The 72,089-nt window shown below is 30.0% G+C and overlaps 1 protein-coding gene and 1 long non-coding RNA gene across 6 annotated transcripts in view; both read right to left on the bottom strand.

The window, feature by feature from the left end:
- Positions 1-15,395: 15,395 nt before the first annotated feature.
- LOC129616785 (uncharacterized) lies at positions 15,396-33,091 on the bottom strand. 3 transcript variants are annotated; one of them, XR_008697633.1, is made up of 3 exons: positions 32,704-33,091; positions 30,625-31,813; positions 15,396-17,902 (listed from the first exon to the last, which is right to left on the bottom strand). It is a non-coding gene; the product is annotated as an uncharacterized LOC129616785 (long non-coding RNA). The 3 variants fall into 3 exon arrangements; XR_008697634.1 differs by having other exon boundaries at positions 30,729-31,813; positions 32,704-33,077; XR_008697635.1 differs by having other exon boundaries at positions 30,799-31,813; positions 32,704-33,070.
- A 36,985-nt stretch (positions 33,092-70,076) lies between these two features.
- LOC129616786 (gamma-aminobutyric acid receptor subunit beta-like) overlaps positions 70,077-72,089 on the bottom strand; it is a 54,689-nt gene continuing 52,676 nt past the window's right edge. For all 3 annotated transcript variants that reach the window (XM_055532357.1, XM_055532359.1, XM_055532358.1), the window contains one exon: positions 70,077-70,294. In XM_055532357.1, the coding sequence (XP_055388332.1) occupies positions 70,116-70,294 (179 nt within the window). In that variant the 3' untranslated portion in view covers positions 70,077-70,115. The remainder of the gene's footprint in view (positions 70,295-72,089) is intronic.

A 72,089-nucleotide genomic window follows, 5' to 3' on the forward strand; every position in this document is an offset into this window, starting at 1 on the left:
ATATTAATAGCAATAATACTGACAATCATATGAATAATAATAACAATAACAATAATATTAGCAAGTATTCAAATTTTATCCAGGGCGATACATTCAACGGGACCGTAAAAGCTCAAACTTGTAAAAGTGGCGAAACCAATGCGGCGACTAGTCAAACTGCTCCAATTCCCATCTTGCCTTCACAATCTTTTATAGATCCACTTGTTCCACCAGTTGTTCGTATGACAAAAAAGGCAGTTGAGGCTGGTGACAGTACGTACATTTTGTCTCGTTTTAGAGATAGGGTTGTCCATGAAAACGTTAAGCTTTATCTAGCTTACTTACATGACGCGGCGGACTCAGTGCATCATGACGGCAAGACTCAGTTCAACATAAAAGTTTTCATAGAAAGTGAGGGTCTCCCCTCTGATTACACTCTCCTCCTGAGACTGTACAACAGATTTTATGAAACTTTAAATATGCAACCTGCAAGTGTCGAGAAGGACCTACAGACTTATCGGAAACACATCAAGAGTAAATGGGTTGATTACTTACAAAGAATGAGGGAATCAAACGATAGGTTTTTTCTTCCGTCAGGATCCTCTAAATCGCCATCAAAATGGTTTAAATAGTGACGGACCCACCCTTAAAGCCTCCCATAGTAGTCTTGTGACCATTAGTCACATCAAATCATCTGTTTTCCCTAACATATTTTACCATAATTGCAGCGGCTTAAGAGGAAAGCTTAAAAATCTCTTTATTGACGCTAAATCTTCAAATTCGATATTTTAACTCTTACGGAAACGTGGTTGAACGATTCTTTCAAAAATGAGGAAATACTTGACAGTAATTGGTCTGTATACAGAAAAGACCGTGATTATACAACTACTGGTCAATCCAGGGGCGGGGGCGTTTTGATCGCCGTCAATAATCGGTTACCAAACCAATTGATGTCTACTTCAGTTTTTTCCACATTCGACCATCAATTTATCAAAATATACTCAGGTAAAATCTATACCTATGTGGGAGTGGTTTACTTTCCCCCTAATTCTGACGAATCCTCTTATAACGATTTCTTTACCATATGTAACGAAATATTTTCACAAATGCATGAGGATGATGAGATAGTTGTTCTAGGTGATTTTAATCGGTCGGCTTTATCGTTTATCAACGATGAATATGATAACCATCTTCTTCCAGTCAACTTCATGGAAGACATCGATTTTAATCTCGTTAGTACGTTCTATGGGAACGACTTACAGCAGGTGGTACGTTACCCAAATGAAAGAGGTAATTGGTTGGACTTAGGTTTCTCAAATGCCTATGACAGCATACGGGTCCGACTTGCTACAGACGAAGAGAACCTTTTCAAAAATTCTATTCATCATAATGCAATTGTTCTCGAATTTCCTAATAACAAACTTAAGTTCTCTAAATCTTACAATAAAGAGATTGTATATGATTTTCTTAACGCCGACTACAACGGCATCAATTATGCTCTTAGCTTAATTAATTGGTACGATATCTTCCATCAGCACAATTTATACAATATTGTCTCCGATTTTTACTCTATTTTGTTCAGAATAATTGATGCCCATGTTCCAAGAATCCTTAAAAAGGATAGACTGGCGGAACCATGGTTAGACCGTAATTTAAGACAATTACGTATTCGGAGAAATAAATTACACAATAAAATTAAGCATTCTAGGGACAATAACTCACTTATTAATGAATATAATGAGTTGGCGAATGCATTCAAAATTAAATCCAATGAGGCATATGATATTTATATCCAAAATGTAGGCAGCTCGATTTTGGGGAACCTGAAAAGATTTTTTGACTTTGTTAACTCCAAACTTAAATCGTCGGGATATCCGAGCTCCATGAGAAAGAATGGGTTAATATTATCATCTTCTAACTCTGAGATTTGCAATTTTTTTGCCGATAATTTTCAACAAACTTATAGATTAGATCTCTTTCTAATTATGTCTATACCCCCACTAGTATAGATAACGGTCATCCCCTTTTTAAAGATGTTCATCTTTCAGTAGACAACGTACTTCAGGGTATTTGTGACTTAGAAACCAATAAAGGACTTGGACCGGACCTTATACCGCCTTTACTTCTTCATAACTGTAGGCACAATTTATCATATCCGCTTACTTTGATTTTTAACAAATCATTATCCTCTGGTTTTTTCCCGTCAAAATGGAAAACTTCATATCTCATACCTATTAATAAAAAGGGGGATAAGACTGCGGTTGAAAACTATAGGAGAATTGCCATTCAATCTGTCATTCCTAAATTACTTGGAAAATTGGTTACGGGTATAATTACACCCATTGTTAACCCATTACTAAATAATGAGCAACACGGCTTTAGGACTGGTCGCTCTACGACCACCAACCTTTCAATTTTTACATCCGATATTCTTTCGTTTATTGAAAGAAGGTTTCAAGTAGATGCGATATATACAGACTTCAGCAAAGCTTTTGATCGCACTGATCACATTATTTTAGAGCATAATCTAAGACAATTTGGTTTTAGGAATCCACTATTGGGATGGTTAAAATCTTACTTCACTGAAAGGACCCAATTTGTCAAGTTCCAGGGTGTTAAGTTAAAACCTATCCATGTCTACTCTGGAGTTCTCCAAGGAAGTCATTTAGGCCCTATTCTTTTCAATATCGTCATTTCTGACCTCTCTCAGTGTTTGGCGGGTGTTCTGCATCTGATTTATGCTGAGGATCTGAAAATGTATCATATTGTAAAGGATATTTCTGACACTAATTATCTCCAATTAAAGTTAGAACATCTACCATATTACTGATGACCATATTACTGATCTAGGTATTATTATGGACAGTAAACTCAATTTCAATTTTCATTATGATTCTTTTGTTTCTAAAGCAAGCAAAATGCTATGTTTCATTAAGAGGAGAGCCGGAGAATTCAACAATACTGAAGTAACTAAATCGTTCTATTGCTCCCTTGTTCGTTCTGTTCTTGAATATGGCAGTATTATTTGGGATCCGGCATTTTCTGTACACAGAAATAAAATTGAGTTGGTTCAAAAACAATTTTTATTATTTGCTTTGAGAAGCCACTATAACCCCAATGACTTCCACAATATTCCTTCATATAAAATTAGACTTCAATCGCTGAATATGTTGAGTCTGGAGTTACGCCGGTCTTTGTTGTCTTCTTGTTTTACCTAGGATGTCCTAACAGGAAAAATAAAGGTGGACTTCATTAGAGACATACTAAATTCTTAAAAGAATATACGCATAGGACTGAATACGCTAAAAATGAACCAATAAATAGATGTTGTACTGTATTCAATCGTTTTAGTCATTTTTTTTTCAGCAGCAGTTTCAAAATACACTTTCAAAAAAAAATTCATAATTCACTACTGACCTAGTACAATATCATATGATAATTATATGACCTAATTGTACAATTATTAAATCATATTAATATTAAATACTTACTCAGCATAAATGATAACATAGTAAAATTCTTTCTTTTTATTTATTATTTTTTTTATAAGTATCATATTACATTTGTGTAATAAATTCATTTAATGTTTTGTCAGTGTAATTCAATTTAGTTTATAAGTATGTATAATGTATATTTTTGTTAATTTTTGTAAATTACATATGTAAATTTTTGTAATTAAAATTAAAATAAAATAAATAAAATAATAGAAAGAGAAAGCAATACATTGTAGAATAAATATATCGGTATTGCTCCGAACTTTATAAAAAATATATGTATCTATTACGCATTTAATAATTATTTTTTAACAAAAATGAAACAAAATATATGTACATATGTTTACGTATATGATATTTAATCAATATTTGTATTCAAAAATTTAATATTACAAATTATAAATATGGGAAATTAAAATAACTTTTTTGCCATGATTATAAATCAAAAAGTTGCTGGTATTAAAATTTTATTTGATATAAATTGATATTGTACTTCGAAAAAAGGCAACGCCTACTAAAAATAATTAAAATTTTTTTACATAAATTTGAAAATTTAAGAATTGTTACGAAAAGAATAAATATACTAATGTGCATAAATTCCAACTAAAGCTTTTTTATATTCAAACTATAGTTTTGCATTTCAAAAAGAAAAAAAAAATCAGAGTACGGAGTGTGGTATGCGAGTTTTGTGAGAGTTTTGGTCAATTTGTTAGGGTATTACTCTTGGAAATTTTTACTGGGGTGGATGCTCATAACTCGAAAATAACCGAGTTAGAGAGTCTTTGTAAGGTGCTACAAAACGAGATCTGCAAATTACAAGTAGAGAATGTAAATTTAAAAAATCAAATATAATCTGCATTTAATACAGAAAAAAAGAACAAAGATGCGGAAGTTATTGTTTATGAAACTGACGAATATTAAATGGCTAAAGAAAGTTACTGTATCCTACAACAGAATAATGCAAAGAAGCGAAAAATGAAGAAATCTCCGAGAATAAATTTAGAGAAGAGAAAAAATAATCAAACCAGCCCTAAAATGAAGGCTGAAAATCTATATTGTATATTGAGCAACATTAAAAACTACTCCCACATAGTAAAGATATTACAAGGAGAAAAAATGAATTATAAAATCAAAAGGAAAAAAGAAAGTGGAATATATATTTTTGTAAAGCTTCCACTCTTTATGTTATCATTTGACCATTCGGAAGAGGTAACTAAAATCTAGAAAAAAAAAACTTACAGCATATGACTTTAACTACTTATTTACAGCATATAACTTTACATTCCGCAATGCAAAAGATGCCAGAGGTTTGGACACATGCAAAAGTTTTGCCAAAGAGGGGCTAAATGTGTAAAATGTGCTGGTAATCATATGACAGCAGAGTGCAACAAGAAGGATAACTTCCAGCCCAAATGCTTGAAGTGCAAGGAGGCACCTGCTAGCTATCGAGGTTGTTTACAGGAAGTATCACACTCACAGCTCATTTGAGTGCTGGGACATAGCAGACATAAACGCTGCAATGGGTGGAGGAGAGGAATTTCGAAAAATCTAAAAAAATTTCGAAAAAACTTTATATAATTCTTCAAGAGCTTTTCGAAAACACCGCTTTGTTACATGCCATTGTTAATTTTTTAGGTTTTCCCCGGAATTTGAATTGAAATTTTCGAAACTATCCACTCACTGTACCTTAATGCGAGCACTCCAGTCGACAGTATTTAATAGCTCTTTTGAAATTTATAATTATTTTCAAATAATTAATTACTTTATAATTTCAAATAATTAATATATAATTAATACTAAAATGTTGAAATGTTCAATGTTCGACTTTTGAAAGATTTTCGTAACAAATATCGTTAAGCTATATTTGTCTATAGCCAAGTCGGTACCCAGCCTTAACCTACTTTTTAACATTATGAGTGAGTGAATCATAATATATTACCATTTTGAATCATATATTATATTTTTATTTTTATCAAAAATAGTTTTCCCTTTAAATTTCGATGTATAATGTTACAAAATATTAGTTTGTGTTTATAATTAGAAGAGTTCAGAATTAGCTTTTGTGCGTTTAAGATGTTTGCAATTTTAATGTGTTTTTCAAGAACGATAAATTATTATATTTGCTTTAATCAATTTGATTTAATTCGTTACAATATTTAATTTAATTTTAATATTTCATTTCAATATAAATATATTTGTGTTGAAAAATTAAAAAATCTGATGTGATCAGCACATAACCGACCGCAATGTGTATTGTCTAGTTAAATGAAAGTGCTACAGAATATTATAAAAAGTTCTGTTAAGCACTTTTTTCCAATTTTTAGGGCATTAGTAAGCTTATAGTTAACATACCTAGAAAAATGAAAATTTGATTCTTAGTAGAGTTTTGCTCTGTGCTACCCGAATTCCCTGAAATGCTTTCCAGTTAGTTTCGGTATAAACCAGAACTCAAATATCAAATTTCAAGAAATTCTATCATTCGTTCCGTAGATATGGTAAAAAATGTAAAATCGGCCGGCGGATCAGTTTCCAAGCCCTGATCTTTCCAAAAAATTTATATGTTCATTGTTTTAATACGAAGAATTTAAATATTAAATTTCAATGAAATTGGTTGATTATTTTTCTTTATATACGCAAAAATGTATATTTGGCCCGTAGTAAACGTCCAGTTGCTGACACCTGATGTTTTCCAAAAGTTAGGAGGTTTTTCGGAAGGTCGAACGAATCCTATATATGAAATTTCAAGTAAATCTGTTTAATATTTTTTTCATAATGATCAAAAAAGAAAACAGGCCCGCTAAAAGGTGCAGTTCCCGAGGGCTGATATATCCCAAAAGTTAATCAATCCGTGCCATGGTCGAAATAAACTTACATATAAAATTTTATCAAAATTGTTTCAGTTGATGCACGCGTGATAACTTGAGATACACAGACAGACCGACGGACCGACAGGGTGACAAAAATAGCTTATTTACATTTTACACTTCACTACCATGGAGAAGTGCGTTCACATCGAAAACTAGATATGCAAAATTTGTTGCCATCACATAACCTACCTATTGTACGTATGCAGGATGCGTTCGGTTAAAATTTATATAATAATTTAATATACAGTACTAATTTAATAAATAGCTCCCACATTATTATAAAAATGGTAAATATCAGTAATAAGCTGCTTGGGGTGTTAGTGGAATGTTTTAAATCAAGTGTCGATCCTTTGAAATTTAATTATTCTTTTTCAAATAAAATTGCTGGTGCTGTTGAATTTTTATTGGTAAAAAATAAAAACAATTATTAATAATTATTTTATCAACGAAAAATAAATTATGCTTTTATTTAGTGTTTTCTGTTGTATAATTATGCCTATTAGAATAAAACTATAATCTCTAAATTTGTTTTTTAAGTTTCTCATTTTTTTCGATTTTCGAATATCCAATAATATGTGTATTCTTTTATTTCTAAAAAGAAATTGGATGGACATTTGAACTGAGTAGAGCGGAGCGAGCTGGGACAAATTTTATAAAAATATTAGTGGTTCTAAAGTGTTTTTGCAAGTCAGTTATATGTTGGGAATGATCTTAATTTGAACTAGTGCAGCACAACCAATAGTATCTGTAAATCTTAAGGAAACTTTAGATGTATTTATACCCAAATATATAAAACTTTGATACACTCCTGAAGAAGAAAGGGAGGTGAAATTATATTTTTGTGTGAAGTAACGAATCCCTAATATTATGGGTATAGGATGTGTGAATGATACTCACATTAGAATTATCACCACTCAAAAAGATATAAGTAACGTTACTATAATATAAAAGACTTTCATAATGTCATAATAGTAAGTAGAAACAGTTTATTTATGAAAACATATTCCAAATGTATTTTCATATACATATTTCGGTATGCAATAATAAGGTGAACACCAGGTAGGAACATAAATGTAACGTATTCGGGCGGCTACCACGATTCTGTTTGGAATATATTTAACCTAAAATCAAAATTAGAAGTTGGGTGAAATCAAAAAGTAATCATGAAACAGCTGACGTAAGTAATATAATCGATTTTTCAACATTAACTCAACATTGCGAAAATGTTTAGTAAACTTTCACAACACAAAATTTTATGTTACTTTTACTATTTTTTCTAAGGATTCAACCAATAAATCCTCAAGCAATAATTAACAAATTTTTCTGAAAAATAAACTAAAGCATTTTTTTAGAATGAAATGTATCTTTTTTTTGAAATAAGATTGAACGATTGTGTTCTACATTTTTAAAATTGTAACATTTTCTCAAACTTATATGTAACGGACAATTATTTCGCCTATTACGTGGTAAAAAAGAACTTAATTAGACATTGTTTCTTTCACAATTTTTAAACAGGGTTGCCATTTTTGGTAATCTCGCACCAAAATTGGTTACTTTTTCGTTCGGTTAAATGTTTCCTCTTTCTTCAGTTTGCTTCCAAAATAAAGAACGACCTTATTGCCCTAATTTTCTCTATAAGACAGAGGTACTATTATCAAAAATTTCTTTTAAAACTAGAAAAGATAGAGTTGACCGTGTCAATTGAAATGTATCTTTTTTTTGAAATAAGATTGAACGATTGTGTTCTACATTTTTAAAATTGTAACATTTTCTCAAACTTATATGTAACGGACAATTATTTCGCCTATTACGTGGTAAAAAAGAACTTAATTAGACATTGTTTCTTTCACAATTTTTAACCAGGGTTGCCATTTTTGGTAATCTCGCACCAAAATTGGTTACTTTTTCGTTCGGTTAAATGTTTCCTCTTTCTTCAGTTTGCTTCCAAAATAAAGAACGACCTTATTGCCCTAATTTTCTCTATAAGACAGAGGTACTATTATCAAAAATTTCTTTTAAAACTAGAAAAGATAGAGTTGACCGTGTCAATTCTACGATACTAGTACGAATGAATGATTTTAATAGTTGAAAGACAATTGTCACACTCTCTCATACAACTTTTGTTTTTTTACTCAGTGCTCGTTTATAGGTTAAATACCATATAAATTCATCCATTCTCAAAAACGTTTCTGGGATGAAGTATCTATGCGGTTTCGTTACAGTATCAAATTCTATGTTAGTTTCCATTATCTCAAAAAATGGGGATACATGTCCATTCCTTATATCCTTATAAAAAGAAAAAACTTAAACATATTAATCTACACACGAGTAATATAATTTTTGCCATTTATTCAAAAATATTTACTTGTTAAGCTAAAACTTTTACTAGACGAATTGAGTGGAATGTCTAAATCAAGAATTTTCGCAATCGCTTCTTTTTTATTCAAAATTTTGACAAAGTTTTATTCGACCCATTGAACTGGTCTGCTTTCTATTCACCATATTTTTTTAGTACTAAAAATTTAGTACAAATCGTTCAAAACCTTCATGAAAATTATGTATTGTACATGTAAGCATGCAGAGTTACAACTATAATTGCTTAGCGTCCGCCATTTTTCAGCCTCCCTTGATGATGGTCTACTATTTAATTCAACATCAACGTTTTTCTAAAGCTTTCTCGATTGTTTATTTTGAAAACGTGTTCCTGGCGATATTCAGATCCAATTCCATTAGTTCACCTAATTAATTTATTTTTTGCTGCTCATGTAGGCTACTCGAAAAAATCTCTTGTTTGCGTGATAACACTTATATTGTAACCATGTTTGTTTTACCAACATTATAAAACAGTTTTGGAATAAAAAAAACTTATCTGCTTCAAAAATTTATGAATTTTAGTTCTTTAATCTTGTATAATTCAACCTTTAATTCTACTTTTATTATATTTATTGTCATTATACTTTGTATTGTGAATTTATTTTGTTATTATAATTATAAAATTATTAGTAATACACCCGTTTTACTGAATACAACTAAAGGTGTTATCAGCATGAAACGTAAAAGAACTACAACATATGTGTTTAAATTTTTCCGATTTTACGGAAAACTAAAAAAAAATATTGAGAAAACTAAAAATAACGGAAAACTAAAAAAAAAAAAATCCGATGTGGTCAGCACATAACCGACCGCATTGTGTATTGTCTAGTTAAATGAAAGTGTTACAGAATATTATAAAAATATCTGTTAAATACTTCTTTCCAATTTTTAGGGCATTAGTAAGCTTATAATTAACATACCTAGAAAAATGTAAATTTGGCTCTTAGTAGAGTTTCGCTTTTTGCTACCCGAATTCCCTGAAATGCCCACCGGTTAGTTTCGGTAACAACCAGAACTCAAATATCAAATTTCAAGAAATTCCATCAATTCGTTCCGTAGATATGGTGCAAAATGTAAAATTGGCCCGCAAATCAGTTTTCGAGCCCTGATTTTTCCAAAAAATTTACATGTTCATTGTTTTAATACGAGGTATTCAAATATTAAATTTCAATGAAATCGGTTAGATTATTTCTCTTTATATACACAAAAATGTATATTTGGCCCGTAGTAAACGTCCAGTTGCTGATGTCTGATTTCTTCCAAAAGTTAGGAATTTTCGCGGAAGGTCGAGCAAAGCTCAAATATGTAATTTCAAGTAAATCGGTTGAATATTTTCTTAAAAATGGTGAAAAATGTAAAAACGGCCCGCAAATCAGTTTTCGAGCCTTGATCTTTCCAAAACATTTATATGTTCATTGCTTTAATATGAGGAATTCATATATTAAATTTCAATAAAATCGGTTGACTATTTCTCTTTATATACACAAAAATGTATGTTTGGCCCGTAGTAAACGTCTAGTTGCCGATGCCTGATCTTTCCAAAAAATTTACATGTTCATTGTTTTAATACGAGGAATTTAAATATTAAATTTCAATGAAATCGGTTGATTATTGCTCTTTATATACACAAAAATGTATATTTGGCCCGTAGTAAACGTCCAGTTGCTGATGCCTGATTTGTTCCAAAAGCTAGGGAGTTTCGCGGACGGTCGAGCAAAGCTTATATATGAAATTTCAAGTAAATCGGTTGAATACTTTCTTCAAAATGTTCAAAAATGTAAAACAGGCCCGCTAAAAAGTGCTGTTCCCGAGGCCTGATATATACCAAAAGTTGATCGCTCCGTGCCATGGTGGAAACAAACTTACATATAAAATTTCATCAAAATCGGTTCAGCCGAACATGAGATACACGCGTGCACACACAGACCGACAGACGGACATACCGACAAACCGACAGACCGACAGACCGACAGATTGTTAAAAATAGTTTATTTACACTTCCCTACTATGGAGAAGTACGTTCCCACCGAAAACTCGATAATATGCAAAATTTGTTGCCATCACATAACCTACTTATTGTTTACACAATACGGTCGGTAATAAGTTGAGAAATTGGGTGAAAATAATTGTTTAGTATGGAGAGTACGGATGAAAAGTACATCGATTCAAAAATGTCTTTGGAACTATTAAGATGGTATCGTCGTTAAACCAAAATTAGAAGATTTGAATGAATGGATTAAAAAGCATCAGCAGGCTTAGCTACCATTATATTATCGATTAAAATCAACTTTTACTTATAAAAATTTGTACGTCATCTAAAGAAGCATGGGAGAAGTTGTAAGTTGTACACGAAACCTCAGGACCTGCGTCAAAAATATTTTTCTTCAAAGAATTAGTTGGACAAGAAACGAAAGAAACGATTTGCTAAACGACCATTTACAAAAGTTTGTTTGAAGCTCGAGAAAAAATTAATTTAACTGGATGAAATTTTCCCGAAAAAGCTTCGTAAAGGTTTTCTGTTGTCTAGTTTTCGAACAGCTTATGAAATATTTTGTGCTCACCCGCGAAACATGAGATGACCTTTGTTGAATTCGGTAAAAGCCAAATTGCTAGAAGAAGATCGACGTTGATGTAATATGGAAGAAAATTTCTATGCCTTTGAGAGTTCAGAACAACTATATTACTTAAATCAAATTCCCAACACGATAAAAATAATTCTTATTATTACCGACCGTATTGTGTATACAATAGGTAGGTTATGTGATGGCAACAAATTTTGCTTATCGAGTTTTCGGTGGGAATGCACTTCTCCATAGGAGGGAAGTGTAAATAAACTATTTTTAGCAACCTGTCGGTCTGTCGGTCTGTGTGTGCACGCGTGTATCTAAAGTTCTACTGAACCGATTTTTATAAAATTTTATATGTAAGTTTATTTCCACCATGGCACGGATTGATCAACTATTGAGATATATCAGGCCTCGGGAACTGCACTTTTTGGCGGGCCTGTTTTACATTTTTGACCATTTTGAAGAAACTATTCAACCTATTTGCTTGAAATTTAATATATAAGCTTCGCTCGACCGGCCGCGAAACCTCCTAACTTTTGGAAGAAATCAGGTGTCAGCAACTGGACGTTTACTACGGGCCAAATATACATTTTTGCGTATATAAAGAGAAATAATCAACCGATTTCATTGAAATTTAATATATGAATTGCTCGTATTAAAACAATGAACATATAAATTTTTTGGAAATATCAGGGCTCGAAAACTGATCTGCGGGCCGATTTTACATTTTTCACTATATCTACGGAACTAATGCATAGAATTTCTTAAAATTTGATATTTGAGTTCTGGTTGTTACCGAAACTAACTGACAAGCATTTCATTGAATTCGGGTAGCACAAAGCGAAACTCTACTAAGAGCCAAATTTACATTTTTCTAGGTATGTTAACTATAAGCTTACTAATGTCCTAAAAATTGGAAAGAGGTAATTAACAGTCATTTTTATAGTATTCTGTAACACTTTCACTTAACTAGACAATGCACAATGAGGTCGGTTATGTGCTGACCACATCAGATTTTTTTTTATTGTAATGACCAGACATTGTCTGGTAAATCTAGCAATAAAAATTTTCAGGTAAATATTTTGGATGTGGTAAGAAAGAGCACTACTCATCGCAGTGCAGATTAAAAGATAAATCAAAAACAATGATCCTAGTGACTAAATGTAACAAAAAACTGTAACAATTTTCAAAAATACGTCTGCTAGAATAACTTTATGGATGCCTTTTGTGATAAATAGTGAGACACGCATCAAGTAGCAAATATGTCACCTCATACATTTTAATGTGTGACGTCTTATAAGATGGCTGAATATTAAGGGATGTTAAATTCTAAGATAATTGTATTAAGAGTTCTGGTGCCGATTTTTCAATTTTTGAATTTGAAGATATGCCAGTTGAATAGGTTTCGAAACAATAAACTAGTGAAATTGAACAATCATTCAAACATTCAACTATTAATGAAAGTGAGGCTCCAAATCAAGAAAGTAAATCAAATTCAGATAACGTAATCCATTCCACCGATGTTCTCGAGGACTGTAACTTAACTAATTCATCTAGTGATGGGGATGATAGAGATCGAGGCCTTCGAAAGGGTTGTCTTTAACGAGCCCCTTTTTTATCGTTTTGATTTTAAAAGGGCGAATTTCGCATTGCTAAATGATTTCTTTTCTACTTACGACTTCTTTAGCTGTTTAACTTTACTGATATTGAGTCTATGACGGGTAAGTTTTACGAAATCATTTTTCCTGCATTTGAATTGTTTATTCCAGTGTTGAAAACTAAAAATACTGGCTCTGGCCTTTCATGGTTTTCACAAGAGTGGAGGGTACTTCGCAACAAAAAGAATAAGCTGTGGCGGAAATATCTCTCCATTAAAGGCGGCAGGGACTATGATAACTTCCGATTGTCGTATGATCAATTTAAATTAGCAGCAAAAGAACGTTACGACTAGTATATCTATAAGATATATCTATAAGCATAAGAGGAAAAGGGATAATTATCCAACCTTCTTGATATTCGGCGGGAATACAAGTAATAATTCCCAAACTATTTCCGAATTTTTTTTGTAACTTTTTCGCCGAATCTTACCCTTTTCCATCTTTTCAATTAGATGTTGATGAATTTCGGCACATTGATAACTATCCTAAAACTACCTTTACAAATTTTGCCACGGACTCTTTTGCGGTTGAAAAATATCTTTCCAATTTGGGTTCTAGTCGTTCTCCTGGACCAGATGGAGTTCCTGGGATTATTTTAAGCAGGTGCTGCTCTTCTCTGGCGCCCATCTTAACCGTAATTTTTAATAAGTCTTATTCTTCAGGCATTTTGGTTTCCGTGTGGAAGAAAGCTTTCGTTAGGCCAATCCATAAGAAAAACAATAAAAATGACGTGTCAAACTATCGTCTTATAGCTAAACTGTCGGCAATTCCTAAGGTTTTTGAGTTGATGGTATATGACAATATTCATAAATAAACCTTTAAGGTTAAAGACATACCACCTTATGAAATTATTATTTTAAAATTGAAACTCTTAGGATTCCCTGCTTAGGATTCCCTGACAACTTCTTAGCCTGGATAAAGTCATATCTCTCTGGCAGGACTTACAGAGTTCTCTTTCGTTCAGCAATTTCCTCACTTCTTTCGTCTAATTCTGGTGTACCCCTCACTTAGGTCCACTGCTCTTCATAATTTCAATTAATGATGTTGTTTCCATGCGCAGTGAGGTATTAATATATGCTGATGACATGAAAATTTTCAAAAAAATATGCTCTACAAATGATGCGATGTGTCTTCAGAATGATCCTAACCGCTTCTACGGGTGGTGCTCAAGTAATAACCTATAAATCAATGCAAGTAAATGTGCACACATGTGCTTCCCTATGTGATTCAATAATGGACCTGGGTGTTTGCTTCGATAGCTAGTTATCATTCATAAACCACTACAATCATATCTTATGCAGATCAAGCTCGATGTTAGGTTTCATTAAACGCTGGTCAAAGGAGTTTAATGATTCTTATGTCTTAAAAATGTGTAGAGACACATGCCTAGTCCAGCCTCATCTTGAATATGCTTCACAAGTATCGTCGCCCTATTACGATATACATATTAATAGGATTGAGTCTATTCAAAAATATTTTTCCAGGTTCTCATTGCGCCTTCTTCCTTGGGAAGACCCCATCATTCTTCCACCTTACGAGCACAGACTCAAGTTAATTGACCTACGCACACTGTGAAAAATGATTTGTTATTCATTTTTCAGCTTACGAAAACTGATTAAATCTATAAACACAAACACAGACTTGACTTTTCAATGAAGAAAGACACGATGAAAAATCTTCTATTTACTTATAGTTAAGTATAACCCTTTCCTTTATTTTAACAAATTCTTGTTTTAGTTTTTTATTATTTGTATTCATATTTAATGGAGTATTATTACTAATAAGTTTTATTTTTTATAATTTTTAAATTTAATTTTTAAGTCAAGAGTTTGTTCTGTCTAAAAAATAAATATCTGTATACATATGCATTCTTTAATTTTAAGTTGTGTAAAATGTTTGAGCTAAACATAAATAAATAAGTAAATAAATTGGTCAACGCGCTGTTGGGAAAATGTAAGTAAAGCCTTATCCAGAAATGACGCAAAAAGCTGGAAAGGCTTGGTATTGCATACTTAATAAAATACTTGTCAAGATGAATTTTGTAAAACTTAAGAAAGATGTTTGACCATAAAAAAGAAAATAAAGAAAAATAATATATTATGCGTTTGTGTGAATGATATAATAATTTCATCAACAGAGCAAATTTAATTGAATCAACACTAGAATTACATAAAGAATATTTATTATAATGAATAATACATAAATGACTTAATACGTAAATGATTTATTTCAAGCAAATCTGTTAGAGAATTCAAAAGGTTATAACGCACCACTTTATCATTTAAGAAAGTTGTACAAGTTATAAGATGTCGAAAGTTGACTTTCAAAAATTGTAAACTTATGGTTATAAGAATAGTAAACTTATTAGTAATAAAGACGGATTACTGTATATATCTAATATCAACAAATAAATTTTACAATAAGATAACGTATATCGTAAGATAAATAAAGTTCATAACAGGCCCAATTATTGGGCTATTTTATTTTTGACCAATATATTATTTATTTTAATTTTTTGAATAGATTTCGTGTCCTATATTTCGAACATTACAGTTACAGTAATTTCCGTTACTATATTAATCAAAATTACTTAATTTACTGTAATAGTAAATTTAGCTGATTCTTTTCAGTGTTGAAATGTTAATAGTACGATAACTAAAAATGATAAAATTGCGTACAAACGACAAAGAATATTTACAACTATCACTTGATGAAGTCAAAAGTTGTTCTTGAATTCACATTATTGCTAAGAAGTTTCGGTACCAATGTCAACTTTGCAAAATCGGCTCAAAAAGCAACATATGATTCGGACAACAAATTAGCACTCAAAAATAAAATGAAAACCGTATGAAAATTAAAACTGAAAAAGTTTTAAAAAAAACAAAAGTCATAAAGACTTCAAATGTACAAATTGTGTGGTTTTTTAATTTTTTTTATTTTTATGTATTCCTTTTTTGAAATATCTTCTTTTCAAAAACTTAAATTAATTTGGAATACGCAAAGGTTATTTGTAAATTACTTTTACAATGCTAAGTTAAAAAATATTTTTTAAATATTCAATTAAAATGAAACTTTGCTTAAAGAGGCTGGCTCTTTCCTAGGTGTTTTATCTTATACATAACTAATTTTAATAAAGTATTTTTTAAAACGCTTTACTTTTGAATTTTGCAAAAGTACAATGGGTGTTGTTTTTTTTATTAGATACATAATCATGTTATGCAAACAAGTTTTACGCAATCAAAGTTTAAGCTTTCCATCATATTTCATCCATTATATCCATTAAATCTGCCAAGTCGAGCCAAACGAAATCTATTTTGTTACAATCATTTGAAATGAGGCTAAAGAAGTATTAACTATTCAGAACTTTTCGGTTTTTAAACGGCTCAAGCACTAATAAAGTGGTCGATCCAAATATTTTAATTAAGATATTGTATAGTTTGTAAAATTAATGATTGTAGAGTAACGACTTGCTAAGTTAAAGTTTTGGGTTGGATTGAGATCTAATAACTTTTAAAAATTCAAGTCATAGTGTCAAAAGTTTAAATTTATTTTGACAAAATAATAAAAGAACAAACGAACATAACAAAATAACAAAACAATTTGTCTTGCTTCTTTTTACCGACCGTATTGTGTATACAATAAGTAGGTTATGTGATGGCAAGAAATTTTGCATATCGAGTTTTCGGTAAGTAAACTATTTTTAGCAACCTGTCAGTCTGTCTGTTAATGGGATTTTTTTTCATTACAAAATAGCTTTTACGAGTAAATGAATGAATTTTGCGAATTTCAAGAAACTTTTCTTGTATTTATATGTAAAATGGGGGAAATCACTAAGTGGTTTTTTGAACTATATTAGTCTGTCGAAATAAAAGATCCTATTTTTGTCTATAGCTATTTTCGTGGTCGTCCACTCCTTTCGTGGTATAGAAGCCACTCTTTTGTCGAAAAAGTTTCTGTAAGCAGTTTAATCTTTTATTTGCTCTTTTAAAATAGTTGAGAAAAGATTTCTAATTACAGTCACTATAATGTTGCGTTAAAATTAAAAAATATTATTAACAGAAAAATGTTACGAATAAATATTTTACAAAACCGTAATGGCTTGTGATTGATTTTAATGTTTTATTTGCCTTCCTTTAATAAATGGTAGTGGGCATTTGTATATTAGAGAGTAAATTTATCAGATTATATTTAATACTTACTGATTTAGATTTCTGTCGTTTGACCCACTTTGACTTTGAACGTTGTCATGCCTTCTTTCCTTATGGGAAACTATTCCCATTAACTTCATCCATGGATTGTTCTGGGATCCGTGGCCTCCCATACCGCCACTTTGCCACATAGTCATTTTGAATTATTTTATACAACCAATCTCCTTTTTAAAATACCATTACTGATTCTACAACATATTTGTTTAACTAAATATACACCTAACATTTATATATCTCGTATATGTAATGGTAAAATTCGTTAAATAAAACTAAAAAACTTTTTACAATGATATTTTAATAATTTCTTTATTTTTCTGATTTCATGTTTTATATTTTACTAATTTCAATAAATTGCAATAATTTAGTAAGAATAAAAATGTATAATAATAGTCGTAATTATAAGACTTAATGATAATATTGTAGTTATCATATTTACTAAAAAAGCAGAAATAATAATCTTTAAGCATAGATAATTTTTTAATAAATTGTACTCAATGTTACTTGAAATAAAATAAATTTTGGAAACTTTGTGTCAACAGTTGGAAATTCCTGCATATTTTATATAGTATTTCAATAATATTCTTGTTTTTTCATAATATTTACTAAAATTAAGTATTTTACTATTTTTATCACAGCTAGCCATTTGCTTTGATTTTTTCTTAAAGAGTCTTTAAATATATGGCAAGTGTTTTTATTTATTTTTAATTCATTTTAAATGTATTATTTTATGAGCAGATATATACTCAAAAAAAGTAACTGAAATGAAAATTTGCATTTTTATTGTATGTTTTTAAGACTTCCAGTTAATTAATAACGGTTAATTGTGCAATGTTTAGTGTTTTGTGGTGTTTCAACAAAGATACGTAGAAATTAATGATTGTGTAAAATGTATAAAATTGAAAACTAATTAAATTATGTACATATAATAAAAACGCCATGGAATAAGAAACGTTTATTCGAAACTTTGAAGACCTCATTGATTATTAATTCATAGCTTTGAATACTACAAATGCTTTTGAAATTTAAAGCACATATAATTTTTGAACTGGTTTGCCATTACGTCGGTATGTGAACACAATAATTTACAAAAATTTTGACACAATACTGTGCTAGAGTAATAGGCTCATTCTTAAGTCGTTTTTATTAATACTTAAGTCATTGACGCAAAGGTTAAATAAAACTTGAAAGATGTTTTTTGAAATAACAGCTTGTCAGCAAAATGGTTTTCCAGGTCTTAAAAAGTAAAGTCATATTAATAAAACCCTACTTCATGTATTGGATTCAACTAAAGCAATATGAATGTAAATCGGAAATAAAACAGAAAAAAAAGAAGAACAAATTTTGAGAAAATATGAAATCCATATAAATTTTAGCAGAATTCAAAACTTCTGACTTGGACAAGCTTTATCTCAAAAACTATGTCTCAAATAAAATTGATACTCACATGATTACTCTATCTCCCATGGTTTCGAAGTTAAAAGCATGATATTAATATGAAGGAAAAATCAGCATATTAATATTAGCTTCTTTTTGTCAATTGGCTGTAGCTCGAAAACAAATACATCTGCATCCCTCCACCCTGTAACCATACTTTAATAATAAAATATTTGCTAGATAACAACACACAGTTTGGCTATTCCGCTTTTTGGCTATTCTAATAACAATGACGATATTATTGTTATATATTGTATTTTTACCGACCGTACCCGTATTGTGTATACAATAGGTAGGTTATGTGATGGCAACAAATTTTGCATATCGAGTTTTCGGTGGGAGTGCACTTCTCCACAGCAGGGAAGTGTAAGTAAACTATTTTGAGCAACCTGTCGGTTTGTGTGTGCACGCACGGCACAGATTGATCAACTTTTGGGAAATATCAGGCCTCGAGAACTGAACTTTTTAGCGGGTCTGTTTGACATTCTTGACCATTTTAAAAAAAATATTCAACCGATTTACTTGAAATTTTATATATAAACTTCGCTCGACCATCCGCAAAACCTCCTAACTTTTGGAAGAAATCAGACGTCAGCAACTAGAGGCTTACTACGGGCCAAATATACATTTTTGCGTATATAAAGAGAAATAATCAACCGATTTCATTGAAATTCAATATTTAAATTCTTCGTACTAAAACAATTAACATATAAATTTTTTTGGAAAGATCATCGCTCTAAAACTGATCCGCGGGCCGATTTTACATTTTTCATCATATCTATGGCGCGAAATGATGGAATTTCTTGAAATTTGATATTTGAGTTCTGGTTGTTACCGAAACTAACTGACGAGCATTTCAGGGAATTCGGGTAGAACAAAGGAAAATTCTACTAAGAGCCACATTTACATTTTTCTAGGTATGTTCACTATAAGCTTACTAATGTCCTCAAAATTGGAAAGAAGTATTTAACAGACATTTTTATAATATTCTGGAACTTAAATAGACAATGCATATTGCGATGGGTTATGTGCTGGCCACATCAGATTTCTTTTTTACAATTACATTGTTATTTTCACTAATTTCATTCTTATTAGTTATTTATTAAAATTTTGTCAATGTGAAGTCAGCTACATTGAAATATTTTCCATAATCTTCGGTCTTTGAAAAAAATTTGAAAAAAGTGCTTATTAGTTTCACTCTGTTCATCTGTCCATCCGTTCGTCCGTCCGTCTGTCAGTCGGTCTGTCCATGGATATGTCTACAAAACTTCTCCACCCTTTAAGATTGACAGTTGAAATTTTATATATTTTCTAAAAACTTATTTCCGTAGGAAAAAATTTTTATCCACCTAAAATTTCACTACTGTTTTACCACTGCAGTTGAACTGTAATAAATTTTTTTTCACTGCCTTTCGGATATTACGAATTAAAATTAAGATTTTAATGTTGTTTCTTTTCTCTTCAATTTTTTGTTTTTTTATTTTTAATTTTTTATACAATAACAAACTTTATTTCTATCGTAATCGCAATACATGGAAAATATATATTTTTTTTAATCGTTTCTATAAGTGATGTGTGGTTTATGGAAAGAGGAGCTTTTTAAATTAAAAAACCGATTAATTTGGAAGGACTCCAAAAACGCAAAAAAATACACCTACACAATATGTATAACAAAAATTATTTCTTTACTGTGCAAATCACTTTATATTCAATGGATTAATGCAAAACCAAAATAAAAAAATCTGATGTGGTCAGCACATAACCGACCGCATTGTGTATTGTCTAGTTAAATGAAAGTGTTACAGAATATTATAAAAATGTCTGTTAAATACTTCTTTCCAATTTTTAGGACATTAGTAAGCTTATAGTTAACATACTTAGAAAAATGTAAATTTGGCTCTTAGTAGAGTTTCGCTTTGTGCTACCCGAATTCCCTGAAATGCTCGCCAGTTAGTTTGGGTAACAACCAGAACTCAAATATCAAATTTCAAGAAATTCCATCAATTTGTTCTGTGGATATGGTGAAAAATGTAAAATCGGCCCGCAAATCAGTTGTCGAGCCCTGATCTTTATAAAAAAGTTATATGTTCATTGCTTTAATATGAGGAAATCATATATTAAATTTCAATGAAATCGGTTGATTATTTCTCTTTATATACACAAAAGTGTATGTTTGGCCCGTAGTAAACGTCTAGTTGCCGATACCTGATCTTTCCAAAAAATTTACATGTTCATTGTTTTAATACGGGGAATTTATATATTAAATTTCAATGAAATCGGTTGATTATTTCTCTTTATATACACAAAAATGTATATTTGGCCCGTAGTAAACGCCCAGTTGCTGATGGCTGATTTCTTCCAAAATCTAGGAATTTTTGCGTATGATCGAGCAAAGCTTATATATGAAATTTCAAGTAAATCGGTTGAATACTTTCTTCAAAATGGTGAAAAATGTAAAATCGGCCCGCAAATCCGTTTTCGAGCCCTGATCTTTCCAAAAAATTTATATCTTCATTGTTTTAATACGAGGAGTTCATATATCAAATTTCAATGAAATCGGTTGATTATTTCTCTTTATATACACAAAAATGTATATTTGGCCCGTAGTAAACGTCTAGTTGCCGATGCCTGCTTTCTTCCAAAACATACGAATTTTTGCGGAAGGTCGAGCTGAGCTTATATATAAAATTTCAAGTAAATCGGTTGAATACTTTCTTCAAAATGTTCAAAAATGTAAAACAGGCCCGCTAAAAAGTGCAGTTCCCGAGGCCTGATATATACCAAAAGTTGATCGATCCGTGCCATGGTGGAAACAAACTTACATATAAAATTTCATCAAAATCGGTTCAGCCGAACAGATACAGAGTCTGTCGGTCTGTCCGTCTGTCGGTCTGTCCACACACAGACCGACAGACGGACAGACCGACAGACCGACAGACCGACAGATTGTTAAAAATAGTTTATTTACACTTCCCTACTATGGAGAAGTACGTTCCCACCGAAAACTCGATATGCAAAATTTGTTGCCATCACATAACCTACCTATTGTTTAAACAATACGGTCGGTAAAAACAAAAACTTTTACGTTGTATAAAAATAAATTTATTTCTTGTATGCCAATTTCCCAGGAAAAGTCATATATTTTCAAAAAAATTACAGACAATTTCCGATACTGCTTAATATGCATTAATTATAGAAATTAAGTATTTACTTAACTAAGTTTTCACTAAATCTAGGCTAACCGCAAATCATTATCCATTATAGCTTTTTTGGTAATTGCACTTCCAGAACAATTTACAAAAATTTATTTTTACCGAACAATTAGCAAAATATATTGTGTTATATATGGATATATGACAAATACTCCAATCGAAGTACAACAGCAATCCCGATAATCTTTTACGAAAAATTTTTTTTGTTAATTTTTTTATTATTATTTGCATGAAATTATATTGAATTTATTATTTTGAACTATAAAAAAGGTTGTTGTACAACATTTTTAAAAAAAGTCTAAAGAGGTTCAGCACATAACCGAACGCAATGTATATTGCCTAGTTTAGTAATAGTTTTACAGAAAATTGTTAAAATGCATTTTAAACACTTCCTTTGAATTTTAAGGAAGTTAGCAAGCTTTTAGCTAACATACCGAGAAAAGTATAAATTTGGCTATTAGTAGAATTTCGCTTGGTGCTACGCGAATCGCATAAAAGGTTCACCAGTTAATTTCAGTAATAACCAGAACTCAAATATCAAGTTTGAAGAAATTCCATTCGTCACAAAATGAAAAAAATTTGTGTTTTTCCAAAGATCGAATGCATGGTATTCCGAAAGTACATAAAATACAAAATGAGGTAATATATTGCTTTCAAGCCTTTTACTAGCCATACTAAAAATCTGATGTGGTCAACACATAACCGACCGAAATTTGTATTGTCTAGTTAAGTGAAAGTGTTACAGAATATTATACAAATGCCTGCTAAATGCTTCTTCCAATTTTGAGGGTATTAGTAAGCTTATAGAAACCTAGAAAATATAAATTTGATTCTTAGTAGAGTTTCGCTTTGTGCTGTTTCCTGAAATGCTCACCAGTTTTTTTGTTAACAACCTGAAATAAAATATCAAATTTCAAGAAATTCCATCAATTCGTTCCGTAGATATGATAAAGAATGTAAAATCGGCCCTTAGATCAGTTTCTGAGCCCTGATCTCATCAAAAAACTTATATATTCATTGTTTTAATACGTAGAATTTAAATATTAAGTACAAACTAATTCGAATGATTATTTCTCTTTATATATGCATAAATGTATATTTGGCAGTTAACGTCCAGTTGCTAACACCTGATGTTTTCCAAAAGTTAGGAGGTTTCGCGGAAGGTCGAGCGAAAATTATATATGAAATTTCAAGTAAATCTGTTGAATATTTTCTTCATAGTGATCAAAAATGTAAAACAGGCGCACTAAAAAGTGTAGTTCACGAGCCCTGATATATCCCAAAAGTTGATCAATCCGCGCCATTGTCGGAATAAACCTACATATAGAATTTCATCAAAGTCGGTTCAGACCGACATGTTGCTAAAAAGTTTATTTACACTTCCCTACCATGGAGAAGTGCGTTCCCACCGAAAACTCGATATGCAAAATGTCGTTGTTGCCGTCACATAACCTTCCTATTGCACACAACGCGGTCGGTTATAAGTTTGGGATAGTAAATATTTCGTAAAAATTCGTTGAAATTGCTGTATATGGGAAACCGTTTGATTTTGACAACTAGTTCCAAACAAAAATTTTATCCATTTTTGATTCACTAAACAATGATATGTAATATTGAACTCTTTACTGGATCACTTTTTACATATATATATACTATTATATTTATACTGACAACTTTATTAAATACAAATTTAATTTGTATTTGATATTATTCGTGTTTTTTAAATTAATTGTTATTATTTTTTAAAATTATATTGCTTTACTTGTTTATACCTGGGGAAACAATTTTTCAACCAAATGAACTGAATTCTATTGTTTCTTTTGCAGAAGATTTTGATATGGATGAAAGCACTGTGGATTTATTTAATGAAAAAGAAATTTGCCAAGCGATAAAGTCTCTTAAACCGAATAAGGCCCCAGGTTTTGATCTCATCACTGCTGAGATATTAAAAGGGTTGCCGAGAAAGACTGTGAAACATTTTTGAAAATATTGATAAATGCAAGAGTTAACACGACGTTTGTTCAGTGTTTGGAAAGTAGTTGAAATTATTATGATAGGAAAACCGGGGAAACCCCTGAATGAGAAAAAGTTACATACAACGATTTATCTATTACCAATGATATCAAAACTTTTTAAAAAATTATAGTTAACAAGACTGATGTCGATAATAGAAAATAAGAAATTGGTTCCAAACCATCAGTTTTATTTTAGAACAAGCATGCAACAATCGACCAAGTTAGGGAAATTAAGACTACGCTTATGGAAATTGGTGGCGTTGTGCCTCAAGGCAGTATTTCTGGTCCTATATTATAAGTGCTTAATACAAGCGAAAATTTAGAAGGTGTAACTTTGGCTACATTTGTCGACGACACAGCAATATTGGCACTGGGATTAAGGATTGAAGAATCGACACAAAAATTATAGGAAGCAAGTAACAATATAAGTAAATGAACAGAAACATTGAAAATAAGGCTAAATGAAGGTAAATCTGTTCATGTGAACTTCACAAACAAAAATTTTGTGAACCCACCACAATTGAGTTTTAATGTTGCTAAAGTATGAATCCAAAACAAGGCGAAATACCTTGGTATGACTTTTGATGTCAAGTTGAAATCTAAAGAATATGTTAAGGAGAAAAGAGTAGAATTAGAAAACAAATATAGAGAAAACTATTGGCGCCTAAGTCGTGGGTCTAGATTGTCAACATACAATAAGCGGTTGATATGTATCTAAATGATGTGGATTGCAACTATGTTGTTCTGCCAAAAAAAAACACATCAAGCAAATACCAACTTTCCAGAACAAGGTCCTTCGTAATATGGTGGGTACTCCCTGGTATGTGCGCAATAGTGACATTCATAGGGATCTGGGATCCCACGCAAGTGAGGAAGTAAGGAACTGTGTGAATTGGAGAGGTAAATTTCGAGGCCTTCCGACTTATAACGGAAAGGGTATGAAAAAAAAACTGAAGCGAACGAGACCTCTCAAATTAACCTAATTTCTGTGAGAGCACTTCCGTGCCTTCCTTTACGGAATATAAACGCGATAGAGCAAAACTAATCGTTAGTCAATTTAACTAACTTTGGGAGTTTATGACCTTCCAGACGCGTTTTATTTTAGGTTAAAATCACCCCGATATTGATAGGTCTAATGACGCGTTGGGTCCGGCTCTCTTTGTCTTTCGATGATTTTTTATTATTATTATTAATTACAAATGTATACAATTACGGATGTATTAAAAAAAATTAAATTATAATTATTTTTTTTATATTAACATTCAAATTTTTACCGAACGCATTGTGTATACAATAGGTGTTTATGTGATGGCAACAATATTTACATATCGAGTTTTCGGTGGGAACGCGCTTCTACATGATAGGGAAGTACAAATAAACTATTTTTACCAACCTGTCGGTTTGTGTTTGCACGCGTGTATCGCAAGCTCGGCTGAACCGATTTTGATGAAATTTTACATATAAGTTTATTTCGACTATGTCACAGATTGATCAGCTTTTGTGATATATTAGGCCTCGGGAACTGCACTTTTAACGGGTCTGTTTCACATTTTTGATCATCATGAAGAATTGAATATTTTCTTCAGTTACTTGAAATTTCATATACCGACTGCCCACGAAACCTGCTTTTGAAAGAAATCAGACTTCAGCAACTGGATATTTACTGCGGGCCAAATATACATTAATTTGCGTATACAAAGAAAAATAAGTAACAAATTTCATTGACATTTAATATTTAAATTCTTTATACTAAAACAATTAGCATATAAATTTTTTAGAAAGATCAGGGCTCGAAAACTGATCCGCGGGCCGATTTTACATTTTTCACCATATCTACGGAGCGAATTGGTGGAATTTTTTGAAGTTTGATATTTGAATTCTGGTTGTTACCGAAACAAACTGACGAGCATTTCAAGGAATTCGGGTAGCACAAAGCGAAACTCTACGAAGAGACAAATTTACATTTTTTTAGGTATGTTAACTATAAGCTTACTAATGCCCTAAAAATTGGAAAAAAGTATTTAACAGGCATTTTTAAAATGTTCTGTAACACTTTCACTTAACTAGAAAATGCACGGTCGGTGCTGACCACAACAGATTTTTTTTAAATCGCTTCGCTTTTATAATATGGATGCACTATTTTTAGCCACCTTGTACTGAAATGAAACTCCCGCTTTTAAAATTCTTAATATTTTTTCCTATACTTTATATATCAAAAAATAAGACACTCGCGCTTTTAAAAATTTATTATAAAAAACAGGTAGATATCTATTGCGTGCTCTTTCCCTCTTCCAGAAATTTCTATGTGCATAAAAACGAAAATAAGAAGGTATACTGCTTATCTCTATTAGCTAAAGGAATTTTTTGTATACAAATATTAGTGAGTGATTGCATTAGTGTAGTGTGATCTGAACGGAGAGTCGAACTACTTCTAAAAAGAGATATACTTTGGTTTATATGTGGAGCGTCGAAACAAAACGTGGTAATCTACGTATTACCTGAGTTTACCATTCTTATTACTAGGAATGCGGATATTTACTTTTTCGAATAACCTAGCGTTCTGCCAGGTAGGTTTTATGGTTTTTCAATTTCCGTTTGTGAGCTACAAGTAGTTTTGTAGAAGTACAATAAAAAGATTTTCTAGGAGTCCAATGAAAAGGTTCACCTTAATTTCCATTCCGAAAACTAAACTATTATTAGCGAATGGTTTTCTTTTACAACATTCTTCAGCAGGAATATCCCTTTTTATTTGTATGCTATCAGTAAATATAATTTTTAATTTCTAATTATATTAAAATTTAAAATAAAAGTTTTAAATAAATAATAAGCTATCAATCAATATTTTAAATAATTTATTATATAACAATTAATTATATAAAATTTTTTTTTTAATTATTTTATAACAGATGCCAATAACAGTTTTTGGAAATTTAATAAAAGTGGTTTATAAAAACATGACAAATATCTTTTTTATTATTAAGCCACCAACATAACACTTGGGAAATTTAATTTCTGGGACACAGCTTCATAAATTTTATTTCTATATTAACGAACCTCGTGGCGGTTTACATAATATGTAAATATACATTATATTTCTAGGCAATGTTTATTACATGTTGATTTTCAAACTATTTTCAAGTTCAAACTGCTTATGAGTAGTTAAAAGTCAGTACTTTTACCTTAAATAAATTCTTAGATTTTAGGTAAATGGAGATTGTATTTTTGATTTGCATCATATTGATCGCTTGGTTTCGGAGTTATTTTGAAATTTTATTACAATATTTGAAATATCTTTATACCCCCACGAACGTATGTTCGAGGTACTGGTATTTGTAGGGCCACTGTGTCTGATAAGAGTAATTGAAATTGCTTGACTTCTTCTGGGAGCTGCCATACACCATCTAAAGTTATTTGGCTATATCTCAGAAACTACAAAAGCTGTGGTATTGATATTTCGCATAAGCGAATGTATTAGTAGAACCAATGTGTTTAATAGAAATCGTTGAAATTGCTTGACTTCTACTGGTAGCACAGTTTGATAATAATTTGAGAACATGTCAATATATAGTACTGAAATTTTGCAAAATAAAATATAGTAAAATTGCAACTATATTCATTAAAAGTTGTTGAGATCTCATGCGAACTTGTGATAGCTGCCACACAACTCCAAAAGTTGTTTGGCACTTTCTCAGAAATTATTGCAGTTATATATTATAGATATTTTGTGAAAACAAGTTTAATATTAGGGCTGTTATGTGTGATCAAAATCGTTGAAATTTCTTGACTCCTTGTGGTAGCTGCCATACAACTTCAGTAGTAATTTGACCATCTTAGAAAATATTGAGAATACAGTACTAAAATTTTGCATAAATTATTATGGTAATACGGCAACTTAAAGTCATAGTTTGTTATGGGATATTTACTGGTGTGGGAACCCACAGTCAGTTATGGGATATTTACTCGCACATAAGAAAACAAATTTTTAAGGGTATCACAGAGTTCTACGGCTATTTTTTTTCGTTTTTATTTATAAAATTTTTGACATTTGAACCATATAAAAAAGTAAATAAAGAAAAAAATGGTTATGACAATACAACGCGAGTAATACAATAAATAAAATTATTGTTTTTAAATAAAAACTTGAAATTAGTTGTTTTTGTCAAATTAATTTTGCTTGAAACTTTTAGACTGATTATTTTGAAAGAAAGTAATAATAATTTATAATTATAAAACTTGAAATTGACGAAAAGCAAAAGAAGTATCAATTGTTTGAGTTTTTACTTTTTATTATGTTATGTATATTTTTATGTTTTGAGTTTTTATTTTTAGTGATGACTTAAAATTTACTTAAATCTTACGAAATTTTACGAACCTTTGTAGAAAAGGTTAAAAGTTTCAGAAAATTTCATACCAAATTGCCGGAATAAAGAAGAATAAAACAAGCAAAAACTTTCAGTCGGTATAAACCGATTGAATTATATCTTGCACCTTTCGTTGTTGTATAGCAATTACTCCAACCTGTGAAACCATTCTATAGAAACTTCTGGGATATGTCTGAACTATAAATGGACACACAACTGCCAAGCTTCATGAATCTGTCTTTATTACTTTTCCAAATATTTAAACCAAGCTTTTGGACTTGTATGGGAGCTACTAGAACCTGTCAAGCAATTCCACCAAAACTTCAGAAATATGTCTGATCTATAATTGGACACACGACTACCAAGTTTCATGAATCTGACTTTATTATTTTTCCAAATATTTAAAATTAGCTCCTGGAGTTGTATGGCAGCTACCCGAACCCGTTGTCCAAATTAGTCCAATTATAATAGGGCTCGTCCTTGGCACAAAAGAAACAACTTGTGAAAGTTAGGTGTCGATTGCATTATTCGTTTTTGAGTTATCGTGCGATCGGAAGAACGAACGGACGGACATGTCTAAATCAACGCAGAATTTTACGCTGAGCAAGAATATATACATATGTCCATACCTTCACGAAGTGCAGGGTATACCAATACAAAATGGAAAAAATTGGAACTTTTCAAAGTCCTCTCAAAAATGTTTCAACTTTTCTAAAAGCTACTAAACTTGGGCAAACAGCAATTTCATGAAATTCGTGAAAAGCCCTGACATTTAGCATACATTCTGAATTCTGAGTTTTCCATATTTTTAATTCTCTAATCAGTGGTATAACGTATGTGGTTGTAAACTTTTCTGAACCACAAAATGTTTTCGAAGGGGGTCTGTAAAAAACTGATAATTTATGTTCAAATAATGTATAGGGGGAAAAGGTTTGGAAGAGTTCTATTAAATTTATGTTCTACCTATACAGTTTTAAAATATAACATAAATAGCAATTAAAGCAATAAAAACGTACATAACCGTTACATTTTTATTAATTTTGACACAAGTTCGGCTATTTTTGACTATAAGCATACTGTACTTTAATTATCATTTGCGTTATATGGTCTGAATTTCAGCTGACCAAAGACTGTTATCTTTCAAAGCGTTTGTCCTCAAATTTTATTCGATATACAATAAAATATTGAAATAAATATTGAAACCTCACGAGCTGTTGTGCTGCGATACACGGGATCACAGAAGTAAGTCATAAAATTCGTTTATCGCAACAGGTCAACATTGAAGGTTTTCGACTAATTGAAAGTGACAACTTTGTTAAGTTTACTTTAAAAATAACAACTCGGGTGAGTTTAGATTTATATTTGGAATATTCAAAACAAATTAAATTTTGGTCGTCTTCAAGTATTTTTAAAAAGTAAATTATATGATTTGTGTACTAGATTATATTTTGAACTAGATTGTATGATTTTAGTACCTCCGCTTGGTTACCTGAACTGATCTTTTACGATTTTCACCCCTTAAAAATATGTTTTAAAAAAGTTTCAAAAACTTGCCTAAAAAAATTTTCAAAAGCGTGAACATAATGAAGTACTTACTTAAGAAACACCTTTAAATTTATATTAGCAAGACAAAAATTTTTACTCAGCGAGAATTGGAAAGCTGAACGACTACCAAATACGTGTATATTTGAAAACATGTTATATCAACATAGTAATCATTGAACTGAGCCGAAAAATTTAAGAGGGGCTATCCTGAAAGACTAGACACAGAAATTGGTACCCAGAGTATAAGGATTAATATGTTTGAATACTTATTATCTAATATAAATTAAATTTTTTAAGTTTATTCTTTGAATTTTGGTGCATAATAACGTATAGATTGTAATATGGGTTTCGATTCAATTTAATATTTATTTCTCTTCTTATAGATTTAAAAATTAACACGCTATGTCCAATTAAAAATTTATAACACCTCTTATGACTAAAAAAGAGAAGACTTACACAATTATAATTTTATTCCCTTGTATCTTTTTTTATTTTCATATTCTAGTATTTATTAGGTTTATCATTCTGTTTTGTGAAAAAAATCAAAACTTTTTGAATGACCATCCGTCATGCTTTGATTTAATTTAATAGTTTATTGCAAAATACTTACTTTGGGGAGATTAATTTTGTAGAATTTTCATAAGATTTCTTTAAAAATCTTTTTATACGTAATAAAGCAGAATTTGGTATAAGCTGTAACTCAAAGATTTGTGTTATATCTTATTATATATGATCAGATTTATATTAATTGAATGACCTCCCCAAATCAATGAGAGCATTTTGGGCTTATCTTGTGTGAATTAAATCACAGTAAACAGACATGAAATCGAAGTTAGACAACAATTGTATGACATAATCTATAAGAATATATAACTCTATATTTGCTAAAATTTTATTTATAATTTATATACCTCGTTAACATTGTATTTGTATTGGGATATAAAAATTAAAAAATTTATGAGTAACAATCAAATTTTTTAATCGTATTCTTAATTGAAACACCTTCGATGTCTACCGATAATATGTGTACTATGCAAATTTTTAACCAATGCAATTATAGTAGTGGCATTATTCCGATTTATTACTTTATTTTAGAAGAAAATACTGAATATCCTGATAAGTCGTTCGCTAATGTTGCTATTTTATTATGTGATAATATTTTAAACTCTTTATATTCGAATATTTGAAACTTTATTATACATAAACATTATATATATAAATATTCTATATACGTATATTTATATAACATATTATATATTTTTTTATTCTAACATAACATTTTCTTCGCATTTTCAAATTATCAAATTGTTTTAATTACATAGTTTTAAAATATTTTTTAATTTTTTTTACAGTTTTTGTTAAAAAATTGGAATTGTGGTGGTTCACCAGGTTACATTCAAAATACTTTAACTTTTGTTTCATTATTATGATTTTTTCATTATACTAGTATTCTGCAATTATAACATTTTTCTTTTTTAACAGTTTTCTGCTAAATGCAGAAGACTTCTGCTACTTGCATATTATGTGATTTATTTTATCGTTTGAATAAAGTAATTACATTTAACAATATCATTAAATAATTTAATTTTAAAACAAAGCTTTAAAACTTTTCCATAAAAAACTTTTCGCTTCAATTTTTTTATCTTGTTTTAATTTTTTTTCTCTCACTGGAAGCATTAAATCTATGATGTTTTTATGAGCAACATGATAGTGTTGACGTCTAATTTATATAAATTTTTGTGTCCTTTTCAAATGTGTGTTTGTACATTTGTAAAAATATCTAAGCATATATGTATGTAAATAAGTAGTGTGTGAAATTTTATTCCTTTCCAATTAAAAAGGCAATTTAGTTAAATTGTTCAAAATATCCTTGAGTATAATTTAAGTTGAATATATTTTGTTTTACGCCGCTTTCCATTATAGAAATTTTGAAGTGGCTTTATGATTTAAAAAAATCGTACACATATAAGTGTTATGCAATGTAATTGATTTTATAATTTTATTTCCATTTTTGTACTTTTTTCATTTTCATGGAGTAAAAATATTTTAGTGCAAGGCATCTATTGATCTTTCCACGGCGTTAAAGAATAATCTGTAGGTCTATATTCAAAAAAAAAAATTTATAATGGATTAAAAGAAATTAAAATATTTGCATCATATAAAAAACAACAAAAAATAATGTAACGAAAACGGAAATTTTCTACAATTTTTCAATAAAAAACTATAAGTTCAATATTATTTAATAAACGATTTTTGTAATGTAATGGTATATTAAAATTAATGAAGATCTTAACTCTTTGACAATTTTTAGTGATATTTAAGAAAACAATAACTTTTATCGTATTTAGCATAGTATAAGTTATTTGAGTTATATAAAAATAGAACTTATTTAGTTTTTTCTTTTTTGAATATAAATTTTTCATTGACATAAAGCTTTATAATAAAATATTTTAAATAGCTATTTTCCAATTAAAAATATAATTTTTTTCATTTCCAATTCTCGATACTTATGGTAATTTTAAACTTTTCTTTAGCATATTTTTATATATAATAAATGCTTGTAGCTTGGCGCTTGATTGTATATCTTTCATTTAAAGCTACTATTATATTTCACATAAATATAATAAATATCATTATCGTAATCATATATATGGAAAAAATCACATATTTTCCTCAGTTATTCATGTACTCAAGTTCGCGTTTTCGAAACATACCATTAACTTAAACACGAGCATTTTTTTTTGGAAATCGATAAAAATTATGTAAATAATTTCTTTTTTGTTTTACTTTTCGTTTCATGTGAAATATAAACTGCGCTTAATATACATATGTGTGGCTATTTTTATATGTAATGAGTGAACATATTGATATGGGTGTACTTATATAAATAAATATACATATGTTATGTGTACTATATGTAGGCCAGAGTGTGTTTAAATATGAAGAAATAGCGAAAAAAATGTTTTCTAATTTAATGTTTTAATTTTTACCTTTTTTTTCTTTTTAATTCTTCAATTTTATTTTTTTTTTATTTGCTTAATTTTTTTTTCTTTTTTTGCTTTGAATTTTGAAAAATTATTATTTACTTCAACAAAACAATTGTAAACTTTTTAAATTATGAAGTTCACCAAATAAATATTAACATTTGTGTGTGTTTAAATAAAATTATGACATTATTTTTTCGAAAAAAAAGAATAAAAAAAGTGTCTTTTATTAATGCTAAGTATAATCATACATTCTAAATATAAATCACATAATTATTTCACACTTTCCAAAAATGGTATACGTATTTTGATATTTCATGAAATAGTAATATAGATATATAAATACATAATCTGGCATTTATGTTACTAAATACCAATTTGTGATATACATAAGTGTGTATAAAGAACTTTTTTGCAGGAGGAAATTTTTGTGCTAATTATAAATATGTATAATTATATATGTATATATATATTTATACATATATATATATATATATATATATATATATATATATATATATATATATATATATATTAGTGGAAAGTAAACGTTGAAGTGTTTTCAATTTTCATTAAATTTTATTTCATCCTTTTTATAAGTTTTTTATTTATTTTACTTTTTAAGAATCACAATTAGAAAAATTAGAGTTATTTATTCTAAAATGAATTTTTAAAAATATATACATTGATATATATATATATATATATATATATATATATATATACATATGTATATATATATATAAATATATAAATAAAACTATGATTAAAAAAAAGGATAAAGCAAAAAGCGCACTAATAAATTTAGAATTTTGCTACTATTTGATTAAAAAAAGTTTTACTTTTCTCTTATTATTTATTAAGAACCGCGATTTATTTAATACCTACATTACAGAGCGCTGTTGTTAAAACGGCTGTAAAACTTTGACTGTTTGTTAAAACGGAGAGATAAATATGTAGATTCAAAAACAAACTGCTGATAAAAATTTGTTTGTTTGATTTTTTTTTTATTTTACGGTAAATTCGCATAATAATATATAAATAATTATATATATAGGTATAAAATTTTGTATAAAGTATACATATATTATGTACTAATTATTCTATTATATGAAGGTTTCTATGTATCTTCTTATTGCAAATATACATAAAAATTTCGAAAAATAGACGCACGCATACCCTGTAACACGTAAAAGGCGAAAGTAGTGCAGATAATGCAGTTAAAATTCTTTAACTTTTCTTCCTTTTATTATTTTTTTTTCTTATCACATATAAAATAAACATTTTGCCGATAAGTCTCTGTAAATATTCTAAACCTTATTCTGCTTTTATTTTCTTTTGCAAATACTTATATCCCATAAAGTACATACAGAAAGGATCTGCAACTGATATATTGTTTAGTGTTAGTGCAGATTTTGTAATGCTATCGAATGTACAAATATACATAAGTATACATAGAGAAATATATTTTCGTATTGAAGTTTAACTAAAATTTTTATTAGTTTCATACTAAAATATAATTACGTAGAGTAATATTTCACAAAACGATGTAAGCAAAGCTGAGAGGATATTATTTACATTTACAAGTGCTTCAATATTTCAATATTAGCATATGTGCATGTGTGTATTTCTTAGATGGAAATAATTAAAAGTGCACATAAGTATATACATATTCAATATAATATGCTCATTAAACTACTACCTATAAGGAAACGCAAATTCATATGGCTTTTGAAAGTAGTTCTGTAAAATTCTGCTATCTAATTTATTTTTTTACATACTCATGTGTACATCACCGTAAATGTTATATTAATAACAAAATGAAATTGATGTATTATATATATATATAATGTGAGAGTCCAGATTAAAAAAGTTCAATTCAAAAGCTTGGTTTTTTGTTTGGTAAATACATTATATACATATAACATGTTTAATAACTTTTAATTTGTTAAATAAATATTATTTATTTTACATTGAAAAAGCTTTATTTTATTTTTATTATGCTTAATTTTAAAAACCAGCAGATTCGTAACAAACATATACGCATATGTATAGTCTACACCATACAGACTGTCTGTAAAAATTACTGTCTGTAAAAATTTTTTGGGAAAAAATTCCTTCTGCAGGAAAGGTTTTCAGAAATAATAAACTAGTAAAGTTGGATCAAACCAATGGTTTGTATTGTAGCACATTTTCCCTTCAACAAGTGAAAATACTGCTTTAAAATACAGTCTAAGTAGACCTACCACACTATTTAAACTATTTTCACTCATAAACGAAACCATTTCTAGAATTGCATATATTTAGGATGAAGGATTTATGCAGTCTTCGAAATAAAGCAAAAATTAATTTAAAGAGGGGTTAATATAATGCTCGATTTCAAAAGTTAATTGCGTGAGCTAAAAAAAATAATTATATTTTTTAATGTCATGGATTTTACCGTTAGTTTTTTTGCGTTTATAAAAATTTGAAAAAGCTTGCGGTTTCGTAAATATAAGGCGTCAAAAATTCAAATTTTACAAATTTCAAGAGGCAATAACTTGAGAGAGGGTGGAGATGGAAAAAAATTTTCTTCTAACGAAATAAACTGTTTGTAAGTGCCTAAGAGCTACTAAAATTTCAGGCTCCCACAACTTGGGGTCTAAAAAAAAAACAAGATCAAAAATTTGAAAAAACCGATTTTAGGTAACGCTAAATTTAAACGGTTTTTTTTTTTACAGTTTAACTATAGTATACCGCGATAGGAGAAGCAATCCACTGGCTTTCTGCTTTTGCACAATTTGTAAAATGTTTATAGTTTCACTGTAACTATTTATTTATCACTGTAAAGAAGGCTGTTTCGGAAATAAAGAATGACAATTATTCAAATTTTAAAAATTTCGAGAGCTGATAACTTGAGCGGGGATGGTGATGGGAAAAAATTTTCTTTCAACGAATATCTAAGAGCTGGTAAAATTTCAGATTCCTGTAACGTACGGTTCAAAAGAAAAACGGTATCAAAAATTTGGGAAAAACAGATTTTAGATAAAGGTAAATTTTAACGGCCATTTAGTTTCTTTATAGTCCAGAAATGGCATGCTGCAATAGAAGAAGCCTGCTACTACTTTTATGCTTTTACAAAATTTGAAACAGTCTTATGGTTCCACTGCAATAAGTGGTTAAAATATACCATTTTTAGGATTTTAGAGGGGTATAACTTTTAGAGGGGGAGAGATAGGTGAATATTTTGTTGTATGGAAATAAGTTTTTAGAAATGATCTATATACATATAAAATTTTAGCTTTCTATCTACAAGGATGTAGAATTTTTGTGAACAGCCACACAGACGGACGGACGGTCAGAGTGAAACTAATAAGCACTTACAAAAGAAAACTGTAAATGTGCATACAATTTAAATTCTGCTCTTGTACATACCAAATCTTCACTTTTCGTTATGATTGCAATTTTCTAAAGTCGCCTTACTCTCAACCAAGAAAATAAGAACAGCGATTATAAGGAAGCTATTCAATATTTCAATATTTGAAAAGTTTCACAAACAAATAAAAATACTTCCTTTTGAAAAGTATTTGCATATTGTTTTATTACACTAATCCCCTTTTGAAGGGAATATTAACTTTATTATGGCGTTTGTAACCACTTGAACGAGTCATCTGCGGTATGGACATATTAACATATTCTTGCTCAGCGAAAAAGTCTGCGTTCATTTAGCCATATCCGTCCGTCCGCCCGTCGGCTCGATCGCACGATAACTCAAAAACGAATAATGCAATCGACACTAAACTTTTGCAAGTTGTTTCTCTTGTGTCAAGGACGAACCCTATTGGACTAATTCGGACAACGGGTTCGGGTAGCTGCCATACAACTCAAAGAGTTTATTTTAAATATTTCAAAAACTAATAAAGGTATAAACATTAAGTTTTGTATACGTGTGTCCAATTACATTTTAAATATGCTCTAAATGGGATAGCTGCACTGGTTTGCGTGTCTGCCATACAACTCCAAAAGCAAATTTTATATATTCGGAAAAATAATAAAGCTAGATTCATAAAACTTGGCAGCCGTGTGTCCAATTATAGGTCAGATGTATTCCTGAAGTTTTGGTTGAATTGTTTAACAGGTTTGGGTAGCTGCCATATAATTCCAAAAGCTAATTTTAAATATCTGAAAAAATAATAAAATCATATTCATGAAACCTGGCAGTTGTGTATAAAATTATAACTCAGATATATTCCTGAAGTTTCGGTAGAATTTCTTGACAGGCTCGATTAGTTATCATACAACTCCAAAAGCTAATTTTAAATATTTAGAAAAATAATAAAGTCAGATTTATGAAACAGTCGTGTGCTCAAACTATAGGCCAGATATATTCTTGAATTGTTTAACAGGTTTTGGTAGCTGCCATACAACTCCAAAAGCTAATTTTAAATATCTGAAAAAATAATAAAACCATATTCTTGAAACCTGGCAGTCGTGTATACAATTATAGCTCAGATATATTTCTGAAGTTTCGGTAGAATTTCTTGACAGGCTCGGGTAGCTGTCATACAACTCGAAAAGCTAATTTTAAATATTTGGAAAAATAATAAAGTGTGATACATGAAAATTGTTAGTCGTGCATGCAATTATAAGTCAGACATATCGGTGAAGTTTTTATAGAATGGTTTCACATATGTTCGAGTATTTGCTATACAACAATGAAAGGTGCAGTGTATATTTCAATTGGTTTATACCGACTGAAAAGCTTTTACTTTTTAATATACATGTTACCATAATATATTACTACAAAAATTTAGAAAAAGAGTAAAAATCATTAAATAGCTATATATATATATATATAGCTATTAAAATAATGAATATGAGGAAATTGGTAATATAATTATGGGAAACATTAAAGAGAATGTACTTTAAAGATTTGGATTTAATAATATTCATTTTTTTTTTTAATTTACGGTCAATATTTTTTGTTGCAAAATGCAAAAATATTCTTTTAATTTTGCTAAAATATTCTTTTAATTTTCTGAATAGTTTTTCATTTTCAATATATGGCATTTTACTTTGTTTTAATGAATTTTATTTGCTGAAGCCCTCATTTTAGAATTCATTTAGAACTCATTTAGAACTCAAAAACATTATAGAGATTTGAAATTGGGCACTGTAGCATATTTTAACTGCAAGATAGGAGCGACATTTTAGTGATATACTATATTTAGCGGAGCTTCCACCCGCTAAAAAAATCTAGCGATTTCTAGATTTTTATTCTTTTATTAATACAAAAAAATTGGTATATTTTTTCCTTTTTTTTGACAATTTAAAACAGTAGCAGACTGCAATATATTACTACTCGTATAATTTTTATATAAATACAGTAGCAGACTTTTTATTGCTTTCATTTAAGTTTTTTCTTTGTTTAAACTCATTGTTTTTACTGGATTAATTTCTGTGTTCTTGTATTTAATCACTTATCACACGGCTCTTTTTATCGTACCTTATTTTAAACACACTGAAATTTTTTGATTATATGCTTTTTCTTTTTTTCACATTATTATGTAATTTATGAATCTCTTGGGAGTTTTTTTAATGTTATTTGATCGAACATCAGTTCAGTAAGTACTAATGTCAGTAGTTAAAAGTTAAAAAGCTTCCTATGTATTGGAAATTTACTAGCTTGTATAATCCTCTTAAAATGTCGGATTCATTTTACTTGTAATTTTCTTAAAGTACCGAATTTATTTTAACGGGCATAAAAAGGTTTGGTTGATTCGCATCATTAGATTGCCGCATTAGATTTCTTGGCGAGCTTACCATATATTTCATTTTGTGTTATTACGGACCGTATTGTGTATACAATAGGTAGGTTATGTGATGGCAACAAATTTTGCATTTCGAGTTTTCGGTGGGAACGTACTTCTCTATAGTAGGGAAGTGTAAGAAAACTATTTTTAGCAACCTGTCGGTCCGTCAGTCTGTCGGTCTGTCGGTCTGCGTGTACGCGCGTCCGCGTGTATCCCAAGTTCGGCTGAACCGATTTTAATGAAATTTTATATGTAAGTTTATTTCGACCGTGGCACGGATTGATCAACTTTTGGGATATATCAGGTCTCGGGAACTGCACTTTTTAGCGTAACTGTTTTACATTTTGAGCATTTTCAAGAAAATATTCAACCAATTTACTTGAAATTTTATATATTAGCTTCACCTCCTAACTTTTGGAAGAAATAAGGCCTCAGCAACTGGACGTTTACTACGGGCTAAATATGTATACATTTTTGTGTATATAAAGAGGAATAATCAACCGAACATATAAATTTTTTGGAAAGATCAGGGCTCGAAAACTGATTTGCGGGCCGATTTTACATTTTTCACCATATCTACGGAACGAACTGATAGAATTTCTTAAAATTTCACATTTGAGTTCTGGTTGTTACCGAAACTAACATTTCAGGGAATTCGGGTAGCACAAAGAAACTCTACTTTCCTAAAAATTGGAAATAAGTATTTAACAGACATTTTTATAATATTCTGTGACATTTTCACTTAACTAGACAATACACATCGCGGTCGGTTATGTGCTGATCACATCAGATTATTATTTTTTTTATGGTAAAAACTGAAAATTTTTCGAAAACGATAATTCGCTACCAGCAAGGAAAAACATCTTAAGTCGATTTAAATTTTTTCGAAGCTGTATGAATTAATAATGGTCGAAGAAATATTTAATTTTTAGTATGTGATTTTTTTGTGTTAATAGAATATTGTTAATTTTTTTAACTTACATAAAGTTATATATATATATAAAATTAAAGATTAAAAATGTAATTTTTAAAAAAATATAATTAAGTATTAAAATAGTTTACTATTTTATGTTTCTGGCACATTTAATTAATAACAAAAATAATTTGAAAAATTCAGGTGTGTGAATTATTAATGGTTAGGGCTCGTATACCTACGATAAATGAGTTTTCAAAGAAAGTGTAAATAAATCTTGGCTTGAAATTCTTTTGAAGTTGAAGTTTTGATGTATATTACTTAAATAATATTTAATTTGAAGAAAAAGATTTAATGTGCATTATTTTTTATTGAAAATATTAAACATTTTCTTAGTATAAAGCATGAGACAATACTTGGCATAACATCCTTAAATCTTCAATTAAACGAAAACCAATAAAGCTAAGGAAACGGCTTCTTAACCCAAAAAAGCGGTCCTCCATTTGCTTTCTCTAATTTATTTACAAAAAAAAAAGAAAAAAATTATTTTTTTTCATTTTAGTTCGAGATAAAGAAACTTTGTGCGTCAAGATGACACAAAACAGTTTGAGATACATAGCCTTATTCTAGTTGTCGCGTCACTTAAGTGACATTTGTCGTTGTCGCTGTCACATCATTTGAAATGTATATATCTTATTGAATATTAGCTTCACCTCCTAACTTTTGGAAGAAATAAGGCCTCAGCAACTGGACGTTTACTACGGGCTAAATATGTATACATTTTTGTGTATATAAAGAGGAATAATCAACCGAACATATAAATTTTTTGGAAAGATCAGGGCTCGAAAACTGATTTGCGGGCCGATTTTACATTTTTCACCATATCTACGGAACGAACTGATAGAATTTCTTAAAATTTCACATTTGAGTTCTGGTTGTTACCGAAATTAACATTTCAGGGAATTCGGGTAGCACAAAGAAACTCTACTTTCCTAAAAATTGGAAATAAGTATTTAACAGACATTTTTATAATATTCTGTGACATTTTCACTTAACTAGACAATACACATCGCGGTCGGTTATGTGCTGATCACATCAGATTATTATTTTTTTTATGGTAAAAACTGAAAATTTTTCGAAAACGATAATTCGCTACCAGCAAGGAAAAACATCTTAAGTCGATTTAAATTTTTTCGAAGCTGTATGAATTAATAATGGTCGAAGAAATATTTAATTTTTAGTATGTGATTTTTTTGTGTTAATAGAATATTGTTAATTTTTTTAACTTACATAAAGTTATATATATATATAAAATTAAAGATTAAAAATGTAATTTTTAAAAAAATATAATTAAGTATTAAAATAGTTTACTATTTTATGTTTCTGGCACATTTAATTAATAACAAAAATAATTTGAAAAATTCAGGTGTGTGAATTATTAATGGTTAGGGCTCGTATACCTACGATAAATGAGTTTTCAAAGAAAGTGTAAATAAATCTTGGCTTGAAATTCTTTTGAAGTTGAAGTTTTGATGTATATTACTTAAATAATATTTAATTTGAAGAAAAAGATTTAATGTGCATTATTTTTTATTGAAAATATTAAACATTTTCTTAGTATAAAGCATGAGACAATACTTGGCATAACATCCTTAAATCTTCAATTAAACGAAAACCAATAAAGCTAAGGAAACGGCTTCTTAACCCAAAAAAGCGGTCCTCCATTTGCTTTCTCTAATTTATTTACAAAAAAAAAAGAAAAAAATTATTTTTTTTCATTTTAGTTCGAGATAAAGAAACTTTGTGCGTCAAGATGACACAAAACAGTTTGAGATACATAGCCTTATTCTAGTTGTCGCGTCACTTAAGTGACATTTGTCGTTGTCGCTGTCACATCATTTGAAATGTGGTATTCTGGTTGTCGAGTGACGTGAGTGCGAAAAATAATCGAGAACAAAACGTTTCAAGTGAAATTGATACATTTTAAAAAGAAATTTCGGCGAGTAAATTTCAAACTAAAAAAAATTTTCAGTGTATATATTTATATTTTTATATAATAATAAAGTTGGGCCAAACCAATGGTTTGCACTTTTCACTACAGCAAGTGAAAATTCTGCTTTTAAATACGGTCTATGTATACCTACCACACTATTAAAATTATTTTCATTCATATACAAAACTATTCCTAGGATTGCATATATTTAGGGTGATGCAGTCTTTAAAATAAAGCAAAAATTAATATAAAGTTGGGTTAACATAATGCTTGATTTTAAGGTTTAATTGTGTGAGTTAAGAAAAATAATTATATTTTTAATGTCATTGAATTTACGGTTAGCTTTTTGCGTTTATAGAAATTTGAAAAAGCTTACGGTTTCGGAAATATAAGGTGTCAAAAATTCAAACTTTACAAATTTCAAGAAGGGGTGGTGATGGAAAAAATTTTCTTTAATTAGTGTCTAAAATTAGTGCTAATTTATTAGTGTCTAAAAGCTGCGAAAATTTCAGGCTCCTACAACGTTACAGTGCGGTTTTGGGGCCCAAAACCCCGGTGGAATAAAGGGGTGATTGAAACGATCAAAGTTGCATTCGTGTCGTGGTCATGTCTCGCGACGAACCTCTTGTTTTGTGAGTTTCAGCCCTATATCTATACGTTAGATGACGACAGGCGCCCCAAGTCAAGGTGAAACAGCATATGCCGATGATTGCGTGGCTAAGGGGGAGCTTAGTCGTTAATATGCGGATTCTGGATACCAGGCGCCCTCCAGTTTAAACAAGCCTTTCAATAGTATGCCGGGCTCTGCCATGAGTGATTATACTTTCCCGCGCTACTCACAACAGAACAACAACAATAACAACAACTGTGCAACTACAACAATTGCAATAACAACAACAGTAACAACAGTGAAAGCTCCAACAACAACGATAATGACAATACTAAGGACAACGTCAATACAAACACAGTTAGTGCTCAAGAGTCTGCGGAACCAGAGCTTCTCTCGACTGAGGAAAAGGCGGCGCCTTCGATGGAGACGGATAATGAGGATCCTCTTGGACCTATCATCCAACAAATCATCGACCTCTTTTTTGAGGACCTGAAAATATTGGACATCAGGGGCGGCGTATCGCAGCATATATTAGGATGGCATGTCCCCAGAGGAAGCTCGCAGATATGACAAGGAAAGGCTAGAAAAGCTGATGGCCCAGAAGAGGTTAGAAAAACCATTGCGCCAGAAGAGGAAGAGGTCAGAAAGCAACGCCTATGCTGCAGGGCCCTCAAAAAAGAGGTCGATGAAGGGCAAAGGGAAGGGTCCCTAGGAACATATACTCAACAAAACCTGAAAATGACTTCTTATAAGGATGCAGTAGCACAGGTCAAGGTGGCCATGACTTATAGCCTGCACCCATAGGAAAGGCTATCCGAAGTCCAGATGGGGAAAATTAAGGTAGCCATCATGGATGAAATGGATAATGTTGTGGATTCTTGTTGCTGCGTCCAAAAATATGATAGAACGTATTATTTTTTCTTCTAGTGAATTATCTATTAGGTCAGTTATTCTATGAATCTGATCTATGGTTGAGTGATTCCAGCGAAAACCAAATTGATGATTCGGGATTAACATTTTACTTTCCATCATAGGCTGAAATCTTCTCAATAAAAGTTTCTCTATCAGTTTTGAAATCATCGGTAACAATGAGATTGGTCTATAAGAAGTCGCCCTATCTATAGGTTTGTCAGGTTTGTGCAGCATGATCATCTCTGCAACTTTCCAAATTTCAGGCACATAATTGAACCTAATACACGCATTTATTAGGCGCGTAAGCATCGTTATTATCTCTTTTGGGTAATTCTTTCAAAATATCGGCCGTTAAATCCTGGGGTCTTTTTAGTTTTAAGAGTCCTGATTTCTTCAATAACACTTCTTTCCTTGACAATTGGAATAGTCACGCTATCCCCAACAAAAGCAGATTCCTCATTTTCGTACACGCCCTCGCTGTCATGCGGGCAGAATATATCGGCCAAATCCGCAAACGCGTTTGCCTTGTCCTTGTCAGTTTTTGCCCAAGTTCCATCTTTGTTTTTAATAGGAGCGATATGTTTGATAGGTTGCTTCATTTTCTTTGTTGCCCTCCACAGCGAATCAATTATTCCAATGTGAGAAACACACAATGTTATTGCGTGTGAGAAAACCAATTGTTTTCTCACACGCCGTCAAATTTTGAACATAATCAGCAACCGAATTCTCTTTGTGTTTTCTAATACAGCGTCTTAGTTGCTGCGATTCACGATTATATCTGGTTTTATCAGTACGATCACGCGTTTGTTGCCACCTCTTTCTCGCCCGTCTGCTTTGTCTTACTTTTGCTAGTATATGTGAGGGATAGTTAATGCCCCCTCTTTTAATAGCACTAATTTTGGAACTACTCCTAGCCGCATTTTGAATAACTTTAATAAAGTTTTCGGCCTCCTCATCTATGTGCTGGGTCGTTCTTATTCTTTTCCTTAGATCTATTTGTCGCTCAATCTCTAAGCGAAATCTTGACCAATCTGTAGTTCCATTTGTCAGCGCAGGTTTCGCTCTTTTCATAACTATATTTTCCTTAAGTTCAAGAATAACCACAGAATGATCGTTTTGTTATGAAGAAATCTATTAAATCTGGACACTTATTAACATCGGTTGGCCAATATGTTGGCTTTGCAGTAGAGTGAAAAAGGCACCCCGTGCCGCCAATTGCTGTCTTAAGTTCTCTTCCTCTAGTTGAAGTATGCCTTGAACCCCAATCAGTGTGCTTGGCGTTAAAGTCACCCACCAATATAAATCTATCGCCTAGGTCTGTCAGAACGTTTTGAAACATATCTGCCGTAATTTTAAATCTGGGGTGACAATATAATGCAGCCACTCTAAGTTTTTGCTTGGCCGAAGTGATCTGAACCGCTGCCATTTGCATTCCCTCGGTTTGCATTTGGTGCAGATCGCAATGCACCACATTTTCTTTTATTATTATCGCCGTTCCGCCCTTCGCTACATTTCCAGAGTGGTTCGAGTTGAACATTCTATAACCTGGAAACCGAATCCTGCTTCTTAAGGTCATATGTGTTTCAGTTACGAGGCACACGTCTATTTTCTGTGTATGCAAAAAAAATTCAAGCATGTCCTTTTTATTTGCATACCATTGCAATTCCATGTTGCTATTTTAAAATTACCTCGTGCCATCATTTACCAGGGCTTTTGGTATTCGATTTTTTCCCTCCGCTCTCTAAAATCTTCAATCTCTGAGAGATTTTGTCCATCATATCTAGCATGTTCTGCATCATGTTTTGCATTTTATACAAAACATTCACGTCACTGGCTCTTGCTTTATTGCTCGTGCCACCGTCATCAGTTCTCGTTTGGAGAACGTCCTTTTATGTTACATCTTTGGAGACTATTCTCGAGGTAAATTGCCTTGGTGGTCGTTCAGAATTAGTCAAGTTGCTGTTGCTGTTCCTATTTCTACGTTTTTGCAGTTCCTTAGCTACAAGGCATCCCTATAGTTTGCTGGGTTGGCCTACAGGCAATTGCTGCCTCCAACACTTTGCTGCAGTACTCTTTGGCTTACTACAATCTGATGTTAAGTTCCTGGCTGCACATTTAACACAATTCGGTTCTCTCTGGCAAAATTTTTGGATATGGCCATACCTTTAACACCTTTTACACTACGGAATGGTCCTATCCTTTAGAAGTGCCTCATCCTGTTTATGTGATCGATTTCATAAATTTTTTTCATCTTCTCGTCATTTGAGAATGTAAACACATAAACTGCGGTAGAAGCACCATCATTTTTTTCCCATTTTCTTTTATTTTTTTTAATTTTATTGGTTACATCTAAGATCAGGTTAAGCTTAAGTCTTCTTTTATATTATACCGAGAGCTTAAGTCTTCTTTTATATCTTCCGGTTTACAACTAAGGGGAAGAGTTCTTACCGTGACTTTTATTGGTCTAGCCTGCTTGTTTTCATACGTATCCCACACTAGTTCAGATCCTTTCATGGCCCTGGTAAGATTCCTGTAATCCATTTCCAAATTTACAATAAGCTTAAATATTCATCATTTTGTACTTATAATTGATGTCCTTATTTCTTAATGTTGACTCTATTTGATTATAGTCAACCATATTACTTATGACTACTGGAGGCGATGTGGAATTTTTCGTGACATCGCCTCGACTTTTAGAATCAAGATCATCCGCTTTCTCCGCGTTGATCGTCACCTGGACCACTTCCCGAGATGATTCCGCTTTTTTTTTTTACTGGACCTCTTTTGCTTTGGGATCCAATCTGTTTCTCTGGCGAGTTCTTCCTCATCTGTTGAGTAGGCGTCCAAGATTGACTTCTCCTGCTTTGCTTTTGGTGCAGCGTCTTTTTCTTTATGACTACTATTATTAAACTTATTGGTTGTAATTTGCACATGCTTCTCTTTCTTTATTCTCAGCCCTCAGTTGAAGAACCTCGTTTTTCAAAGCCACACAGAGCTGTTCTAGTTGCCTAATCCTTTTATGTATACTCTATCAGCATTCTGATCGTCATTTTTTTTTGCTTGAGCTTTACTCATGTTTATATCCATATTGGTCTGTCGAGCTTAAGTGTTCGGTTAGACACTTAATAAAAAACACGGTTCTATAATTTTATTCTTTTGTAAAATCGGCACATCAGATGTAGGTGGTGAACACCGGGTTTTCGCGTTACTTCTGAACGGATCAATCAAATGCAATAAATGGCTCTCCTCAGAATCCGTAGAGCCGACCTCCCAAGAGGATGGATTCTACAACGTGGTTGGATTACCACTTGGGGTACTAAATCCTTTTGTTTTCTCCATTGCACAAATGATCAATGTTTGCATTTTATACCTACTGCCAGGATTCAAAAACTGCCGTCCCTCAGGGATCAGACGCAGACCAGGGACCCGCCTATTCTAGGTTAGAAGCTTTGGATTTACCGCCCGATTCTGGATGCCAACCTTTGTCCCCTCCACCAAAATTTAAAGAAAAATTTACCATTACAGGATGTAGTACCATTTGGTAATAAAGTTGGATCAAACCAATGGTTTGTATTGTAGCACTTTTCCCTTCAATAAGTGAAAATACTGCTTTCAAATACAATTTATGCAGACCTATCACACTATTAAAATTATTTTCACTCATAAACGAAGCTATTTCAAGGATTGCATATATTTAGAATGAAGGATTTATGCAATCTTTGAAATAAAGCAAAATTTAATTTAAAGAGGGCTTAACATAATTCCTGATCTTAAGATTTAATTGCGTGAGTTAAGAAAAATAATTATATTTTTTAATGTCATGGATTTTACGATTAGCTTCTTGCTTTTATAGAAATTTGAAAAAGCTTGCTTTTTCGGAAATATAAAGCTCAAAAATTCACATTTTTTTAAATTTCAAGAGGCAATAACTTGAGAGGGGGTCAATATGGAAATAAATTTTCTTGTAACGAAATAAACTGTTTATTAGTGCTTAAAAGCTACCAAAATTTCAGGCTCCCACATCCTGGGGTCTAGAAGAAAAACAACATCAAAAAGTTGAGAAAAACCGATTTAAGGTAACGGTAAATTTGAACGACCATTTTGTTTTTCTAAAGTTTAACTATAGTATACCGCGCGATAGGAGAAGCAAGCCACTGGCTCCCTGCGTTTGCACAATTTGAAAAATGCTTATAGTTTCACTGTAATAAAAAGTTAAAAAATGGCATTTTTAGGGTTTTGGATGGGTATAAATTCTAGAGCGGGTGAGATAGGTAAAAGTTTTCTTCTACGAAAAAAAGTTTCTAGTAAGGATCTATGTACATATTAAATTTCAGCTTTCTGTTTTCAAAGGTATAGAAGTTTTGAAAAATGTCCACGAACGGACAGAATAAAACTAATGAGCACTTTTTTTCAAAAAATTTTTGGAGAAGTGCTAAAAGTTGGTCTCAAAGTATCTTGGGACGGGGTGAAGTACGGGGTAGTGGGAGGGTTAGGCCCTATCTCCTGCCTTTTGTCCCATATCCTCTTGATACCTGAGAATAATTCTATATGTATAATGTAAAATAGGATGGTTTTTGAAGAGTTATACGAAATATGAATAAAACAAAGAATTATAAAGGCAAATTTAAGGTACTGCCTAGCCTGGTAGGTACCGAAATAGTCTAATTTTTTATTTTGTTTAAAGTTTTTATTTTATTTTTTTTTTTAATATATAACGGATGAATATTATTATGAAAGTGTTAGAAAAATTTCCAAAAAAATATTGCTATAATAGTTTGGAAAAATTCGCAAAAATTTTAAGTACATCAGCATGTACATATGTATTCTTTGAAGCTTCTTAAATAAATTTTTTTAAGGTTTCTATATGAATTGAATAATATTCAAAACTGTGCTTTGGCATATTGAAATAAATTTTTAACACATAATTATTAAATCATGGGGGAAAACATACAGAAATAAATTTTTCAAATAAAGAAAAGGCTTAGGTGTAAACAAAATAATATTTAATATCAAAACAATAACAAAAGGAACATTAATATTCAGATGCTTTAAAACAAGTTTTGTCTTTGATAAAAACTGATAATTATTTAAGCTTATTTCGATTTTTCGAACTAAAAATATGTGGGATCATTGTATTTTCAAATACTTTTTATTTCTCAGTTTGTGTTTCTAATAACAAAACGTATTATTTTTTCTTGGTTTGTGTTTCTAGAAACATAAAGTATAGCGTGCTTTTGTTATACAAAAACTTTTCAGAAAATCTTAAAATAGAGCTATTTCGAGGCAAAAAGTTTCAATGTCAAATTTTTCTGGGACCCTAGAGGCAAAACCCTATCTAATGCCTTTTGTCCCATGTCTCTAAACCCTCTAGAAGTACCCGTACTTTTTCACACCTGAGAAGTAGCTTTATATATATAACTAGTCGTGTGTGCTTGCATTGCAAGCCTTGCAAGTATGATGCCTGTAGTTTTGAAATTGTGTTCCATTCTGTGGCTGAGATATTTTAAGTTTACTTTATTTCTTCAAAAACACACCCGTAATATACATATAGATATGTTTTTTCCTGATAAATAATAAGATAAAACTTAAAACTTAAAATAAAAAAGTTCTGAGAAATAATTACCCAAAAATACATAATTAAACAAATAATTAGTTCCTTTGAAATCTAATACCTTTTGAGTAATTTATTTTAAAACTTCACTTTGAGTTATGTCGCATAAAATCTTAAAATACCTTTTACAATAAACACTTTAAGCCATAAATTATTGTTAATTATAAAGTACAATTTATGCACGTATGTATTTGAAGTTTATAATACATGCGAATTAAACGCGTGACTGTAGAATGAGTTAACACCAATTCTAACGTATATAGGGTAATACGTATTGCATACGATTTGTATGCGTATTTTTGACATTTTTGGGCACCAAACATTTTTATACAGGTCTTTTACATGATTGCATATGAATGCTGTATCGATTACTTTCCGATTGTACCTTAGTATAATTGACTATACCTTTGTAGCAAATCGCAAAAAGAATACATATATATATAAGTAAATGTGTATGTAATCGTACATGCTATAAAACTATATGTAGATATTATTAATTTTTTGTTTTCTTGTTATAACTCACACTTATAGAACTAAACTTATTTCCAATATATATGCCATCAAAATTATATAAACATTACCCCCATAAGACGTAATACCATTTTGTAAAAAAATGGACCAAAACATCTTTGGTGGGGGTGAAGGGGGAGGGCGGGTGGAATTCTTGCTTTTTCTGGGACCCTAGAGGCAAAACTCTATCTAATGCCCTTTGTCCCATGGCTCTAGCCCTTCTAGAAGTACCCGTACTTTTTACCACCTGAGAAGTAGCTATCTATATTATATTTTACAAGATTTTTCCAGTTCATGAACAGGTATACATATAATCTAATAAATAACAAAAACAAAAAAATTAAAATAGCAAAAGAGAATACTGGGTAGATACATTACTCAATTGATTATACATACTGTAAAACAAAAACAAAAAATGAAAAGTGAAAAGCGAAAGAGAATAAAAAAAGAGTAGTAATATTTTTTTTGTTTTTTTGCTTTACTACCATAAACAAAAATAAAAAGCAAAAGGAAGCGAAATATTTTAAATGAGTTAAGTAAGAGTAAAATAATTTTTTGTTGTTGTATTTAACATGGAATGGAATTAAAAAAAATAAAACTAAAAATTGTGAGAGATATAAGAATACGAATAACGTTACGTTACGTACTAAGGCAATTATTCTTCGTGTGCTTGCGAAATTTCAATTGAGTAAGTAGCCAAGCCAGGTCTGTATAAAGAAAAGAGGCATTGATTTTTTATTAATTCACATTCACTTTGGTTTTAAAGTTTAATGTGAAAGGTACTATTTCCTTTCCTTTTAATTTTGTTCGGCATCAGTTCCCCATCCGTCTTGCATATGCCATGACTATAAATAAGTCCCAAGGGCAAACTTTTGAAAAGGTTGGCCTCTATCTCCCCCAGCCGTGCTTTTCGCATGAGCAATTATACACAGCATGTTCAAGAGCCATAGACTCCAATTCTTTAAAAATTCAAGTCAAAGATACGGTTCGTCAGGAAAAAATCGATGATGGAAATATTTTAACAGATAACGTTGTTTATAAGGAAATTTTTCGTTCTTAATTGTTAACTAATTCTTAAATTGAATTTTAATCATATCTATGTAATTAACAGTGACACATATTACATCTTAAAATTTATTAAATTAAAAATATTTCCATTACTTTTATTTATCATTAGTATTCAAACCAATATGATATTTATGCATATACAAGTATATACCTGCATATGTATGCCATAATATGTACAAATTTTTCTAAACTTATTTTAAAATTGATTGCCACAATCCTGTTTTTACAACAGATAATGCTGCTTATAAGCAAACCACAGGGGCCCCTAGTTATATATAATGTAAAATATGATGGTTTTTGATGAGTTATACGAAATATGAATAAAATATAGAATTATTAAGCGAAATTCAAGGTACTGCGTAGCCTAGTGGTTAGCGTGGATGTCGTCGTATTTTTATTTTTTTGCATTATTTTAAAATTTTTTTTTTTATTTTGTTTAAATTTTGTGTTTTATTTTTTTTTAATATATAACAGATAAATGTTATATAAAAGTTTAAAGAAAATTTCCAAAAAAATATTCTTATAATAGTTTGGAAAAATTCGCAAAAATTTTAAGTACATAAATATGTATGTATGTATATTTTTTTTAAAGCTTCCTGAGTAATTTTTTTAAGCTTTCTATATGAATTTAATAATATTCAAAATTGTAGAATATATAGCAATAAATTTTAAACGCATAATTATTAAATCATGGGAGTAAACTTACAAAAATTAACTTTTCAAATAAAGAAAAGGTTTAGTCAAAAACAAAATAATAATTTATGTATGTAAAAATATATGTATGTATGAATATATGAATATATGTGTGTATGTATATATGAATGGATTAGAATTGAAGATTTTAAAATTTTTCGTTCCAACATATGAACGTATGTACATATGAATGTATTCGAATCGAAGATTTTGAAATTTTGCTGTTGGAAAAATTAGAAATAAAATTATTAACACAAACACACGTTATTATGAATGTATACCTAGTTTTTTTAAAACTGCGGGTGAACATATAGAAATAAATTTCTCAAATAAAGAAAAGGTTTAGGTTAAAATAAAATAATAATTGTATTCAAATATATATATGTACATATGAATGTAATTTTTTTAAATAAAGAAAAGGTTTAGGCAAAAACAAAATAATAATTTTATTCAAATATATGTATGTATATATAAATGTATTAAAATTTAGCATTTTACAGTTTTCCGTTTGGAACAATAAAAATAAAATTCTAACTACATACGTACATACATATATTCTGTATGTACATATATTTTTTTAAAGCTTGCTGACGAAACGTAATGTTCAAAACAATAACAAACGAAATATTAATATTCAGATGTCACAAAACATCTGATGTCTGATAAAAGCTGACATTTATTTACGTTAAGATTAATTCTTTTATCCGAAACAAAAATATGTGAGATCATTATATTTTCAAATATTATTTATTTCTCGGTTTGTGTTTCTAATAATAAAAATAACGTAAAACGTATCATTTATTTCTTGGTTTGTGTTTCTAATTATAAAAAGTATAAAAGAAAAACGTGCTTTTGTTATACAAAAATCTTTTCAGAAAATCTTGAAATAGAGCTATTTCGGGGCTAAAAAGTTCCAATGTCAGATTTTTCTGGGACCCTAGAGGCAAAACTCTATCTAATGCCCTTTGTCCCATGGCTCTAGCCCTTCTAGAAGTACCCGTACTTTTTACCACCTGAGAAGTAGCTATATATATATAAAGCTATATATATATAATATAATGTAAAATATGATGGTTTTTGATGAGTTATACGAAATATGAATAAAATATAGAATTATTAAGCGAAATTCAAGGTACTGCGTAGCCTAGTGGTTAGCGTGGTAGTCTCATAGCCAGAAGGTTATTGGATCAATGCTTGCCTGGATGTCGTCGTATTTTTATTTTTTTGCATTATTTTAAAATTTTTTTTTTTATTTTGTTTAAATTTTGTGTTTTATTTTTTTTTAATATATAACAGATAAATGTTATATAAAAGTTTAAAGAAAATTTCCAAAAAAATATTCTTATAATAGTTTGGAAAAATTAGCAAAAATTTTAAGTACATAAATATGTATGTATGTATATTTTTTTAAAGCTTCCTGAGTAATTTTTTTAAGCTTTCTATATGAATTTAATAATATTCAAAACTGTAGAATATACCTATAGCAATAAATTTTAAACGCATAATTATTAAATCATGGGAGTAAACTTACAAAAATTAATTTTTCAAATAAAGAAAAGGTTTAGTCAAAAACAAAATAATAATTTATGTATGTAAAAATATATGTATGTATGAATATATGAATATATGTGTGTATGTATATATGAATGGATTAGAATTGAAGATTTTAAAATTTTTCGTTCCAACATATGAACGTATGTACATATGAATGTATTCGAATCGAAAATTTTGAAATTTTGCTGTTGGAAAAATTAGAAATAAAATTATTAACACAAACACACGTTATTATGAATGTATACCTAGTTTTTTTAAAACTGCGGGTGAACATATAGAAATAAATTTCTCAAATAAAGAAAAGGTTTAGGTTAAAATAAAATAATAATTGTATTCAAATATATATATGTACATATGAATGTAATTTTTTTAAATAAAGAAAAGGTTTAGGCAAAAACAAAATAATAATTTTATTCAAATATATGTATGTATATATAAATGTATTAAAATTTAGCATTTTACAGTTTTCCGTTTGGAACAATAAAAATAAAATTCTAACTACATACGTACATACATATATTCTGTGTGTACATATATTTTTTTAAAGCTTGCTGACGAAACGTAATGTTCAAAACAATAACAAACGAAATATTAATATTCAGATGTCACAAAACATCTGATGTCTGATAAAAGCTGACATTTATTTACGTTAAGATTAATTCTTTTATCCGAAACAAAAATATGTGAGATCATTATATTTTCAAATATTATTTATTTCTCGGTTTGTGTTTCTAATAATAAAAATAACGTAAAACGTATCATTTATTTCTTGGTTTGTGTTTCTAATTATAAAAAGTATAAAAGAAAAACGTGCTTTTGTTATACAAAAATTTTTTCAGAAAATCTTAAAATAGAGCTATTTCGGGGCTAAAAAGTTCCAATGTCAGATTTTTCTGGGACCCTAGAGGCAAAACTCTATCTAATGCCCTTTGTCCCATGGCTCTAGCCCTTCTAGAAGTACCCGTACTTTTTACCACCTGAGAAGTAGCTATATATATATAAAGCTATATATATATAACATAATGTAAAATATGATGGTTTTTGATGAGTTATACGAAATATGAATAAAATATAGAATTATTAAGCGAAATTCAAGGTACTGCGTAGCCTAGTGGTTAGCGTGGTAGTCTCATAGCCAGAAGGTTATTGGATCAATGCTTGCCTGGATGTCGTCGTATTTTTATTTTTTTGCATTATTTTAAAATTTTTTTTTTTATTTTGTTTAAATTTTGTGTTTTATTTTTTTTTAATATATAACAGATAAATGTTATATAAAAGTTTGAAGAAAATTTCCAAAAAAATATTCTTATAATAGTTTGGAAAAATTCGCAAAAATTTTAAGTACATAAATATGTATGTATGTATATTTTTTTAAAGCTTCCTGAGTAATTTTTTTAAGCTTTCTATATGAATTTAATAATATTCAAAACTGTAGAATATACCTATAGCAATAAATTTTAAACGCATAATTATTAAATCATGGGAGTAAACTTACAAAAATTAATTTTTCAAATAAAGAAAAGGTTTAGTCAAAAACAAAATAATAATTTATGTATGTAAAAATATATGTATGTATGAATATATGAATATATGTGTGTATGTATATATGAATGGATTAGAATTGAAGATTTTAAAATTTTTCGTTCCAACATATGAACGTATGTACATATGAATGTATTAGAACCGAAAATTAAAAAAGAAACAAAAACAAAATAATAATTTATGTATGTAAAAATATATGTATGTATGTATATATGAATACATGTGTGTATGTATATATGAATGGATTAGAATTGAAGATTTTAAAATTTTTCGTTCCAACATATGAACGTATGTACATATGAATGTATTCGAATCGAAAATTTTGAAATTTTGCTGTTGGAAAAATTAGAAATAAAATTATTAACACAAACACACGTTATTATGAATGTATACCTAGTTTTTTTAAAACTGCGGGTGAACATATAGAAATAAATTTCTCAAATAAAGAAAAGGTTTAGGTTAAAATAAAATAATAATTGTATTCAAATATATATATGTACATATGAATGTAATTTTTTTAAATAAAGAAAAGGTTTAGGCAAAAACAAAATAATAATTTTATTCAAATATATGTATGTATATATAAATGTATTAAAATTTAGCATTTTACAGTTTTCCGTTTGGAACAATAAAAATAAAATTCTAACTACATACGTACATACATATATTCTGTGTGTACATATATTTTTTTAAAGCTTGCTGACGAAACGTAATGTTCAAAACAATAACAAACGAAATATTAATATTCAGATGTCACAAAACATCTGATGTCTGGTAAAAGCTGACATTTATTTACGTTAAGATTAATTCTTTTATCCGAAACAAAAATATGTGAGATCATTATATTTTCAAATATTATTTATTTCTCGGTTTGTGTTTCTAATAATAAAAATAACGTAAAACGTATCATTTATTTCTTGGTTTGTGTTTCTAATTATAAAAAGTATAAAAGAAAAACGTGCTTTTGTTATACAAAAATTTTTTCAGAAAATCTTAAAATAGAGCTATTTCGGGGCTAAAAAGTTCCAATGTCAGATTTTTCTGGGACCCTAGAGACAAAACTCTATCTAATGCCCTTTGTCCCATGGCTCTAGCCCTTCTAGAAGTACCCGTACTTTTTACCACCTGAGAAGTAGCTATATATATATATAACTAGTCGTATGTGCTTGCATTGCAAGCCTTGCAGGTATTGTGTCTATAGTTTTGAAATTGTGTTTAATTCTATGTTCTAATTCTATTTTTTTTTAAAATAAAACATAAAAGAAGAAAAGCTCTTAAAAATAATTACGAAAAAGTACATAATTAAACAAATAATTAGTTCCCTTGAGATCTAATATCTTTTGAGTAATTTATTTTAGAACCTCGCCTTGAGTTATGTTGCATTAAATTGTAAAATACCTTTGACAATAAGCACTTTAACCGATAAATTACTGCATACGCATAAAACAATTCGCTACTAAAACGCATACACGTATGTATTTAGATTTTATAATACATGACTCTAAGAGAGAGTGCCAGTTCATTCTAAGAGAGTTACATTCTTATGGGATCTATAGAAGGCCCTTCTTAACATCATTAATCTCCCACAAGATCAACTTTTTTCAAATTTTTAATTAGAAAAAGTTAAAAATCAATCTTTTTCTACTTTATTAGCTTGCATTCTAAAAGTTTCTATTATTAAAACATTAAAAAATTGATTTAAAAAACCCTACCAGATTCCGTTAATTTTTGTAAAATTTCAATAAATGTTATACTACAGAAAAAAAATCTGATGTGCTAAGCACATAACCAACCGTATGTGTATTGTCTAGTTAAGTGAAAGTGTTACAGAATATTATAAAAATGTCTGTTAAGTACTTCTTTCCTATTTTTAGACCATTAGTAAGCTTATATTTAACATACCTAGAAAAATGTAAATTTAGCTTTTAGTAGAGTTCAGCTTTGTGCTACCCGAATTCTCTGAAATGCTCGCCAGTTAGTTTCGGTAACAACCAGAACTCAAATATCAAATTTCAAGAAATTCCATCGTTCCGTAGCTATGGTGAAAAATGTAAAATCGGCCCGCAGATCAGTTTTCGAGCACTGATCTTTCCAAAAAATTTATATGTTCATTGTTTCAATACGAAGAATTTAAATATTAAATGTCAATGAAATCGGTTGATTATTTCTCTTTATATACACAAAAATGTATATTTGGCCCGTAGTAAACGCCCAGTTTCTGATGCCTGATTTCTTCCAAAACTTAGGAATTTTTGCGCAAGGTCGAGCAAAGCTTATATATGAAATTTCAAGTAAATCGGTTGAATATTTTCTGCAAAATGGTGAAAAATGTAAAATCGGCATGCAAATCAGTTTTCGAGCCCTGATCTTTTCAAAAACTCTATATGTTCATTGTTTTAATACGAGGAACTGAAACATTAAATTTCAATGAAATCAGTTGATTATCTCTCTTTATATACGCAAAAATGTATATTTGGCCCGTAGTAAACGTCCAGTTGCTGATGTCTGATTTCTTCCAAAACATAGGAATTTTCGCTATATACTATAGAGAAGTGCATTCCCACCGAAAACTCGATATGCAAAATTTGTTGCCATCACATAACCTACCTATTGTATGCACAATACTGTCGGTAAAAAATAGTGCAATTTTTTTTTCGAAGTATTTAGTTGATTTTGGTGTATTTTCTCAAGTTTGAGAAAGTGTACATTTGATATTAACGAGTTTGATATATCTAATTTTGTTTGATATATCTCCCAAAATGCATATTTCTGATATAATCACATACATATATATCTATATATTCTTTATGCATATTTTTTAGGTATGTATGTGATTATAGTTTTATTAGGAATTATTTTCACATTGTTAGTAAGGCTAATTCGATAACTTACCTAAACTACCGCATCAGAAGCTTTAGAACTTATACAATTTTCTTTATAACTTTTTTATTATGTTTGTTTTTATGTAGTGGATAACTTAAACCGACGCGTCTTTTATAACAATTATAAAATTTTAAAAGCACTTTCATAAAACTTAAAATCATATGTTATAATTACAAACTTAAATTAAAATCTAATAAAACTAGGGGCCCCTGTGGTTTGCTTATAAGCAGCATTATCTGTTGTAAAAACTGGATTGTGGCAATCAATTTTAAAATAAGTTTAGAAAAATTTGTACATATTATGGCATACATATGCAGGATTCCGAGTTGAAGTCGCTTCTGTATTTTGACTTTTTGTTCGAGAATTGCTTCACGATTTGCTGCATAATAAGATTGCATTTGAATTTGAATTTTTTTAGAATTTTCTGTACGATATGCTTTCATATATTCTTTACGTTTGTTTTGTTTGTTATCCATTTTTTAAAAAGAAAAGAATCCGCAATTGGAAATAGTACCTTTCACGTTAAACTTTAAAACCAAAGTGAATGTGAATTAATAAAAAATCAATGCCTCTTTTCTTTATACAGACCTGGCTTGGCTACTTACTCAATTGAAATTTCGCAATCACACGAAGAATAATTGCCTTAGTACGTAACGTAACGTTATTCGTGTTCTTATATCTCTCACAATTTTTAGTTTTACTTTTTTTTAATTCCATTCCATGCTAAATACAATAACAAAAAATTATTTTACTCTTACTTAACTCATTTAAAATATTTCGCTTCATTTTGCTTTTTATTTTTGTTTATGGTAGTAAAGCAAAAAAACAAAAAAAAATATTACTACTCTTTTTTTATTCTCTTTCGCTTTTCGCTTTTCTTTTTTTGTTTTTGTTTTACAGTATGTATAATCAATTGAGTAATGTATCTACCCAGTATGCTCTTTTGCTATTTTCATTTTTTTGTTTTTGTTATTTATTAGATTATATGTATACCTGTTCATAAACTGGAAAAATCTTGTAAAATATAATATAGATTTTTATTAACTTTATTTTAAGTCATGAGTGTATTCCAGATCAAAAAATATAGCATCAATTTTTTATTAACGGTTTTATCATTTTTTACTCTCAATTCTCTCAAATATGTTGTTTGCCATGACGGCACAAAAAAATGCTGAAAAAACTCCAAAATATATTTAATCAAAATTATAGTTAATATTTTGATTTGAAAATTTTTAAGTTTTAGTCAACTTTTCAAAGTGAAAATAGGTAAAAAACATCATTTTTGCAAAGAAAAAACAAAAAAAACAATGATTCTTCAGAAATGTCATTTCGCCAAAAATACGTATACAATTTTACTAATACGTTTACAAAAAAAGTAGGGTCCAGACTTTGACTTTTTGTAATATCAAGGTTAACACTAATACTACATAGGGTAATGCGTATAGCATACGATTTCTATGCAAAAAGTTGCAGGTTCAAACCCTAAAAAATGCGATTTCCCAGATGAACTTCTTTTTATTGATAATTTTATTTATCGACATTGCATATCGAGTTTTCAGTGGGAATGTACTTCTCCATAGTAGGGAAGTGTAAGTAAACTATTTTTAGCAACCTGCAGATCTGTCGGTCTGTTGGTCTGTGTGTGCACGCGTGTATCTCAAGTTCGGCTGAACCGATTTTGATGAAATTTTATATGTAAGTTTATTTCGATCATGGCACGGATTGAACAACTTTTGGGAGATATCAGGGCTCGTGAACTGCACTATGAAGAAAATTTTCAACAGATTTACTTGGAATTTTATATATAATTTTCGCTCGACCTTCCGCGAAACCTCCTAACTTTTGGAAGAAATCAGACGTCAGAAACTAGACGTTTACTACGGGCCAAATATGCATTTTTGTGTATATAAAGAGAAATAATCAACCGATTTCATTGAAATTTAATATTTAAATTCTTGGTACTAAAACAATTGACATTTAAATTTTTTGGAAAGATCAGGGCTTGAAAACTGATCTGCGGACCGATTTTACATTTTTCACCATATCTACCGAACGAATTGATGGAATTTCTTAAAATTTGATATTTGTTACCGAAACTGGCTGGCGAGCATTTCAGGAAATTCGGGTAGCACAAAGCGAGATTCTAAGAGTCAAATTTACATTTTTCTAGGTAGGTTAACAATAAGCTAACTAATGTTCTAAAAATTGGAAAGAAGTATTCAACAGACATTTTTATATTATTCTGTAACATTTTCACTTAACTAGACAATACACATTGCGGTCGGTTATGTGCTTATAACATCAGATTTTTTTAAAATGAAATTAAAAACCTTTACCCTTACAAATCAATATTAACGAAAAGAATACACAACTTAATGCTTACGTACATACTTATTACAAAAAAACAATGTAGATTTTATTGAATTTTTACAATTTTTTTAAGAGAGTGTTCACTTTTTAGCACTTTTCAAAAAATTTCTCAAAAAAAAGTGCTTATTAAGTGTCACTGTGTCCGTCCGTCCGCGGACATGTTTACAAAATTTCTACACCCTTGAAGAGAAAGCTGAAATTTAATATGTACATAGATATTTACTAGAAACTTATTTTCGTAAAAGAAAATTTTTACCTATCTCCCCCTCTCTAGAAGTTATACCCAACCAAAACCCTAAAAATGCCATTTTTTAGCACTTTTCAAAAGATTTTTGAACAAAAGTGTTTATTAGTTTCACTCTGTGAAACGTCCGTCTATCCGTGTGTCTGTTTACAAAACTTCTACACCCTTGAAGATAGATAGCTGAAATTTAATACTTGCATAAATCTTTACTAGAAACTTATTTCCGTAGGACAAAATTTTTGCCTTTCTCCTCCCGTCTAGAAGTTATACCCCCCCAAAACCCTAAAAATGGGTTTTTTTAACTATTTGTTGCAATGAAACCATAAGCATATTTGAAATTTTGCAAACGCAGAAAGACAGCAGCTTGCTTTCCCTAGCGCGGTATACTATAGCTAAACTTTAGAAAACAAAATGGCCGTTCCAATTTACCGTTATTTAAGCCTTTTTTTCCCAAATTTTTGATTTGGTTTTTCTCCTAGACCCAAGCCTGTAGAAGCTTAAAATTTAGAAGCTTTTAGACATTAACAAACAGTTTATTTCGTTAGAAGAAAATTTTCTTCTATCTCCATCCCCTCTCAAGTTATCGCCTCTTGAAATTTGTAAAATTTGAATTTTTGACACCTTATATTTCCGAAACCGCAAGCTTTTTCAAATTTCTATAAACACAAAAAGCTAACGGTAAATTCCATGACATTAAAAAATATAATTATTTTTCTTAACTCACACAATTAACCCTTAAAATCGAGCATTAATTTATATTAATTTTTGCTTTATTTCAAAGACTGCATGTATGCATCATCCTTAATATATGCAATTCTAGAAATAGTTTTGTATATGAATGAAAATAATTTTAATAGTGTGATAGGTATACATATTGTGTACATATTGTATACTGTATTTAAAAGTAACCTCCTAACTTTTGGAAGAAATCAGGCGTCAGCAACTGGACGTTTACTACGGGCCAAATATACATTTTTGTGTATATAAAGAGAAATAATCAAGCGATTTCATTGAAATTTAATATTTGAATTCCTCGTATTAAAAAAATGAACATGTAAATTTTTTAGGAAGATCAGTGCTCGAAAACTGATCTGCGGGCCGATTTTACATTTTTCACCATAACTACGGAACGAATTGATGGAATTTCTTGAAATTTGATATTTGAGTTCTGGTTGTTACCGAAACTAACTGGCGAGCATTTCAGGGAATTCAGAAATAAAAATTAGAAAGAAGTATTTAGCAGACATTTTCATAATATTCTGTAACACTTTCATTTAACTAGACAATACACATTGCGGTCGGTTATGTGCTGATCACATCAGATTTTTATTACAGTGAAACTATAAGCATTTTTCAAATTGTGCAAACACAGAGTGCCAGTGGCTTGCTTCTCCTATCGCGGTATACAATAGTTAAACTTTAGAAATTCAAAATGGCCGTTCAAATTTACCGTAACTTAAAAAAAGTTTTTTTTTCAAATTTTTGATGTTATTTTTCTTTTAGACCCCAGGCTGTGGGAGCCTGAAACTTTGGTAGCTTTTAGGCACTTACAAACAGTTTATTTCATTTGAAGAAAATTTTTTTCCATCTGCATCCCCTCTCAAGTTATAATTGAAATTTGTAAAATATTTTAATTTTTAACACCTTATATTTCCGAAACCGCAAACTTTTTCAAATTTCTATAAACGGAAAAAGCTAACGGTAAAATCCATAAAATTAAAATATATAATTATTTTTTTTAACTCACGCAATCAAATCTTAAAATCGGGAATTATGTTAACCCCTCTTTAAATTAAATTTTGCTTCATTTCAAAGACTGCATAATTCCTTCATCTTAAATATATGCAATCCTGGAAATAGTTTCGTTTATGAGTGAAAATAATTTTAGTAGTGTGGTAGATCTATATAGACTGTATTTAAAAGCAGTACTTTCACTTGCTGAAGGGAAAAGTGGAAAGATGCGAAACCCTATCTAATGCTTTTTGTCCCATGTCTCTAGCCCTTCTAGAAGTACCCGTACTTTGTGCCATCTGAGAAATAGCTGTATATATATAATGTAAAATACGATGGTTTTTAAAGAGTTATACGAAATATGAATAAAATATAAAATTATAAAGAAAAATTTAAGATACTGCGTAGCCTGGTGGGTAGCGTGGTAGTCTGATAAACAGAAGGTTGTTGGATCGATGCTCGCCTGGATTTTGTCGTATTTTTCTTTTTTTTGGATTATTTTAAATTTTTTTTTCATTTTGTTCAAATTTTTTGTTTTATTTTTTTAAATAATAGTTTTTCGTTCGAACAATAAGAAATAAAATTTTAAGTACAAACATGCATAATTATGAAAACTGTGGGTGAGCATATGGAATTGAATTTTTCAAATAAAGAAAAGGTTTAGGCAAAAACAAACATTTCATATTTTCAAATAAACATACACACATATCTGCACTTTTTCTAATTTTTGCGATAAAAACCTTATCATTTAACAATCACAAAATTTGATACATACATACGTATTTCAATATTTACACATAATTTACATATCTCAATATCATTAAAATATACTTGGATACAATATATTTATTACATTCGTTAATATTTTTTTTGCGTAGTGGAATCGAAATGTGCAGAACACAGTAAAGTACTTTTTTTTTAACCGCAATTCAAACTTTTTTAAAAAATTTAATAGAGTTAATAATTTAAAATTTACCTCTTATAAAACTAAATTTTTTTCCTCTAGAAAATTATTAATGTTGTTAATTGGTTTTTCTGAACAATTTTCCAGTTGTGAAGGTTTTCGAAAATTGTTTTTTTGCCAAATTTTACATAACGCCTTTAAACTAAATTTTGTGAGAAGTTTCTAATATTATATTTTAATTTTGTTAAAAGAGCTACAAATTTACATACTATTATTAGTGACTGATAATTCTTTCGAAATTAGCTTTCAAATTTCATTCATTTAATTTTATTTTTTTAACCTGACCATTGGTGTAGTGCTTATGGCAAGGGTCCTTTAACCGAAGGGTCTCTGATTCAAACCCTAGTCCTGTTGCTATAAAAATTATATTGAATATTAAAATTTAATACACAATTCTTATAAAAGAAAAAAAAGTACACAATTAATTTTCACATATTCATAATAGCTTTTAATAGCTAAGAAAAATAAAAAAATTAATATTAATAACCTTAAATATTTAATATAAAGAAAAAAAAAACTAAAAAAACTACCTAGTTAAGCAGGAACAAATTCTTTTAGCCTGGAACCAGTGAATTCGTGGATTTAAACCTGTATCGCTTGTCAAAAATCTAAGGTGCATAAGCATGCAAAAATCTCCCAGGCTATTTTCAAAACTCCATCTGGGCGTTCCGAATTTGCTCACATTGACTTGGTAGTTCCTTTCCCAGCTCCGGAAGGTTTTACGCACATTTTACCGGTTGTTGATTGTTTCACTCCGTGACCTGAGGCGTTCCCTTTACCTAACATTATGGCTAGTTCACGTTGCACAATTGAGACTCACGACGATGAAAGAGCTCAATACGCAAAACCCCTTATCACCCTTAATCTAATGGTCTCGTGGAATGTTTTAACCGACAACAGAAATCTAATTCTCATGTAGGGATAATAGTCAAAATTGGACGTTCGAGTTACCTAAAATATTACTCGGAATAAGAACTGCGATCAAGGGAGATTTAAAATGCTCTGCTGCTCACATGGTATACGACCAAACATTGGGTTTATTCAGAGAACTCTTAACATCCGGTGATATAAAACCAAACCCATTGATTTCTATTGAGAGGCTTAAACATGCTTTTTGTTCTGAATAAGGTATTGTTTTCATTTTACAATTAAAAATTTTTTTTAAGTAATTGACCAATTTTTTTAGTTTTTCAAATTAGTATATAGTAATTCTAATACAATAATTTAACTTATAACAATTAATTTTAATATAAATATTTTTGTGATATAAAAGTTATAATTAAAATAATAATTAAATTCAAATAAACGACCTTTCACTTGACTTCTGATATTGGAATGGCAGTTTTGTTTTTAAATAAAGTACATATGGGTAGGTTACCGAATTTCAAATTGATACGTTACAGAAAAAAAGTATTTTACTTCGCAGTTTTAAAATTTTGGGAATTAAAATTATTAAATTTAATTTTTGAAAAAAAATTAATTTTCATTTAAGGTTAGTTTACATATTGTATAGTATGTGTTATATCTATGCGACTATAACATGTGGTATAGATATTTTTCGATCCTGCAAAAGTATTTATTCAGAGGAAATTAAAGTATTGTTGGTTGTTGATTTGTATAAGGAAGAGTATCGAAAATCTCAAACCTTCCTACGTTTTCTTTTTTAGCACATTTCCAAAAAAATTTTTGAAAAAAAGTGCTTATTAGTTTCACTCTGTCCGTCCGTCCGTCCGTCTATCCGTGTGTCTGTTTACAAAACTTCTACACCCTTGAAGATAGGAAGCTGAAATTTTGTACATACATAGAGCTAAAACAAAATTTTTACCTATCTCCCGCCCTCTAGAAGTTATACCCCCCCCCCCCAAAATCCAAAAAAATCCCCTTTTTTAACTATTTGTTGCAATGAAACCATAAGCATTTTTGAAATTTTGCAAACGCATAAAGGCAGCGGCTTGCTTCCCCTAGCACGGTATACTGTAGTTAAACTTTAGGAAAACAAAATGGCTGTTCAAATTTACCGTTATCTAAAGTTTTTTTTTTTCCAAATTTTTGATTTCGTTTTTCTTCTAGACCCCAGCCTGTAGAAGCTTGAAATTTTAGGAGCTTTTAGACATTAACAAATAGTCCATTTCGTTAGAAGAATTTCGTTATTTTATATCTCAAGTTATCGCCTCTTGAAATTTGTAAAATTTGAATTTTTGACAGCTTATATTTCCGAAACCGCAAGCTTTTTCAAATTTCTATAAACACAATTAGCTAAATTAAAAAATATAATTATTTTTCTTACTCACACAATTAACCCTTAAAATCGAGTATTAATTTATATTAATTTTTGCTTTATTTCAAAGACTGCATGTAGGCATCATCCTTAATATATGCAATTCTAGAAATAGTTTTGTATATGAATGAAAATAATTTTATTTTTTTTGTCGTCGAATGCAGGAGGAAAGCATGAATGCTAACATGCCATTCCCTAGCAACCCGTAGTTAGTTTTTTGTTTTACCACAAAAACCACCTCCTTATATTCTAATAGTGGTCTCTTAGACCAACCATCAAATTTCCTTCAATATAGATTGACAGAGATTCAGCGCTCCCCGCTTTAGTGAAGTGCATTTTGCGCCAAATCAGAAGGCAAAGACCCCTTTAGCCTTCTTGGAGAATCCCGGATAACAAGGAGCCGAGAGGTCTTTATGTTGATATTTTGCTCCAGACGAGCTCTATGTTTCACCGCCCTTACGTCAATTTCGTCAACTACACATGGAATCCTTAGATCTCTGTACGAACCTCCATTTCGCATATACCAAGGCGCATCCACCATATTCCGTAAATATTGTTGCACAAATTTGCTTTTCCTGTAGGGTTTGCTCAATAATATTTGTAATTCTATGAATTTGATCAGTAATTGAATGTCCTGCTCTATGCCCAAATTGGTGGTTCGGAATTAATAACCTCTTCTCAATTATAATTCCCATTGTTTTTAGCAATAACTTTTCAAAAAGGTTCGACCAAAGTGGTAGCAGAGAAATTGGTCTTATAAACTTGGTCTCATTTAGAGGTTTACCAGGTTTTGGTATCATTATAACTTCTGCCACCTTCCAAGTTTTAGACACATATTTTAACTTAATGCAGAATTCATTAAAAAAGTCAACATTGTTATACCCTTTTCTGGTAATTGCTTCAGTATTCCGAGGTAATTAAATCATAACCCGGTGCTTTCCTTGACTTTAAACTTTTTATTTTTTCCACTATTTCTCTTTGTGCAAATGAACCGATAACGATTTCGGCTCTCACAAATCACATTGCAATATTTATGTTTGAGTATATGTCATTTAGCCTAAAAATTTGTTTAAGATGATCTGCAAATATTTCAGCCTTATCCATATTTTCTATTACCCATTTGCCATCCGTTCCCCTAATAGCGGGGACATGTAAAATTGCCTTTTTAATATTTTTTGCAGCCCTCCATAAGGAATAATTACTTTCTTGTTCGCCTGAAAAATTTTTAATGTAATTATCAAATAAAACTTCTTTGGTTTTTCTTATTTTTTGCGATTGAATACAGTTTTATCTGCCGGATCTCGGGAGTTTTGCCATCTGCGTCTAGCTTTTCTCTTTTCGCTTATCATATTTAGTATTTCTGTTGGGTAAGTCATACTAAATCAATTTTAAATATCAAAGTAAATAAGTAAAGTAATAAGTAAAGTAATCAATAATAAAATATCAAAGTAAAGTCATAGTAAATCAATTTTAAATATTAAACAACTTAAATATTTAATATAAATAAAACTACGGCAGGCTAGTGACCTACCTAGTTAACTCTATGACGCTATGAAACTAGTGCATGATATCATGCATTAGCCCTATACTTCTCCTAGGAGTAAAGAAGGATAAAAAAAAAAGTCATACCCACGCATTTATACTCATATTGTTTCGTATTATTCCAGGGAGCGCTTTGTATGATTTTCTTAAAATTCTCTACCTCAGAATCCAAATCATCTTGGGTTCGTATTTTAATTCTTAAGTTTATTTTATTCTCTATCGCTTCTTTAAAACTAGTCCAGTCAGTGGATTTATTAATCAACATGGGCTTATTATGTTTCTGATGATATAACTGCAGAATGATCTAAATCATAGTTATCTTCTAAACTAATGAAATTCGGCGAGATTTTCGTGATAATAAAGAAGTGTAGCAGATCTTGTAACTTATTTCTATCACTTGGATAATATGTTTTATATTATTTCTTGTCAAAATAGCGCAACCATCTTTTAATTCATTATTAGGATGCGTCGCTTTATATTCTATGTAACCACTTATTTTAATATCTGTTTGCTGTTTTAAATGTGTCTCTTTTACTAAACATAATATATCAATATTTTGGGTGCTTTGGAATATTTCTAATATACGCTTTTTATTAAGAACGCCATTTGCGTTCCACGTTAGTTCGTTCGTCCATAGTTTTTATTATATTTTTCATCATTTGCATTATATTTATGTTGCTTTTAACAGGTTTTTGAGGTGGTAAATCTCTTCGTTCTTTTGTATGGTTATATGTTTCACCTCTCGCCACTTGGGCATGTTGTATTCCCAGCACTCTTTTATTCAATGTGGTTGATTTTGAAGTTTTGGGAGTATTTTTTGGTATTATTTTTATTTGTTTCTGCTTTGTAAGGTTATTTTTCCTTTTGCGTAATTCCTTTGCGACTATACATCCCCTGTAATTCGCAGGATGTGCCTCAGAGCAATTTGCACACTTTGGAGCTTCGATTTTTTGCTTACTACAATTTACCGTTAAATGAGGACCAACACACTTATATCCCACTATACTGGCAGTGAAGCACTGCTACACCATCTTTACTCCAAATTATATGAAAATTTATATTAAGCTTGTTGCTTAATTATTGGAATTTTGACTCATAGAAAAAAAATCAGAAAACTTGAATTAAAACTTTATTATTAGGTAAATAACAACTTTAACGCAAAGTTCTAATTAATTTTGAAATTAGTAAGCTAAGTAGTCTATTGAATCTCATTCTAGAATCGAAATGAAACTATTCTTATGTTTTTAATGTGTCTTCTTATGCATTAGTATAATATGAATTTATATGTATTGCAATAACAGAAAGAACTAATTGCATATTCTTGAATTGTCTATTTTTAAAGTGCTTTCATTTTATTTTTTTAACAAATAGCAGACTTTTGCAGAATAATTTTTTAACTCTGCAAAATTCTCTGGCAGAGAGAAAGAATTTCAAAATATTTAAAATAATAATATATTGTCAAAACTGAAAAAGAATTATACAATATAATAAAATATATACATGTACATGCGTAAATAAGCAATATTCTTTCAAAATTTGGTGTTTTTTTGCAAAAGTAATGCAAAAATCCATATATGTTATGAGTATTCAAGATTTTTTTTATTCATTAAAATGTTATTATGGTTCGTTGCTTTATTCCCGTACCAACGTATGTTCGAAAGGTATACTAAATTTGCCTTACCATTTGTAACGCTGAGAAATTATGATTTAAGATATAGACTCAACTACATGTTTTTGATCAGCGTCGATTCTGAGTTGGTTTAGCTTTGTTTATCCGTCGGTCCGTCACAACGAAAATATCTCAAAAACTAATTGAGCTAAGTTCACCAAATTTTTACAAATGATGTATTATAGTAAATGCTGAACCGTACTTGAATCGGATATGGTCGAGGTACTGATTTGGGTACAACTTCAAAATTATTTAGCTATTAAAAGCTGTGGTATTGAAATTTCGCACAAGCAAGTATATTAATAAGGCCAATGTGTTTGATAAAAGTCAATGGAATCGTTTGGTTCCCTCTGGTACCAAGTTCTTTTCTATACAACTTGAAAAGTTATTTGGTTATATCTTAAACTGTTCACCCTACTATACTGAAATTTTGTAAAATAAAATATGGTAAAATGGCAGCTAGTTCATTAAAAGTTGTTGAGATTTCATGACCACTTGTGATAGCTGCCATACAACTCCAAAGGTTTTTCGGTATTATCTCAGAAATTATTGTAGCCAAAATATAGAAATTTCGTGATAAAAGTATATTTTTGGGGCTGTATTGTGTGATAAAAATCGTTGAAATTTCTTGATTTCTTGTGGTAACTGCCATACAACTTCAATAGTAGTGACAAAATTTTGCATAAATTAATATGGTAATACGGCAACCTAAAGTTATCTGTCTAGAGGCATATTTACTGGCACATAGGACAACAAATTCGTGTGGGTATCACAAAGTTGACACGGTCAACTCTATTTTTTCTCGTTTTTTTCTTAAATTCAAAATAAGAAAACTATTTTAAAATTTACTCCGCTTTTTTGTAAATGAAACATTGCCATTTTTTACGCAACAACGAAAAATTAAAACGATCAAACTATAGAAAATAACTTTTTTACCGACTGTATTGTGTATACAATAGGTAGGTTATGTGATGGCAACAAATTTTGCATATCGAGTTTTCGGTGGGAATGCACTTCTCTATAGTATTCTCTCTTCGAACAAAATTTACATATTAAATATTGCAATACAAACAACAAAGCGCTTGATTATTTAAATTTGTATTGAAAATGAGAAAAAAAACTTTAAATTGAAATGCATTAACAGAGAAACTACATTAGTTTGACTGTATTCTAATTGAATTAGAAAATGAGTTTAAAATTAAACTCAATTAATTGCTTACGTCAATGGGCATCTACTTCATTAATTGTTTTTTAATTTTTACCGACCGTATTGTGTAAACAATAGGTAGGTTATGTGAAGGCAACAAATTTTGCATATCGAGTTTTCGGTGGGAATGTACTTCTCCATAGTAGGGAAGTGTAAATAAACTATTTTTAGCAACCTGTCGGTCTGTCGGTCTGTGTGTGCACGCATGTATCTCAAGTTCTGCTGAACCGATTTTGATGAAATTTTATATGTAAGTTTTTTTCCACCATGGCACAGATTGATCAACTTTTGGGATATATCAGGCCTTGGGAACTGCACTTTTTTGCGGGCCTGTTTTACATTTTTGAACATTTTGAAGAAAATATTCAACCGATTTTCATTAAATTTCATATAATATAAGCTTTGCTCGACCGTCCGCAAAAATTCCTAGCTTTTGGAAGAAATCAAGCATCAGCAACTGGACGTTTACTACGGGCAAAATATACATTTTTGCGTATATAAAGGGAAATAATCGACCGATTTCATTGATATTTAATATTTAAATTCTTCATATTGAAACAATGAACATATACATTTTTTGGAAAGATCAGTGCTCGAAAACTGATTTGCGTGCCGATTTTACATTTTTCACCATATCTTCGGAACGAATTGATGGAATTTCTTGAAATTTGAAATTTGTGTTCTGGTTGTTACCGAAACTAACTGGCGAGCATTTCAGCTAACTGGCTACTAAGAGCCAAATTTACATTTTTCTCGGTATGTTCACTATAGGCTTAGTAATGTCCTAAAAATTGAAAAGACGTATTTAACAGACATATTTTTATATTCAGTAACACTTTCACCTAACTAGACAATACACAATTCGGTCGGTTATGTGATGATCACATCAGATTTTTTTTAATTTGTTGGGCACAAGGATTTCTCCCGTTCATCATTTAAGATTTCGCCTTAATCACCCATGTCAGTATGGTCTTTAATTTTATTAGACTTTTCTACATGAAATTTTGATTTTAATTTTGTTTTATTTTTTTTAAATAATAATTGTTAAAATATGTTATTTTCACTCGCTGCCTCATTTTGCCTCACTCGCTATTTTCTCTTACATTTTGCTCTTATAACATTAATAAAATATTAAATATTTTTTTTTACTTCACTAATTTTTTTTCGAAATGTTGTTTTCAAGCTCTTTTTGGACAATAAGTCTAACCCTGATGTGGTTATTAGAAACGTCTCATTAACCATTTGCACAAATATAAAAAGGGCAAAATACATATTAAAGTAAAACATATTAAATTGTGTGGTAAATAACATATTAATTTTATTGCCAAATTTTTATTCAATTATATAAAATAACCAATATCCTGTATTAAAGGCTAAAAAGCTCACTGGAAAAATCATCCGAGAATATCTGTCTATTATATTCACGTTCTTGATTCTCGGAAATGATGCTTTGATGGCTGAAGCACTCTTTCTAAGAGTATCCTTTATTTTTGGTTTTGGTGCTTGAATAACTGCAAATAAAAAAAAATTCTACCAATTTAATTTAAACAACAAAACAAACCTAACATAATATTTAAATAATTTTAATCATGATTGGTCTTGTGAGTTCCGTTTTATAATATTAACATTATTTTTGCAAATAATGCAGCCGACATTTAAAGAATTAAAAAACCTTATGTAAAAGAGACAACCACCGCTTTCTTTCGAGTTTTAAGGAAATTGATACGTTCTAATAACTTGTGGGCTAGAGTTCTCTTTGCAGTTTTTTCTGTTAAAATATGATATGTATACACAAATTTTTCTATTAGATAACGATTCTTTTTGTGTGTCACTGTTTCATCAATACTTCTTCCGCTTTATATATACTAATGCATATTAATTATAAACTTACTATACTAACTTTATAATTAGTTGTGTAGTTGTATTAACGCGTTTTTTAATTTTTGTTCTGTTTTGAAAAGCATTCAATTATTTTTACGTCATAAAATAATTTGGGTATAATACGTTAGGAATGAGGATGATTCAAGCAGCGAATTGTTTTTAAAAATTTTCAACTGTTAAAGGTAAAACTGTTACTTGACAATCCATTGGTTTCAATAAAATTTTGCTTCCCAAAATATTGGCGCTGAGAATTTAAAATCATAAATCATAATTTATTATTTTATAATAACCATTTTGAACTTTTACCCAATTAACATCGTCCCTATTCAGTAAATTGCAGCTTTATTACAAACCAATGTTGAAGTAAAGGGATAAAATTTGTTATGAAAAAAATATTAAGGGAATAACTTTTTATAATAAAACAAATATTCTTATAATTTGGTTTATTTCCTTCACATATCATACCATCTAATTAAGAAGACATTTAATCTCCTGATGGTTTAGTTGTGACTTGTGAACGTTTAAAACGTTGCTGTGAGTCTCAGCTTTTGTCTATCTTGTCTAATACAAAAAATACATGACAAAGAATTTGACATCTGTCAAAGCCTGCATTACTGAACTGCAGAGGAGATTTCGCGAGTTTTTGGATCAAGGACCAATTCTTCGAAATCAGGTAGGTATCGCATCGTCTTTTTGGCGGGTTTGCAAATTATTGACATGTGTTTGCAGTTCAACCTTGAAAAAGGATACCAGAAAAAAGAAATATTGATCATTTCGGACAGTCAAGCAGCCATCAGATCACTGAATTCTTTTAGAGTTCTCTGGGGTAGTGTGGGGATGTGATAGAAAGGCTCAACAAAAAGGGTAGATGCAACCGGGACACATTGTGCTGGCTGCCTTGTCATTTGGACGTAGAAGGAAATGAGGCAGACTACGCGAAGTCCGACCACTTATGGTTCGTGGAAAATTAAGGAAGGAAATGGAGAGGTGGCGTTTGAAGCGCTGGAGAAGCCTTCCTAGACGTTTGAACAAGATTGTTGTTCCTTGTGGGAGATAACGAGCAGGAGAAGGGAAATATTGGAAAACTTCGTATTCAATAACTATTACGAAATACGGGTTTCGGGGTGGGTGGTGTAGGGGCTTACCCTAGTTCTAGTATACCACGACCTATAGCATATAGGTCAATTTCTATATCAATCATATAGATCTATTTCAATCTTCAATCTAGTAGTGCATACAATGTACTGTTTGAAATTTATTGTTATACTTATAAGTAATAAAACAAAAGCATATGGTAACACTTCTTGTACTAAAACAAGTTAACCAAAACTTTTAGACTGTAGATTTAGGTTTTTCAAATTTAGTGCTATGATATTTGAGACGTTAATAAATAAAATTATTAAAATAATTTGTAATAAAAACCAA

The sequence above is a fragment of the Condylostylus longicornis genome, unplaced genomic scaffold (assembly GCF_029603195.1).
Source record: "Condylostylus longicornis isolate FDR11 unplaced genomic scaffold, ASM2960319v2 ptg000290l, whole genome shotgun sequence".
NCBI classification, from domain to species: domain Eukaryota; kingdom Metazoa; phylum Arthropoda; class Insecta; order Diptera; family Dolichopodidae; genus Condylostylus; species Condylostylus longicornis.